Source organism: Aedes aegypti, chromosome 3 (genome assembly GCF_002204515.2).
Source record: "Aedes aegypti strain LVP_AGWG chromosome 3, AaegL5.0 Primary Assembly, whole genome shotgun sequence".
Taxonomy (NCBI): Eukaryota; Metazoa; Arthropoda; class Insecta; order Diptera; family Culicidae; genus Aedes; species Aedes aegypti.
Genome location: NC_035109.1, coordinates 344,674,311 through 344,746,399, shown reverse-complemented (window position 1 = coordinate 344,746,399; position 72,089 = coordinate 344,674,311). Strand labels below are relative to the sequence as shown.

At 38.7% G+C, this 72,089-nt stretch overlaps 2 long non-coding RNA genes and 1 other non-coding gene across 3 annotated transcripts; 1 reads left to right on the top strand and 2 right to left on the bottom strand.

Moving 5' to 3' along the window:
* Window positions 1–15,949: 15,949 nt before the first annotated feature.
* LOC110679203 lies at window positions 15,950–25,719 on the bottom strand. Its single transcript, XR_002502300.1, has 2 exons — window positions 25,621–25,719; window positions 15,950–16,161 (listed from the first exon to the last, which is right to left on the bottom strand). It is a non-coding gene; the product is annotated as an uncharacterized LOC110679203 (long non-coding RNA).
* On the bottom strand, window positions 19,658–19,730 carry Trnav-uac. Its single transcript has one exon. It is a non-coding gene; the product is annotated as a tRNA-Val (tRNA).
* LOC110679202 lies at window positions 25,338–26,034 on the top strand. The gene is made up of 2 exons (XR_002502299.1): window positions 25,338–25,416; window positions 25,815–26,034. It is a non-coding gene; the product is annotated as an uncharacterized LOC110679202 (long non-coding RNA).
* Window positions 26,035–72,089: the final 46,055 nt, after the last annotated feature.

The window sequence follows — 72,089 nt, the reverse complement described above, 5'->3', positions numbered from 1 at the left end:
AGCTCTCGCTTCGGCCAACTCAAGGTCGAAGCTTGTTATCGCATGTCGAACTCAAATTGAGGAACTGAATTCAGTCAACTCTGTAAACCTTGTATGGGTACCTGACCATTCTTCCATCGCTGGAAATGAATTAGCTGTTGAGCTAGTTCGCGATGGAACATCGCATGACTTCATTGGCCCTGAGCCGGCTATTCCAATTTCGAAGTGCTGGGTGAAGCTTCAGATAAACTCTTGGGCGACAACTCAGCACAAGCAATGTTGGAATAGCTTGGAGTCATGTCGTCAAACAAAATTGTATATTACTGAGCCATCTCCAAGGGTGGTGAAGTATTAAACAAATCTGTCAAAGCAGAATTGCAGTCTCTTGGTAAGAGCGTTCACAGGCCACTGCCGACTCAACCATCACATGGCAAATATTCAGCGTGCTGACTCATTTGTGTGTGATAGTTGTGACCCCGATTATGGAACTTCGTATCACCTGATATGTAACAGCCCAGTTTTTGCGCAAATGCTATTCCAATTACTTGGTAAACACTTATTAAGTGAAACTGAATTCAGAAGCCTGATTCTTCAGGGCATTCTGTTATCCTTAACCCGTTGTGGTAATAAGCTATAGGCTCTCTTTACGCTCATGCGTTTTGCAGTGCCCTTTTTAGGGCGCTGTTCGAACTCATTATGGTATGGAGCTACATGCTCTCATTTCGCTTATGCGATCTTCCCTCTTTAAGGGACCCCACTCCTATTTCCTCCCATCTTTCCCATCCCTTTCCTCTTCCATCGGGTAGATGATGAAATAGGCTCAAATATGGCGATGGCACAAATCTCCCAACTGGTGGGGAACGTGCCTTTGGAGCCGGCCTTCTGCTACCTGAGAAACTTTTGCCTGAAACTATGAGAGAACTATTTCAAGAATCCTTGGAAGAACTCTTGAAAATGTCATGGCGGATTGCCTCCATGAATTTCTGTAATAGTTTCTGAAATGGAGAAACCCTCATAGGAATCATTGTGGGAATAATTGCAGAATTTGTTGAAGAAAAGTCTGAAAGAATTGCTAGTAAAATCAATGTATTGTTTCTTGACAAAAAAATGATGAACTTCTAGAATAATTATTGGAATTTTGATACTCAAAACTCAATGAGGTTATAAGTAGGTTATATGTAGTTTCTTGATGGAGATATGTGGATGTCACTGACATTCCCTGGCCTGTCTCTGCCTTTATCGGCATCCCTGTATTTTGTTTGGTTATGATCACGCCTCTTATTACTAGTTTCCCTTTTTGAGTCTGAAAGGATTCGCCTGCCGATGAGATCAATACAGTTCACAAACTGGCCAAAATGCATTTGTTTCAATGCTTCTTATGTCACGAGATTGATCTGAACTCTATATGAAGTCTATTATGCACCTCATTCAGTCTAAGCATCTGTTTAACGTGCTCCCTCAGATGTTGCTTTTTATGATCGAAATCAAAGTCCCGCTGAACGGCCCTCCATCCCTACTTGCCCACGTACACTCTGACAATTAGTTTCGCGTAAATTTGCACCCCTTTTCTAACAACGGCTCTTTGTCGAAACTTTTCCGACCCATAAAGTGGGTAACTGCATTACGCTTTCATCGGTGCTCATTTTTCGCTTTTCTTAACGACCGTCAGTCATTCATCTGGAAGAGAAGAACATTGAATCGCTTTTGTTGACTGCATTCGTGCTCGGCTCCAACCCGTTGGGGGAAAACAGGATCGAGTGAACCGGTGGGGTGAAAAGGACATAAGTTGCAAACATTTATTTTTGGGCTATCATGTGAAAAAGTAGAAACAACTTTTGAAGACCGAATCGTCTTCAACTCAGTATTATTTATTCAAATTCTTGTCAACTTATTAGAAGAAGAGTGAATAAGTTTGAGTTTGAAATAGTTGATCCGCCTTTTTCATATGTTATTATGGATTTGCTCAGAAGAATATTTTTTTTTACAATATTTTGTTAAATTTGTCTTCACTGTAGGTACATTTATCGAAAAAAATTGTTCTATTTTCGAGAGAGCTCATATCATGAACATTTGTTTGAATCTCAAATATTGTGTAGGCTCAAGTGCAATAAAGCATGACGAAGCCGAAATCATATGAACAAAATTTAACAAATGCTCAAACGATACGTTCTACAACATTCTCCCCCCGAAAGTCCTTCTTGCACCAAGGCGTATAACGGAGCACATAACCAAACTTCGCGCCCGATAAAGTGAGAAAAAGACCAACATCTAGCTAAAGTTTTATGTTGTGCAATCCATTGTTCTCCAAACTCCTCAGAAGGGGGTTGTCTTTCTTATTGTGTACATTTTGGCCGTTACCTTCTACACACACACTCATCCGAGAATGGCGTTTCCTTTCGTTAGGTCCTCTGGCCCCGTTTGGATCTCTCCCGTTTTTGAAGAAAGGAAAACGAATCTATAAATTTTCATTATTCTCACAACGCTCTGTGGCGCCTGGTGTATTGTTGATGCTGCTGGTTTCGTCCGCGAGGATTCCCGTTGAGGTGAGGCCCCAAGGGTTCAGAGGGTTTGACCCCGCACTAACGCGAAACTTTCCCACAATTCTGCGTACTTATCGCGCTACATATCTTTGCTAGACTTTACTGTGTGTTCAACTGCTAGACTGCCTGGCTGCTTTGATGCCTACAGCAGGGGCTTCCACCAGATTGGCAATTATGGACCATTTCTGGGTTTTGATAGTATTCACTAATACAAAAGACGAAAATTAGATGTAATAGTCAGGTTAAAAAAAAGAAGTACAATAAAAACCTACCTCCCACCTTACCATACAAATACAGTCAACTTTCGTTCGTTGCACTAAACCTGTAGCCCACTTAGTGAAAGACTTTCACTAATCGGGCTGAGTTTTTAGCTGTCAAAATATTGAATACAATAGAAATTCAGGGCTACCAACATTGATAAATCGGTATGTCAAAAAGTGACGCTTATCTTCGTTTTAAGTGGGCTAACGGGAGCCTAATTAAAACGAAGCTCACCTAAAGATAGTGCAACGAACGAAATACGACTGTACTCTTCTTCCTTCAATCCGGAGTCTACGATATTTTGGCCACGAGAAGTACGAACCCGGAGTCAACCTCAGCCTCAACCTCAAAGTCAACCTTCTCGACGAAACATTTTTCAGAGTACCGTTATCCGGGGGCAAATTGATCACTGGGGTAAATTTGATCAAGTCGGTACCAAATAGCATTTCCTTTGAAGGATAGGTAATACTTCGTTGGCATAGCAGACATTCAATGTTTTCTAGTTTATAGACGTCTAATGATGATTTTAAACTATTTTATTTTTAATATGGTCAGTTTTGCATAGAAATATTTACAGTTTTTGTAGGTGTTATCAATACTGTTGGAAATGTCGGTACTAAACAATCTGCTGGTGTTGAGCCTGCATGCAAACTATTAGTGTTAAAAATGTTGTGTAAGATTCAGTGTGAACTGCTGAACTCATTTTTGAAATCCTATAGCATTACGAGAATATTTTTTTGCGTATAAACCGCATATGCTGACGGAAGTGAGAAAATCAATGAATCGCTTGCTCCCGGGATTGAAGAGTTCCAGTTCGATCCAAACGAAGGTCTCTTATTTTAAGCGTGAGATACAAAGATGTTTTTAAAGAGGACGGAAAACGCTTGGATAATGCTGCCAAGGAGAGATTGCTACTCCGAAGCCTCAGTACGACGGTTCATGAGCGGTACGCAGACAGCATCCTTCCGAAACTTTGCAGGAACTTTGTTGCACTGGGCAGAAGGTGTGGAAAAGCGGGCATCGAGCGGCTACCTTCTACCAAAGCTGTGACACCCAGGGTGGGTGTACGGCTGTCAACTACAAACAAAGCTCGCCTAACAATCATCTCTCGGGCGGGCCGTCCCAAACAGCATCATCTCTCACGCGGGCCGACCCCAAACAGCACAGGTGGAACGCGGGCCATGCCAGACAGCTAATGCTGATGCATTTCAACACTCAAACAGCGGGATGCCTAGCAGCGTTGTGAGCCAAACGAAACACCCACAAAACATGAACGGTAGGCGAACCTCGTTGCGTATACCCCCCCTGGTGACACCACCAATGAGATAGGAACTGGCTTCATAGTGTTGGGCAACGCAAGGATGTGCAAGATGAGGATATGCCGTTTCTTCAACTACAGCATCATCAACGTACACTGCCCACACGACGAGAAGGAGACGTTTTACGCGCAGCTGGAGCAGATTTATGACGGATGCTCGCCGCGTGACGTGAAAATCGTTGTTGGCGACATGAACGCACAGGTAGGACAAGAGGAGATGTACAGACCGGTGATCGGGCGGAACAGTCTGCACGCCGTATCTAACGACAACGGCCAACGATGCGTCAACTTTGCAGTCTCTCGTGGTATGGTTGTCCGAAGCACCTTCTTCCCCCGCAAAGATATCCATAAGACCACCTGGAGATCACCCGATAACCTAACCGAGAATCAAATCGACTACGTTCTGATCGACGGAAAATTCTTCTCTGACGTCACCAATGTTCGCACATACCGCATTGCGAATATAGATTCGGATCACTACCTAGTTGCTGTATGTATGCACTCAAAACTTTCGACGGTGACCAACTCGCGTCGAAGCCAAACGCCGCGGCTTAACATCGAGCGGCTACGGGACTCAGAAGTAGCCCGAGAATACGCGCAGCAGTTGGAAGTGGCCGTACCAACGGAAGAGCAGCTTGGCGCCGCCACTCTTAAAGATGGCTGGAGGCACATAAGATCCACTATAGGTAGCACCGCAACAGCAGCACTAGGTCCAGCGGCCCCGAATCAGAGAAACGACTGGTACGACGGCGAATACACCGCACGAGAGCAAACGAGGCACGGTATAAATAGGCACGGAACTGACAAAAGTTTTGTCACAAAACTCGATCTTCCGAAGAAAAAAGCGCTATCAAGAAGAACGAGATCGCGAAGCGATGGAAGGGTTGTTCGCACAAAGGCTTTGTGCCACAAGCCGACATGTGCAGAGACTGTGATGGAAATCTTCTCACGAACGAACGTGAGGTGGTCGAAAAGTGGCGACAGCACTACAACGAGCACCTTAATGGTGATGTGGCCAGAAGCGGAGGTGGCACGGAAATACCGTTTTGACTCATATTCCGAACACTTAAGGCCAAAAATGACTTCAAATGCATCTGATAGGCATAAATAAGTTGATGTTTGTGAAAATTTTGATTTCTCTGCAAAGTCTAACTGTTAGCTGTTGGGTGTGCCGATAAAATTGTTTGTTTAAACTTATTAGGTATTGTTTTTTGGTAAAAGTCTGAAACAACATTTTGATTCAAATGCCGAACACAGTGTTCAATCTGTCTCATATTCCGAACACCTTGACTCAAATTCCGAAAAGCACGAATAAATTGTATTGAAAAGAAAAATTTCGCAAATAAATTTATCTGAGCTGGTTCTGCTGGTATCCAACTATAGAATCATAGCAACTACCGATGTATAAAATCGATTGGAAGCCGTTAAAATTGAATTGCAATCGACTGCTGTTTCCTTGTAATTTGATGACTTATTTCAGTGAAACATTTCAACCATACCGCCATACAAAAACCGAGTGTTCGGAATATGAGTCTGTTCGGAATTTGAGACAAAACGGTAACTTTGGGAGCACGCGCGGACGACGAAAGACTTCCGCCTTCAGATCTCCAAGAGGTCGAAATGGAGATTTGACGGTTGAAAAACAACAAAGCCGCTGGAGTGGACCAACTTCCGAGAAAGTTGCTAAATGAGAGCTGCACTGGGTTATTTCCAAGATTTGGGAGGATGAAGTATTGCCAGAGGAGTGGATGGAAGGTGGCGTGTGTCCTACAAAAAGGGCGACAAGTTGGATTGCGCCAATTATCGTACTCTCCCAAATTCTATGCCGCCGTCTATCACCAATTGCTAGAGATTTCGTTGGGCAATATCAGGCAGGATTCATGGGCGAGCGAGCAACAACGGACCAGATATTCTCCATTCGCCAGGTGTTGCAGAAATGCCGCGAAAACAATGTACCCACACATCATTTATTCGTCGATTTTAAATCGGCCTATGATACAATCGATCGAGAACAGCTATGGCAGATTATGCATGAATACGGTTTCCCGGACAAACTGATAAGATTGATCAAGGCGCCGATGGAGCGAGTGATGGGCGTAGTCCGAGTATCAGGGACACTCTCGAGTCCCTTCGAATCTCGCAGAGGGTTACGGCAAGGTGATGGCCTTTCGTGTTTACTGTTCAACATTGCTTTAGAGGGTGTGATAAGAAGAGCGGGGATAGACACGATGGCACGATTTTCAGAAAGTCCGTTCAGTTACTTGGTTTCGCCGACAACATTGATATTATTGCACGTAACTTTGAGACGATGGCGGATACGTACATCCAACTAAAGGCTGAAGCTAGCCGAATCGGACTGAACATCAATGTTTCGAAGACGAAGTACATGATAGCGAGGGGCTCAAGAGAAGAAACGACACGCCTCCCACCTCGAGTTCATATTGACGGTGATGAAATCGAGGTTGTCGAAGAATTCGTGTACTTGGGCTCACCGGTGACCGCCGACAACGACACCAGCAGAGAAATCCAGAGACGCATCATTGCTGGAAATCGTGCCTACTTTGGACTCTGCAGAACGCTCCTATCGAGCAAAGTTCGCCATCGCACGAAGTTAACCATCTACAAGACGCTGATTAGACCGATACTCCTCTATGGGCACGAAACATGGACCCTACGTGCAGAGGATCAACGCCCCTTTGATGTTTTCGAACCGAAGGTGTTGCGGACCATCTACGGCGGAGTGCAGATGGAAGACGAAACGTGAAGAAGGCGGATGAACCATGAATTGCACCAAATGCTGGGAGAACCAACCATTGTCCACCTCGCAAAAATTGGAAGGCTGCGGTGGGCAGGGCATGTCACCAGAATGTCGGATACCAACCTGGTGAAAATGGTTCTCGAAAATAATCCGACCGGCACAAGACGACGTGGTTCGCAGCGAGTAAGATGGGCTGATCAAGTTGAGGACGATCTGCGGACCCTTCGCAGAATGCGTGGCTGGCGACGGGCAGCCATGGACCGAGTCGAATGGAGACGTCTCCTACGTACAGCAGAGGCCACCCAGGCGTTAGCCTGACTGATAAGGTAAGTATCCTTCCGAAACATCCACGGGAAGAAACTATTAGCGAGCTGTCCGGCTATTAAAAGTCAATTTCCCATGCGAGGTACCAGTGTTTGTGTGTTTCAAGAATGAAGCTTTACCTCGTTGGCAGCAAAGGTGAATAAGCACTGTTAAGCGTTCCAGCTTGCGAAGTTATCTAGCGACCAGTTTAAGGCTCTGTGAACGCCAAGCCGTTTAATCCATTTTAAACCGTTTTAAGTCATTTTTAGCCATTTTAAGCAATTTTAAGCAGTTTCCAGGCTTTTTCAGCCATTTAATGCCGATTTAAGCCGTTTAAAGCCATTTTAAGTCCGTTTCAGCCATTCCAAGCCATTTCTGCCATCTCAGCCGTTTTAAGCTGTTTTAAGCAATTTTAAGCAGTTTTAAGGCGTTTTAAGCCATTATTGCCGTTTTTAGCAATTTTAAGCCATTTCCAGCCGTTTAAAGCCATTTTAAGCCGATTTAAGCCGTTTTTAGCCATTTCAGCTGTTTTAAGCAATTTTAAGTCATTTTAAGCAATTTTAAGAAGTTTCCAGCCGTTTTCTGCCATTTAATGTCGATTTAAGCCGTTTTTAGCCGTTTTAAGTCATTTTAAATCGTTTCCAGCAATTCCAATCCATTTCAGCCGTTTTAAGCTGTTTTAAGCAATTTTTAGCAGTTTCAAGCCGTTTCAAGCCCAGATAGCCGTAGCGGTAAACGCGCAGCTATTCAACAAGACCAAGCTGAGGGTCATGGGTTCGAATCCCACCGGTCGAGGATCTTTTCGACTTCCCAGGGCATAAAGTATCATTGTACCTGCCACACGATATACGCATGCAAAAATGGTCAATGGAATAGTAAGCTCTCAGTTAATAACTGTGAAGTGCTCATAAGAACACAAGCTGAGAAGCAGGCTCTGTCCCAGTGGGAACGTAACGCCAGAAAGAAGAAGCTGTTTTAAGCCTTTTTAAGTCATTTTTAGCCGTTTTAGCCATTTTCATCCATTTTAAGCCGTTTTAAACCGTTTCACCCATTTTTAGCCATTTTAAGCCGTTTTTAGCCGTTTTAAGGCGTTTTAAGCCGCTCTAAGCCATTTTTTGCCGTTTTTAGCTATTTTAAGCCATTTTGGGCCATTTTTAGCCGTTTTAACCATTTTCATCCATTTTAAGCCGTTTTAAACCGTTTATTGCCGTTCTTAGCACTTTTAGGCAATTTTAAGTCGTTTAAAGCAGTTTTAAGCCATCTTAAGTCAGTTGCAGCTATTCCAAGCTATTTCAAGCCATTTCAGTCGTTTTAAGCCGTTTAAAGTTATTTTTAAGCCGTTTTAGTCATTTTTAGCCATATAAAGTCGTTTTCAGCCATTTTAAGCCGTTTTAAGCCCTTATAAACCATTTTGAGCCGTTTTAAGTCGTTTTCAGCCGTGCCAAGCCATTTCAGCCGTTTTAAGCTGTTTTAAGCCGTTTTAAGCCATTTTTAGCCGTTTTAGCCATTTTAAGCCATATATAGCCGTTTTCAGCCATTTTAAACCGTTCTCAGCCATTTTTTTGAACAATAAAAAAAAAACATGTTCAGCCACTTTTGATTTAAAGTCATACACTAATCCCTTTTCTAGTTCCTTGCCCGCTTTTTTTACCTCTGCAACATGTTCTTTGAATCTTATTTCTAGAGTTCGTTTAGTTTGTCCTATATAGATTTTATTACAATGGGGGCATGAAATTTTATATACTCCTGCTCTATTCAGTTTATTAATTTTATCCTTTGTTGATCCTAATCTAGATTTTAGCTGACTACTTCTACTGCTGAAAACCAAATCTACTCCATATTTTCGAAATTTCTTAGCCAAAGGCTTTGTAATCTTGCTATCAAAATTCACCGCTTCTCTTTTTAAATCTCCTTTTTCGGCAGTAAGTGTTGTCATACTTTTCCTATATATTTCCCTTGTCCTCTTATCTATTACTGCTTGTATTGTACTATTCCTATATCCGTTGAGCCTAGCCGTCTCAAAAATATAATCCAGTTCTTTTGATTTTCCAGTTTCACTTGAAGGAAGGGTTTGCATTCTATGTATCATATGATGAAAAGCCACCATTTTATGTTGATAAGTGTGGTTGGAAGTACTCGGAATAACTCGCATAGTATTAGTTGGATTCTGGTAAATTTCAAATTCAAAGTGAGACGATTCCCTAGTAATTAGCAAATCCAAAAAAGGTAGTTTATTATCCTTTTCCTCTTCATGAGTAAATTTTATATCTTTGTGGATACTGTTAATTGCTTCTAAATTTTTTGGCAAATAATCCTTTTTGATAATGCTAAACACATAATCGACATATCTCCACCAACGCTGTGGTAACAATTCTTTCTTTTTCAAAATGCTTTCAAAATCGGCCATAAATAACTCGCTCAAAAACGGAGACAATGGATTACCCATAGGTGCACCTTTTGTCTGTTTATAAAAATTACCACGGAAGCTAAAATAGTTCTCTTCCATAGAGAATCGGGTTAATTGGATATAATACCGAACTTTGTTTTTCCAATTTGACTCATTGTGTTGGTGTGTTGGCTTCTTTAACTGGCACACTAGGAAATAATGCTTTAACATCAAAAGAAACCATAATTTCATCATCTTGAATATACCCAGAAGACTGAAGTTGGCTTGCAAACTCCTGAGTATTGTTAACTGAACGGCTTTCAAAAGGTTTGGGCATGGATTGGAATTCCTTAGCCAGACACTTTGCAAGTTTGTGTGTAGGAGACCCTTCTGCTGATATAATTTCTCTCATTTCATTACCAGGTTTATGAATTTTTGGTAGAACTGGATTAGAAACTTTGAGGCGGCTAGTGTTATCTCCAAGAAGTGGCTTACATTCTTTTAAAGTTTTTTCTACATGTCTCACCATTGTGAGAAGTGGATCGACTCTAAAATGCCTATAGGGACCAGAGGTTATTTTTTCGTTCATTTGATTATCGTAATCATCTTTATCCAAAATAACCACTGCATTGCCCTTGTCCGCTTTTACATAGTATACCAACTAATCTAGAAGTTCTCTCAAAACTTTATCCTCAGCACTGTTTTGACCTCTTAATATGAAATTGTTTCCTTTTAGCGACTCTTCAGTTTCATTTTTCGCTGATTCACATCATATGACAAGCGATAACATAGATATCGTACGAAGCGTATCTTCATCTTGGAAACTGGACATCGCTGAAAGTTTAGAAATTTACAAACAAAAGCCATCACTACTTCTTAAAAGGGATCAAGGAAACGGACAGTCAAGGCTGTTTAAGTTTGTACCTAAGATAAGCATTTAGGAGCGGAATTAAAAGGTATACGGTACTACATGTTTTAAGCCGTTTAAGTAATTTTTAGCCCTTTTAGCCAATTTAAACCGTTTTCAGCCATTTTAGCAATTTTAAGCCATATTAAACCGTTCCTAGTCATTTCAGCCGTTTTAAGCAATTTTTAGCCGTTTTTAGCAATTTCAGCCGTTTCAAGCCGTTTTAAATCGATTTAAGCCGTTTTAAGTCTCCACGGGATGCAGATATACGCACCAGATGGTTCAAACACAATCACGTTGGAAAATGATCATCTGTCAAAAGAACCGACAGTTCGGTGGTTTTTCACAGATTGTTTTGTGATTTTGTTGTTTATTTTTGTAGTTTTTACAGGACGTTTCGGTGCTTTTCCACAAATTGTACTGTGATTTTTGAAAACATAATACTCATTCCACCGAAAATTTCGGTGTATTTAAACAATTGTCCCACAAAAATAAATATTTCTTTCGGATTTTACGTGTGCTTTGCCTTTATTTCAATCACCTCGATTCAACGTCTAACTTTATTGAAGCCTTTGAATATTTGAATTTTGGATTAGAAGATTTGACATCGTCAGGCCACTCCTCAAAATTGAGTTCTTCGTTTTGCTCAAGATCCATCACTTCTCGTGGAGATAGCACATCTTTTGTCGGATGTATTTCAAAGATGTGCCTTTTGAGGGTACAAAACTTTCCATAGCGAGCGGAGAATTTATAGAAAGTGCAGTCGAAACACATTTCACCGGGTCGAAAATGATTTTGCTTCACATGATCATTTATGTGGCGATGTTATCCTGTCAAATAACCAGGAAATTCGGCTATAAAAAAGCTTGAGTTTATAAAGGTGTATTCAATACTTACGGAAAACACAAACCAGTCTCTCGTCCTGTGTTCGAATATTTTCCAAAATATCTACCATTTTAAGCTCTGTTTTCAATTTTTCACTGACACTTTAAAAGTTAGCACAGATCGCGGTTGTCAATATGGCGGCCGATGACAGTTTTCACAGATTTACCGTGTAATTCGCGGTGTACGGTGAAATGGTCGATTTTCACCAAACAGCTTGTAAATATTTCACCGTACTCTGTCAGATTTTCGCGTTCACCGTATTTTATGTGAAATTTTGGAAAAATTCGCATTTCGCAGAAATATCTGTAGAATAATATTTCACAGTTCAGATTCGGTGGTTTATTTTACAGACTTCTGTGATTCATTCTGAGTGTGAAGCAAGACACTCGACACATTGTAAATCCGTCAACACAATTGCTCGAAACGTTTAAACGCAGAAAAAGTTCAAGACACAAAAGACGCCTGGTTGGAAATGTGACGACATGCACTACATTCGGTTTCGCCCATTTTCCAGTCACACTTGTACCAAGTGCAAGCAGAAAGGCCACAAAGAAGGGCGTATTTCGTATACTGTTCAAGGGAAAATCATCCAATCAGTTCAAGTCGAAGAAAAATTTGAAGGCAAAAGGAATTTTCTCAGTTCTTAACGTTGCCAGCAAGCAAGTTTTTCACCGTGGACTCAATGGTTTCCAGTCAAGTACCAACACAATTCGGCATCCGATATTACAGTCATTTTTAAGTACCGTAAAACGGGGTAACTTTGATAGTTTTTTCGAAGAAAACTTGAATATTGATGCATGCTGTTTTAAAGAATTATAATTTACATTTTTAAAACAAGTACTGGCATCCTAGCTATCGATTGCAGTTGATGGATTGCCAAAAGATTTATTTTAAAAGCATATATAATTTATCATACAATCGAAAGTCGGCTTTCTCTTTTGGGGTAACTTTGATAATGGAGTATAAATCGAACAAAATTGAATGAATTACGTAACATTTGTAGAGTACTGTATATCTCTAGGCGTTTAACGTTGTATGGAAATTTCTGAATGGTCCCAGTTTGTGAAAATGCTTTTCGCTAAGAGATTTGATACCGTTTTCAAGTTCTATGATAACTAGGCTGTCAAAGATAAGTGGCCAACTATTCAAAACTACATCAAATAGTGATCTTAGAACAGATTGTTTGTAAGCGTTTCGAAAATGCTAAAATCGTATCAATTTTTATTATAAAGCCTAAAATGTTCTCGATTCAAACGAAACCTGCTCTTACATAAAGTATCATACTAAAATTCTTTAGTTTTGCATTCGTTTTGCTTAACCGATTAACAGAAATTATGATATTTCGTTTAGTATGTGGTGGGTTACGCGCTATCAAAGTTACCCGCATTATCAAAGATACCCCGTTTTACGGTAGATGAAAAAAACCGAATTACAGAACACAAAACCAATGCAACTGAGATCCAAGGGTCCATCGAGTTGGCCATGAAAACCAACTTTTTCTATAGTTCTCTAACTCGATATCGAGATATGGAATATCGAGTAAGGGAGAGTAGACTGTATTTTGTATCAAGCTCATTACATAACTGGTTCGTCCACAAAAATGCTTGGCACCCACTGCCCTGCAAGGAACAAGGAATGGCACTTGCTCTAATGCTCGCCGAGTTCAGAGATGTCGTTTCGTTTTTTGTCACCCTGCTCCATTGTCCGGACCGGGTGGCAGTTCTGGGGGAGAGGGCATCACATCTAAGCTCCACCAACCAACAACAAGCAGCCAGCCGGTTTGAATATATTGTGGTTTCCTGTGTTGTCGCTTATCCAGAAGGTTGTTGCCATAAACAAGTGAGTGGATGCGATGAGATGCGAGCAGAGTGTGAGTCGCTTCCTTGTGTGGCCCTGCCAAGTGCTGCACAGTCCCATGGCTTTTTCCTTCACGGATTGTTCCGAGGCAGAGCATTCCGATTGTGTCCCGCCCCCTTCCCCTTTCTCGGCCTCTGCTGGAATTGTGGAAAACGAGTTCATTTTCGACTCTGGTTTATTCGTGCGGTGCGTTGTTTTGTGCCCAAGACTAACGACGACGAAGACTACAATGGTTTAATTTTCTTCTGCACGGTAAATTAATTTGAATGATAACGTTCTGACTGTCGTTTTGAAGATTCAATTATTTTTTCGGTCGAGAGATGGGATTTATCTAGCGCTGAGAAAGTTGTGGACGTACCGAAATGTTCCTGGTTTCGTCAATGGTGAAGGGCGTGCTCAAAGTATGCTAGTGTTTAACCAGAAGCAATCATACCAAGTACTGTGTACGTTCAGCTATGTTAATAGAAATGGATTCATTCAATTGAAGAAAGCTGTATAAAACCAGACCTGATGAGTTCTGCTGAAGACCTGTAACATTTTCCGTAAAAAAGTGAGATAACTCCATCGTCAAAAATTTAACATCATTTCATCTGAGATGGTTGATGCCATATCGTCCCCTTGATGCTACAACTAGATAACTCGAAATTTGAAATTTTTGACTTCAATATGTCAAAACATTTTTCTTAATTAGATCTGCAAAATATCCAGCGTGTGATTCAAAATAAACAAGTTAAAGATTCGTACTTTAAAGTTTAGTACTATACATTTGATTACACCAGATTTTGTCTAGTACACGACACTGAAGACGGTTTTACAGCTGAGGTCGAAATACGCGTATTTTTTAAAAGATACAAACTATAGTTGGAAGGTTGGAATCAAATGGTGTAGTACTAAATTCGGTTATCATTCACTTACTGATATTCTTCTTCGTGGCATTAACGTCTGATCGTGTAAATTTAAAGTGCATTCGATTAAAAAATAAAAATAATAATCGTTGACATTTCAATTTATGTTGATGCTCCAAATATGTGCATGAAAATAAACTGAAATTTACAACATATTTTTAGCCGTGTAGCTTTACTTATCATTGTATTTGATGATGCTCAATTTTTTTCTAGTTTTTCAACAATTGCATCATTTTCAGAAGCACTGACAAGCTGGCCGATAGGGCACTAGTCTGGGACACGGTTATACGAAAAAAAAATGATTCTCGCTCCAGTCCACTTTTTGGATTGCATTTAAGTCCCATAACAACTGTGCAAAATTTCAGCTCGATCGGTGAAACTATATTTTAGCGCCAGCCGTTCAAAGTTTTTATGGAATTTACTATGGGAAAACTTACTTTTGCAAAGAAAAATCGCCAGATGTCGCCCTTTGTCCTCTATAAAAGTTCTGAACATAAATCTCAAAAGGTATTTTTACGGTGAACAACATTGCCGAAGACCGCAAAGCAATCCGATGATTGTGAAAAAAGTTGTTCAATGAAAACCATTACTGTTTTTGATGGCGCTCACATTTTTTTCCAGTTTTTCAACAATTGCATCATTTTCAGAAGCACTGACATTGAAATGCTCTACTCATATATAAAATTCAATTGCCAGTATTAGGTACTAACTGTTGTCGAAGAAATCAAACAAGCACATATTTTGTTTGTGCTCAACAAAGAGCTCTTGATGTTTTCTAAGGTAACTAATGGAAAAATATTAAACCGAAACACATGGTGGTCGTGGTTATGAATAAAAAAGTAACAAAACCATGAATTTACTACCTTTGGTTTCAAAATAACAGATTGAATATCGCTTCTATTCATATTCCCTCAAATCATGTTTTCTGGCCACCCTTTCCTTAAGATGTCTACCCTAAGGTAAAAATAAAATGTCGGTCCGAAAAAAAATCTAAAGCCAACTAAAAATAACGAGATTCTGACCATCTGTAAACTTGGTTAATGTGGAAGGAAACTAATTTTAAGCATGCACGGTAAAAAATCAAATGACAATAAAATAAGAATTAGAACTTTCAAAGTTGCAAGATTTTTCTGCAGGACGTGTTTCTAGAAGTTTCAAGCTTGATTTCTGTTTAAGCAGAAGTGTGGGAAAATGCGAGGTAAAAAGTTCTTCCGGCATTATTTCCTGATATTTTATTTTTTTGTAAATTTTTAGTATTGTTTGTATTAGTGATGTGACATTATTTTAATAGTACTTATTAGAATGCTTATGTATGGGAGCGTATTTAGATAGTAAATGTACTTGTGTGATGAACTTGAAGGAACGCAAGAAATTGTAAATTTTGCATTCATTTTTGACTTTGATACTCTATATTTTAGAAACAAAAGCAAGTAGCATCTTTTTTTTTTTTTTTGATTTATGACCTGATCATAGTGTATCGTCCTCTACGATGCTATTCTTTCTCGACAAATAAGTGAAAAAGCAGTTCTTTCTCTATTGAACACCAAATGAGGAAAAATAAAAACACACACGTTTTAGTTTACATACAAAATAAATATGTGTTTTAGTTTTTCTCCTTTTTACTCGAGCTTTAGTGTGAAATGATGAACAGGGAAAGTAATGATGTGTTACATTTAAAATTTGAATGTATTAAACAACATAAACCATGCATTCGAATAAGCTTAACTACTTCCGATTCCCTTCTTTCACGCTACATTGTTCCTTGAAATACACGCCCTTAAGATGCACCACCTGTCGTTGGATTTCTTTCTGTACCGCACGATATTGCACAAACATGGCCGGGCTTTGAGTCTTCAGATACTGATCCTTACGTATATTCTTCATGCGGATGAAATATTTCAGCTCCTCGATTCGCTTTGGCAGGAGATTAGGATTGCTCTGATTATTTTCCATCTTGGCGCTGGATTTGTTTGCTTCTTGATGGGTCCTCTTAGGCATGGTGTTGAAGTTGCACTGTGATGATTTTCATCGTTGTTCAGGTTCTTAAATCCAGCAAGTGTACCTAGAGTGATGGGTAGCGACTATAAACGTATCTGACTTGTTATCTACCCATAAAAAAAATCTCATACGTCTCTATCATAAAGAACAGGTAACCAGAAGAAAAAAAAGCAAAAGCATGATGAAATTAAGAAACATACCTCAGTCAACCTCTATCAAATTCAAATTTTGGTCTAAACAAATATTACGGGTTGCAAGAAAAAAAAAAATTGTTCCTGGAAACTCCAGAACGATTTATCCGAAAATTTTCCGTCAAGATCATCGTAGTGACCCCTGATTTCGCATTTTTTGTTTGCTAATACTTTGAACTTTGTCCAGCTCCTATCACCTGAAGTGAAATAAATGCTACAAATAGGGTTTCAATGCTAGTAATGGACCCCTTAGTAGCTGAAATTCATTCTAGACGCTTTTCCACAATGATATTTCAGACGCATATACGTTTTGTGGAGTCTAACAACAAGTTCAATACTTATTCTTAATTATGAATCGTGGTTTTACGGCTAACCAGCCGAGTGGAAGTTTAGTGTTAAACTTCCACTCGGCTGGTTAGCCGTAAAACCACGATTCATAATTAAAAACAAGTATTTATCGAGCAACGGACTCATGTTTCGTGACCGGTCGTTTGAGAACGTCGCAACCCATTGGAAGCCCACACAATAGAAACCTCAGCCAGCGCAGTTGCTGGCTAGTGTAGTGTGCTATTCCTATACCTAAAAAAACAATGCGCTCTCGAGCTAGGCATTGGATATATATAGAAAGCGTTGTGTTTGGATGGGCATCTAATTCTTCCGAAAGAAGTGCACTTTGCGAAAAAAGGACCACGTGATTATTGAGCTGAAATCAAATTCAGGTTTACTTCTGCGTTCATGAGTCCTCTCATAGCGTAGTGGCAACGCGCCCCAACTAGAGATCGGGGAGTCGTGAGTTCGATTCCCACTGAGAAGACGTGTAACTTTTTCGCAAATCTTCACATCAATTTGTCCATCTAATCCAATTGCAAATCATATGTAATGTTTAGCTTTTCGGTAACAAGTTCAATGTTTTTACTTCATAGTACGCCTATGAAACATACAAAATCATTCGAATTTTTCAGCGAAAAATGCATTTGGAAAACTGTTGTCCGAATGCTTATTATGGACCCTCCCAGGGTCCATAATAGGAATGTTTACAAATTTGACGTTTCGTATTATGGACCCTCCATTTGATTCCCATGTAATCCGGCTCGCTGCCGGCGTGCCTATTATGGACCCACCTGGAAATGCGTATTATGGACCCTCTTGTGCGGTTTCATTTACAAAACTGTTCAAATATCTGTATTTATGCGTTCCAAACCAAATATTTTGCCTGAAACTGCTGACCACCAATGCAATTGAAGTTCCCCCGGTGGATTTTCATAGGAATACGGTTGCTTTGAGTGTTAATTTTATGTTTTTTCTGTAGGGGGTCCATAATACGCAAAGGGTCCATAACCGGCATAGACTCCCTAATTATGATTGGGAATTCCGAAAACGAAAAGTTCAATCTAATCGCAATTACTCATTTTTCGTAAAACGAATCAGAACAACAAGGGCTGGACACAATAGTGACTCAACAATTAATTAGAAAAAAACATGTCTTCCAAATTCTTTCCTTGAAACGAATTATTCCTAAGATTATATCGACGAATTCTCAAATTGAATAACAATGGAAGGTAGAAGTCAGTATACTCATAATGTAGAGGGAATTTCTTGAAAGGACTTGAAATTTAAATTGAAATGACAATCAGACATTCGCCAGAAAAATCTGCTGTGATTCTTCTATCATAGACCAACGCACTAGTTCATCATTTGACGTTTGAGCAGAGCCGTGTTATTTATGTGACCATGGTAACGAGTGAATACGGCACCGCTCAAACGTCAGATTAGTGAACTCGTGCATTGGTTCATTATGTTTACTTGCTGAGAAAAAAAATGTAGGTTCATTTGCTCTATGCGGGGATTGCTCGCTGCGCGTTATTTTCGCGAAGGAAACCAATATTTTTTAATTTCCCCGCAATATGCAATTCAAATTTTCTTCCCTGTACTCAGCCTAATCTTCACATGATAATGATTTATTTTAAAATCCGTAGACGTTTGCGTAACTTCTCTAGCCACCCGCTGAAGCACCCTCTCTAGCCACCCATCAACAAGACGCAGCACAGTGTTATGTGCGCCGGCCAAAAATAAATCATCATGTTCCATGTATACCTCCACCCACAGAATTATGTAGGCAGTATTACTCGCACACGTTTCAAACAAAGGTATTATTGTCGATATGAATTCATCAACAACTTCATAAAAGCTTAAAATCGCAATTTATTTCATTTTGTAGTGGAAACATGTTTTTGAACTAAATTTTAAGCATTTTTCACACCATGCGTGTGTTGTTTACTTTTTTTTGCAGTTTCCTTCTCTTTTCTCTCGTTTTTCACGGACGGAGAAAGTTGCCATCAGTATGCATTTGAATTGTACGGTCAATTGTCTTATTTTCATTTTTGCTGTCAAATTGCGTCGTGCATTGTTTTTCTCACGCATAAAAATGTTTTGCAACACTTGTGATATTGTACAACTTTTAAGTGTTTTGAAATTGTAGAATACGTAATTGAAGCGAGCATATGCATAGCCAAACAATTTCAATTCCAAATATAAAAACTGACATCACTTCCAATCAGTGAGAGCTGCGCATCCCATTCATAAACAATGTTGGATCAGTGAATTCGCGTTCCGGTGTTGTTTTTCGAGCACAAATCGACAAATTTAAGTGATTTGTTGCTCCCAGAAGCACGGTGCAAAAAAAAGAAAAATAGCTATTTTAAGTATCGCATCAGATTTTTTAATTGATACGGTGAGTAGAAATACCATTAAAAGTGAGTTTAAGAACGGGCACCGAAAAGCCAGCAAACAACAGCACAATGCGTGAAGAAGAAGTGATTCGGTAGTTAGTGGTATTTTAAAACACAAATCCCAGCAATAACTACGTGTTTGCATTCAAAAGCAGATGAATTGGGAATGACATATTATGGAATGCCTTCAGTTAAGATACCACCCCTCTAGATAAAAATAGCATCGAAAAAATCTAAATTGATGGATTCCTTTTTGTATTCTCGTTCTAAACGTCAAACTAAGTTCGTTCTGTCTGAACACCGATCAAAAAGTCTAAGCAGAAAAGTACACATTGAAAAAATATGACCTATTCCAATTGATCTGATTGGATCTGATTGCAAGTATTACTATTTTTCGTTATTGATTTTAACAAATAAGGAACGTAAAATATAATAAAACTAATAAGTGACTCTCGGATAGCTACACGTTTGTCATAAACACTTAATGTAGAATGTCAGTTCTTGTCTTATTTCCACCGAGATCAGTATCAGCCGAATATCAGTAAATCGTGCTTCGCTACTAAACAAGCAACCTGGTAATTTGTTAGCCGAATCTCAATATTCAACCCAGTTGGGATTTACTTTACAAAAAATATAGATCTGGTTCCATCCAGGATCGAACTGGAGACCTTCTGCGTGTAAAGCAGACGTGATAACCGCTACACTATGGAACCGTTGTATCGAGCCGTCTTACACAACCATACTGATAATTGCAGCTGCGAAACTGTGGAAGTCAATCTAAAGAAGCTGAAGTCCGATTTATTCGAAACCCGAATTAAAAGAATTTTCATCGCCAACCAAAACACCAAGTCCCATTTTGTTCGGAGCCGTTCGCATCAGCGAGAAACTCATTTCGCTCTAGTGAATTTGCTATCAAATTCACACCCCACTTTTTCAAGAAGAATGCTTAGCTACATACGAAAAATCGCTTCTTCCATTCTTCTACTGTTCACAAATATCCCCATCCGCGATTGTAACTGACCATAGATTACCCTGTGCATAATTTTTTGAATGACGAAACGAAAACACGTTTCAACTCCTTCTTGGTCGTTCCGTATTTGTCTACTATTCGCGACAACGAAGGAAACTACTCCAGTTGACCTACGCGTGGAGCTCTATATTTTTGCGTGGCAAAGCATAGGGAGTAAATATTCAAATGCTTCTAATAAAATCATCACACAATTTAATTGAATTTTGTTAAGTGTAAAGTATTAGACTTTTGATAAGCTATAGAATCAGCAGATCATAATGTAACCCATCATAAGTCAATCAACATACCTATACTGAATAGATTTCAAATTTCACTTACTATGTCGGGTAAATTTTTCGATGCTTCACGCATCGAGCAAACTTTTTCCAGATGGCAGCACCGTACCTTCGTAGAAGCGAATAGGTACAAAACACGAGGCGATCTTGGTTGGGCGCTTATCGGTTTCTCTTTTTCGTGCGTTAACGACATCATTGTGTGCTTGGAAACAGTGGGCCAAGGCAAGTGAATTTCAATACAAAAAAATGTCACTCCTGCAAAATTATTCATTAAATAAAACTGTTTTAATATTTTCATAATTTTACGCATATAGTGAAGCTTGAAAAAAGATATAACAGTTCTCTGTTTAAATCATTGATATTATTGTTTTACCAGAACTATAGCAGTGTTGCCAGATGGTTAGATCATGAATCATGAGAGAATGAATTATTCATGTTGAACTTTCTTTGATATTTGAAAGTACCCAACTACCAGGGCCCAACGAATCTCCTTTGCACTTGCGTCAATAATTGAGCGAAACAGTGTATCAAGTTTTTGTAGGAAAATGAAAGAAAACTCGAATATTTGAGTGCGTGCTGCTTGAATGCAAAATATGTACCGTAATTTCGGTTGAAATTGATATTTTGTTCACGCTTTTTCTTGTGTGTTTTCTATAATGTGGACAATACCAAACAACTGAATGCAGGAAAACAAGTATGAAGGTGAGCTTCATTGGATCATGTACCAAAATTTTCTAACACATGGCATTTCAGTGCTAAGAAATATCTCCAAAATACGAAATCGGGGGAGATCAATGATGGGCATTGCTAACATCTGTGCTGAAACTAATAATCGAAGTTTCGGAGATCTCTTTCATTCTGATAGCGATACACCATACGCCAAATTGTGTGCTTGTGTTTTATTACAATCCCAATGGTTTTTTTTCCAACATCAGATTCGTTACTGAACCTGAAGGTGTAGTGATACAATATGAAACGCATCCCAAACTCTCTATGCAGCTGAAGCCGGTTTCTGATAAACCGATTTGAACATTTGGATAGATTTTCGTAACTCGAAATATCTTTGACATTCCGCGGTGTTTATCATGCAGGAAAAAGCAGGACAAAACTAGAAATATGAAAAATAAATCAGGACACCTCAAAAGAAGCTCAAAATCAGGACATGTCCTGCTAAATCAGAACGGATGGTAACCCGCGAAAGCTGTTCTCGTGCATGATCTTCCATAGCTTTTCAGCACGAGTTGTACGTTTATCTACAGGGCTCGCCGAGTTGGATAAATACAACGAGTTCTGAAAAATCGAGTTCTGCATCATCATAGGGAATGCTGCCACCTCTACGAATGCTGGACGATCCGCTCCCAAACAAGTATTGTCAGATTGGTCTGAAAATGCAGTTCGCCTACAATGGATTTTCTCGGTATCCATGCAAGATACCCTCTTTCGGAAATAGGGCGTATTAGAGCGCATATGGGTAAGAATCAAATGCAACACTTCTGAATTTAGGTATCTCGAATAGATTCTAAGAAAAATCTAACTTCGGCGAGAAACTTATTCTCACTTTTTATCGCGCCGACAATATCACCAGTCTTGTCTAATAAATAAAAAATCAGATGCTATGGCTTCCCAAACAGTACTAAAAAGTGCTACTTTTCATCACCGAAAAATAGTTTTCTATCCCATTGCTAGGTGGATTGATCACAAAACTTTTTACATCAAAAGATGCGCTTTAAGAAATTTCTCGAATCAACGGTTTGGGCGCTATTCAAAAAGCGCCTGAAATCGAGAAAATCCAACACAGTGCATCTGTGTAATGTTAGTTAAACTTTTGTTTTTGCTTATTATTTTTCTTCATCTTTCCTTGCCTTCCTTCCATTCGTATTAACAATCGTCTACAGCCGTTACTTATGAGACTAAACATATGACGCAAATCTTGATATTGTCAAATTATTCCTCAAGTCTACGAATTATTCTGGAAAAAGTTGAACGAAATCACCTGGAGGCTTTGCACGTGCAAAATTTCAATAGGGTCCTAAAGCCCTGTCCCAATTTTATTACCAAACGCTTAAGTTTAGGGCAGAAACACATGTTTACTCAATTTTTAAATGATTTTCATTGGATTAAGTACAAACAACATTTTTTTATGATTTTTGAGATTTTGTCACACCCCTTGGTTTAAACTCGAATTTTGGGTATATTTTGTTTTCCGTGTCCCTTCCGAAATGTCAGATAGGAACAACCCCAGTGTTAAAACTATATGCCCTGTGGCATTTTTGTCGAAAAAGTGAATGTCAAACAAGATCACAATAACATGTTCTTTCATATTATTGAATAAAAACGAGAATTCATTAAACATTTTAGGACCCAATTGTATAAGATGTCGCGAAAAGGCCTTCGTACAAAGCGATATACGTACATATTAGAGTGGTTCAAAAAATCGTTTTTGCTCCACATTGCTCATTCGATTCTAGATCAAATGCTGAGTGTCCTCCCAAAATTTGAGCTCATTCGGATGAAAACTGAGACTGCACAAGCCCTTCAAAGTTTATATGGAAATTACTATGGGAAAAGCAAGCAATTCATTCAACCGGTCATAGTGTTTGTCCATGTGCTCTTAGGGATTAGAACTACGTTGATACTGTGAAATACATTCATCAGCTACAACTTTGCCGAAGACCGTTTTCAAATCGGACTCCTCAGTAATTAGTTATTGATTTATATCCAGCCACAAATTCTTCAGCAGTGCTCATTTAACTCCTCAACAGGCAACATTGCTGCACCTGGCGTAAAATATAGTACGTACAAATCATGGCTACTATGTTTTACTGCATATATCCAGTGATGCCTGCAGAATAGTCCAATAATTATAGCCAAAGTTTTACATCTCATTCAAAAATCAATAACTAATTACTGGGGCGTCCGATTTGAAAACGGTCTTCGGCAAAGTTGTAGCTGATGATTGTATCTCACAGTATCAACGTAGTTCTCATCCCCAAGAGCACATGGGCAAACACTATGACCGATTGAATGAATTGCTTGCTTTTCCCATAGTAATTTCCATATAAACTTTGAAGGGCTTGTGTAGTCTCAGTTTTCATCCGAATGAGCTCAAATTTTGGGAGGACACTCAGCATTTGATCTAGAATCGAATGAGCAATGTGGAGCAAAAACGATTTTTCGAACCACTCTAGTACATATATTATGTGATGAATAAGAACATACAATGCGAGTGTATAAATATTCTACCAAACTAACCTGTGATCTTATGGGACTTAACTTACGATAACAAATTTTGATTTAACAGCTGCTACGGATTGATTCAACTTAATTGGTACGAGTGTACGGGACGAAACAAAACGTGCAAATGAAATCTGAAAAAAAGCGCTTAATGTGAGGAAACTCATCAATCTGACGATTTTATCCACCGTGTTTTGCGGGTTTGGTGTAATATGTATGAATAAACGAGTTATTACGTGAACTTTTATGCGACTTCTGGTTGTCTGGGAATGTTTGCTAGCTTTTTCAATTAACCTCTAGGTTTTCTTAACGTGGCTTATTGTTATCAGCGATGCCACATACACAGATTTATCTGTAATTACACAGATTTTTTTTTAAACCTTGCCTACAGATGTCTGTGATCACAGATCACAGATTTTTTTTAGATAAACTATGATTTTTAAGATTTTGGGACTTAACACATGTTTTGAGCCCACTCAGATACAATGAAATTCATAAACTGACGATTTTTCACGCACCTTACTACTGAACTTGAACTACACGGATACATTTCCAAACATTATGCATTATTTAACTTATTTATATTACTACAATGCCTAATTTACATGAACAAATAGATATGAAGATTTATGAACTTGTGTTGTGCGTGTTTAGGAAATACCTGCACAAAGTGTTTTAGTAAGTTTTATGTTGAATTTATTCTGAGGGAAATGACAGGACTGCAACTAACTCATTATTTTTATGTTCTGGAACTATGAAGCTCCCTTCTTCCGAGCATGAATAAGACGGCCATATGAGTGATTCAGGACTTTGTATGTATCCGAAATTGTCAGCCGCAGTTATATGTTTAATGTTTATATTTTAATTTCCTTTGGATTTACAAATTATTACGATGATACTAATCTATTCCTTTTGATCTATTTTTAAAAGAGGGAAGTTTGTCGACAAAAGTTAAAAAATAGACATTCAAAACCAAATTGATTCAAGTTCAGCTAGATCTATCAACTTTTTAGTAATTTTAAGCATGAATCCAAGCAATCCAGAATTTTCAAAAAAAAGGCCTTTTTTATTTATCTGTGCATGACTTTGCGAACTTAATATAAATGCCATACTTCCACCTAGTTTTATTTATTTTTTAAACTTGCTAAAGTTTTTCAAAATTAAAAAAAAATCGCTGAACATCTATTTTGAAATGCGTTTGTTACCTTGTGAGAAATGCAGTATATTTTTGAGTAAAAAATCTTACAATAATAATTGTTAACATTCCAAGAACAAGCAGGATATGTTTGCAAAAGCTCTCGGTCTTCTGAAATTTGGATTTTTTTAAGCATCACAGATTTTTACTAAGATTTTTGAAGGTTGACAAAAGATGAAAAAAAAAAAAATTTCAACCAAAAACACAGATGAAAATCGAAAAATATGTGGCAACACTGATTGTTATAAGGTAATCCAACAATGTTGGAAAAAGACGGCTGAGAAAGCCTTATAGATAACATAATTGAGTATTCACGATGTCACATATTTCCATGTCTTATGATGAGTCCAATAGCATTTATTCAATTCTACAACATTTATTAGATTCGACAACATTAAATTTTATTCGATTCGACTTACTTTGTGACAATAGAACTTTAATTTCATCCCAGTTTTGTGATCACACGAATGAAAACCATATTTTACCAGTGCTATCACATACCCACGGTGCCGTGTTGTGATGCGATTGTATTGGTATGAGCGTACCTGTCATTTACGCCAACCCAGTTTTACTGACATGCGCAAAATGTGTACGAAGAATAGGTGAATAAAAACAAAACCAGAATCTCATGTAGACGCTAGAAGTGCAGTATTTTAGCTCGAAAGGTACTTTTGAAGAACAAAATCTAATCATTGCAAGTGTCATTGTTGATTATTTGCAACTAATTTACAAAGAATCAAATAGTTTTTATTGTCTGTATAAAGGAAAAACTTTAAATATATTGGCATTTCGCCATTCCGCAACTGGTTTCGACATAGTGACATTATTTACACCATTCGTAAACAAACAGGACATTATGTTATACATACCACGATTGGCGGTACCGAACTGTAGAACAGTTGTTTGAATGACTGTTTTTGTCTCAATGAGATTATTCCTAAGTTTAATTTGCTATTTACAATTGATAGGTGCATTCTATTTTTGAAAAACCATCTCAGATTTTGTTGGTATTTTTATTGAACATCTTCCAGAATTTTCAAGTTTTTTTTCGAACGTTTTTCAGCACACCAGAATGAATCACAATAACGAGCCAACACTATCTGAAGAAAGCGAAAGGCCACATGTCGCACCGAAGCCACCGATACCGCTGCCTAGGGAGCTTATCTTGCTGATTCGTACAAAACATGAACTCGGGAGGAAACTTAGGAGGGATGTCAATAATAAGGAATTGTACCTGCAATTTAAGGCACTGGACAGAAATATCCGGAATCTGGTGAAATTTTTGAAGAGTGTTCCATCGCAGAGCGAAGATGTGGATTAGACCTATTCATATTTTCAAGAATGTCGGGAAATCAACCAGTCAACCAATATTTAGATTTTTCATGTTAAAATGAACTTCTGGTCAAAATTTCAATCAATTTGGAGAAAAATTAGGGGTGCTTCAAATCAATTATGTATTTTTAGGATAATTTCAAGCTATAAAAAATCATAACTACCGAACGGAACACCAAAAATTATTGGAAATACCTCTACACAGTAGTTGATTCAATTCTACGAACTTTTGTCGAACATGATTTTAAGATTGGAGCAAGTTTTAACACAGTTTGGTTGAGGTTTGTGCTTCGAGGTTCTTGAAAATCACTATTTTTAGGAAGTGTTCTCTCTAAAAAACATACCTGTATGAAAATTTAGGATTTTTATCTTCCAGAACATGATGACTACACATATCTTTAACTCAATCCCGTTGAAAGTTACAAGTTATCTTACGAAAATAAATTGTAAAAAATAGTAACTTAGGAAGCACATATGTGAATCCGCTGTGGGGGAGCAAAGAGCACCACCGTGAGCTTTGTGGAATGTAAAAAATGAACACGTTAGCACTGCTTTTTCTTAGTCGATGATGATGATTGTTTTCAAATCGTTCTAAATCGTCAGTGAAATGCGATTAAAACAATCATCAATCGGAAAGAAAAAGCAATGCTAACTTGTTCAATTCATTCATTCGTCGGTACATGTGTCATGCGTGATTTAACCATCATCAGGTTGCGATGCAGTGCTCGATCTTTGGGCATTTTTTGTAATTTATTGCCTTAGGTAACATGCGAGCTGTTAATGGTTAATGAATTCATAGCTTTACAATGTTCTATTCCCGTTGACTATGGTCTGAAAAAATAATGTCAATGTGTGTTTTTTGTACCATATATATTCAAAAAACTGTGATTTCAGGGTACTGCGGAAAACAAATCTCGATCAAACAATGTTAAAACTCAATTTGATCTTATTAGCGTGTTCGACAAACTTTAACAGAATAGAATTAGCTTTCAAGTAGTGGTAATAGCAAGTGGTTTTGATTTTCCAAATGCTAGTTATGATTTTTCAAACCTTGATATAAGCTCAAAAACACATTTTCAACTTGAAGCATATTGAAATCTTTATCAAATGAGCTGAAAATTTGACCACACATTGTTCTCAGCATGATAATTCGGAATACTGCTTGACCGGTAGATTTCCAGACATTTTTTCAAATATGAACAGGTCTAATGTGGATGATCTACCAAATCAAGAGATGAGGAGATGCGTGGAAAAGGAAATCGATTTTATAAATTATTGATTACTCTTTCATTGTTTGTTATTTTTAAATAATAGTTGTTTTAATAAAAAAACATATTTTTTCTTGATTATTACATCCTCATTTAACTTCTGATTGCTTGAAGACAAATGAAAATATTAATTGCAATATGTATAGTCTATGTTTCTTATGCAACTCGTAACGTGTCAAGTCCATACAAAGTTGTCCAAAATTCTAATTAGCTTGGCCAACCGTTGGTCGATATACAATCACATTTTAAAAGAGGCAACTGAAAATCAATCTACGCATAGTAACGAATAAAGAACTACCCATATAATAAAAAGAAAATTTGAAGGAGTTTTGAACAGCAGTCTTCTGAGTGAGAGCCGCGTTCAATAGCTTTCGGTCATCCTGACATTTCGATTATCACTGCCATGAATTTAAAATGTGATTCGTTAAATTCACTGACAGCATTTGTTTTGGTTGCCATTTTATTCTAGATATTATGCTGTTGAGTGTTTGTAATGCTGTTGGAAAACTGATTAAATGATTGCAATTTCGTGCAGTATGTTCAGCAAGTTTGATACAGTTTTGCTGTGTAGACAACGTTTCGCACAACTTCAGCAAATAATTATGTATCTTCGCCTGTCTGCACAAACTTCGTGTATCAAAACAACAGTTTGTATCATATTGGCGGCTATCGTGTGACAATGATGTGTCACAACAAGCTTGGCAGTGACTACCAGAAGGCGCATGCTCTAGAATGCTGGCAGCCGAATTTCGGACCGACGACCACACGACGATTTCCAACGAACATTTTCGCTCATTTGCCTTGGAAGCTGTGTGACAGCTGATAACTCTGTTACCTTTGACTCCGGATGGAGATGGCTTTTTTGACAGGATGTTGATAGTATTTTTTCTACTTCTCTACTTTGTCGATTGGAATTTGGGTGTTAGCTGCAGTTAGTCACATTTCGCTAAGCGTATGTAAAGTAGTATGGAAAGCATACAGTTCTATGAAAAGTCCAATGCAGTCAGTTTATCTCTAAATGCAGTGATTTGAATTTATTATCTGTACGGAGCAGCACTACATAAAGTTCCAAACAAAGATGAGAAATCATGAATTTTGTTCTTGTAATAACTGGAATCTACACATTTTACAATTGTCCTACCATAGGCATCTTCATAATCATGTGACATATCAAATTAAATGATACTGATGGCATGTACTTATACTAACCTAATGGTTTCCAAGGTCAGTTCTTCTCCAAATTGCTGTGACCTTCTCCGATTTCATCGCATGCAGCATCCGTATCTATCCGCAGAGTATACTTTCATCCGAGAAAGCGAACTGAGCGCTACTTTATACAGCTTTGAGGAAGGGTTGTAATGCAGCATGACGTCATCGATTGTGCGTTGTTCTCCAGCAAGGGAATGTTTTTCACAACGCCGCCGAGAGAACGAGCGATGAAAATGTGACTGCAGAGAGCGATTGGGTTGGAGTGCTTTTAGTGATAGTGGCTTTGCCAATGCCATTGATCTGTTTGAATTTTCGAATACGGTAATAACTTGAAAAATAAATATTGTTTAAGAGTATTTATATTTACATAACACTTACATATGTTAGTAGACTTTTTCGTTAGATGAACAAACAATCTTTGAGCCAATAGACTCTTCATTAAATGTTGCAGTGGATAGATAGAAAAGAGAAGACGATTAGGGAACTATCGTATTTTTGGCTATTTCGTTCACTTCGTCATGTTTTTTTGTCGACTAAATCTTCAGAATGTTGGCCATTCTTTTTCTTTCTGGCGTTACGTCCCCACTGGGACAGAGCCTGCTTCTCAGCTTAGTGTTCTAATGAGCACTTCCACAGTTATTAACTGAGAGCTTACTATGCCAATGACCATTTTTGCATGTGTTTATCGTGTGGTAGGTACGAAGATACTCTATGCCCTGGGAAATCGAGCAAATTTCCAACCCGAAAAGATCCTCGACTGGTGGGATGCGAACCCACGACCCTCAGCTTGGTCTTGCTGAATAGCTGCGCGTTTACCGCTACGGCTATCTGGGCCGTTGGCCATCTTATTGCCAAAATTCTGAAGATTTAATCGACAAAAAAACATGACGAAGTGAATAAAATAGCCAAAAATACGATAGTCCCTAATCGCCTTCTCTTTCCTTATTTGCTAAAGGCACAGACAAACGGACGTAACACTTAGGACAAATTCCATTAAAATCCGTCAACTATTTCACAAAATCATCATCTAATTGACATGTTGCATGAAATCCTGTTTTGTGCAGCATAAGACGATAATGTGAAACGGCATAGACGAAGAGAAACAACAGTCGCCTCTGATTATGAGGTGTGTTACTAAGCGAATTTGAATTGATCGTTGAATGAGTGGTCGATGTAAATATCTTCAGTGTTACGCCTGTTTGTCTGCGTCACAAATGTTGCAAATTCTGAGGCCAATAGCTTTAAGACAACCACCTATGATAAAGAGAGTGGAATATTCCGAAAAAAAACATAATAAACCCGATTCTGTTTTTGCACGGATTTTTTTTACCTTATTTTCGCATGAAACGTCGAGAAATGGTGTTACTTTTTTTTGCATGGTTTTTGAAATTTTGAACTTTTTTTGCACGGTACGCATCCCTCGTGCATAAACAGAATCGGGTATGTAGTTGAAAAGAAATAAATATTACGCAGTGAACCTTCCATGAATGAACCACGATATTGCTAAACAAACTTGTGCCAAAATATCTACAGTTTTAAATTGGTTGCCTTAAACGAACTTTTGTCGCACCGGTGCACTATATTTTATTTTGTCGATATCGTGCAGTTGTTTGAATATCGCCCAAATCGGCAATTTGAACGGTATTACTTGAACAGACAGAAAATCTTGGTATATACAAGTGCATCTTTTGATGCAATAAGTTTGTGATCAATCCAACTAGCAGTGAGAAAGAAAACTTTGTGGAAAACACAAAAAAATATTGAAAATTTTGGAAAAACTGTGAATAAAACATGATTTTTAAGGGTTATTCACATACAACACAATTATGGGAGATAGAAAAATAATGGCTTCGGCAAATTTGTTTAAAATTGCCACTTCTACAACCTTACCGAAGACACCATATGCCTATCTGAATGCTTAGAAAAAAAAGTTTTTTCTTTCCCACTGCTAGGTGAATTGATCAGTAAACTTTTTGCATCAAAAGAACCATTTCCCTGAAAAAAAAGAATAATTGAATGCTTGAAAAAATCTCAGTAAAGTTCCTGATCGAATTATTGAAAAATCTCTTGAGATAAGTCTTGTAAAAATTCTTCAACAATCTCAGCAATTTTTCAAAAATTTCAGAGGTGAAATTAAAGGAATTTCTCAAGGAATCTTTAAAACAGTTTTGAGAGGGAGCTATTCAGCATGACCATGCTGAGGGTCGTGGGTTCGAATCCAGCTGGTCGAGGATCTTTTCGTAAAGGAAATTTTCTCGATTCCCAGGGCATAGAGCCTGCCACACGATATACGCATGCAAAAATGGTCATTGGCACAGTAAGCTCTCAGTTAATAACTAAGGAAGTGCTCATAAGAACACTAAGCTGAGAAGCAGGCTCTGTCCCAGTTGGGACGTAACGCCAGAAAGAAGAAGAAGAAGGGATTTGAAACTAGTGAAAGATTTTTTATGAGTCCTAGGCCAAATTCCATTAAGAATACTCTAAGAAAGTTTAAATAAAATGTATTCAAAGGGATCATTTCAAGAGCTTATCGAGTTATTCATGGCAGAATCCCAATAAAACATTAGGAGCAAACTTTGAAAGAAAATTTCGAGATATTACTGAAGAAAATCCCGAAAGAATGTAACAAGAAGTTATAGTAGTTGAAGTCATTTCTTAAAAATTTCAAATTTCTTTGTGTGAATTTCAGGTGTAGTTCTGGACCAGTTCAAAAGGAAATGCATGAAGAAATTTAATTTTTAACAAATACTTTCAAAAATCTGTTTAATGTGCATTTAATGTATCCAGTATGTTTCTGAGACAATTTATAAATTTATTACATGAATATTTTTGAAAAAAGTTTCATCAGGATTCCATAGAATAATGTTTGGAGTAGCGTTAAAGTGGTATCTTCACATTAAAAAAATCTGGAAGGAATTAATGAATGAAACACCTAGTTTCTTTTTCGTGAGCTCGGCTGTGTTTTTCGGTTTTTCAATTTTAACCAATAACGGGTTTCACGTATGGCTAGATTCGCTACTCATTACATAGTAACACACATGTCTTTGCACGAAAAATCGCTAGAAGGTAACGTGGAAAACATATGTGTGACGAAATGCATCTTATCGATAATTTCTCAAATTTGTTAACTATTTTCTAAAAAATATTTGGGACCGGTTGTACTTAATGATAATGGCTATCACGCCTACCAAATATGTATTTGATTAATGCTTTCATTTACGAAAAATTTTCAGTTAAAATATATTTGAGCATGCATTAGCTCAGAGAGAAGGCCCCTGTTAATGCATCTCATCGGATGTGAAATCAATGACGATAGCAATTTAATTTCCTTAGCCGAGTGATAAGAGTCTACGGCTACAAAGCAAAGTCATGCTGAAGGTGTCTGGGTTCGAATCCCGGTCAGTCCAGGATCTTTTCGTAATGGAAATTTCCTTGACTTCTATGGGCATAGAGTATCATCGTACCTGCCACACGACATATGAATGCAAAAATGGCAACTTTGGCAAAGAAAGCTCTCAGTTAATGACTGTAGAAGTGCTCTTAAGAACACTTAGCTGAGAAGCAGCCTCTGTCCCAGTGAGGACGTAAATGCCAAGAAGAAGAAGCAATTTAACTAATTGAACAATAATTCCTGAGCAGCAAATGATCCGAAGTGAGACTATGTTAAAAGTAGAGCTTTGTGTATTGGTCCTAACATTCAATACAATTTATTTAAAATCTATCGATAAAATCTTGAACAAAAAACAGTTCGAATCTAAATAATCTTCTGCAAGAAAACACGTAAAATTAGATAAGGAAACGACAAGATAATAAAAAGTGCTTTTTTTTACCTTGACTTTTCGAAATGATTAATTACAAGTGCAATCAAACGAGATACTACTATTCAAACCAGTAACAAAACTCCATTTGCAATTTCCAAGAGTGATCTGTTGTGTACATTCTTCACTGAAATATTGTATAACTAATTCTGAATACGCGAAAACTCCCCATTCACAGGGCCTGTGAATAGACCATAATCTCCAAGAGCTTGACCATTAGCATTTTCGCTTAATTGCACCCGCCATATTTCCAAACAATTCCGATAGAATTCTCCATCTGTAAACGCAGCTACTTTCCCTTCCCTGGCCGGAGCGCCGAGCTGTTACAACCAGAGAAGCAATTCCTACTCGGCATCAGGGCCCGGTTCAGTTTCAATATGCAAATCCACAGCAGAAGCACCCACCACGGGGAGAAATGCAATATTTGCAATTATTAGCCCACACGCATGTGCTGCCAATGGGCTATTAGTGAAATTGCTAGCTAATAGATATTCACAATCGTTGATGATGGAGGCCTGCCTGATTCCAGTTAGCAATGCTGCATACACCGAGTTCCACGCAAATGTACAGAAGTCCAGGTTAGGTCGGCCATAATCTTACAGGGTGCGTTAGGTTGATATTGACGAAGTAGGCTTTAATTTCTGCAAAGGGTTTTCTGCACTAGAAGTCCACATTTGGTAACGTTCTGCTCTTAAGTAGTCATAATTACTGATAAAATAGAATCACATAAATTGGAACTCCAATTTACGAACCAGATCAGGTAAATTAGAATGGTTCGTAAATAGAATCAATTCGTTAAACGAATGATTTTATTTTATAATACGTGGTTTTGCCTTCACATAGGTGTAATCAATGTTTCCGGAAGTACTTGGATGACCTAGAATTTCTTTTGAACATACTCAAATATGCAGTTGATACCCCTAGTGTTTAGGTGACATTGTTCTAATGAACCAGAAGGATTAAGTTGCTTGAATCTGTTTGAGCATGTACTGAATAATCAATTCTTCCAAAGATAAATTTTGGGAATGGCGTACCATTGGTACCTCGCATACATGAAGGAATAAAATATACTGCTTTGTGTGGTCCGTAGCCTCCAGGCCAGCAAATCCTATCCCTACCTCCTCGCGATACTGGCCGGGGTACGAGCAACTTTAGGGAAGATCGGGTTAACAACTCTGGTGGGAAGTGGGAACTATGGTCGTATGCTGACAGGGAAGTAGAGGTGAACTTTAGCAAGCCTGGAGCGTCCGTACTCCCTGTTAGGAGCGTTAGTGGAAGTTAAAGGCGCATTTTGCATTCTTGGTTGATAAGATCTCGAAAAAGTTTGATAAATCATACTTTAAATTTCATGTAAACATCAATGAAACCAATGTTTCATACAACTTTGGCGACCTGTAGCTAAGAATTGTGATGTTCTGGAATATTTCTGGAAACGGCATCAGTTTTACTTTTTTACTTTTGCTTTTTACGCCAACTAACTCGGTCTATGGCTGCTAACCTCCAATTCCTCGATCGCCCCACACTTCCAAGAGCCTGCTCCACTTGGTCAAACCACCTAGCTCGTTGCGCTTCCCTCCGTCTTGTACCGGCCGGATTTGAGTTGAACACCATTTTTGCGGGATTGTTGTCTGGCATTCTCACACCGTGTCCCGCCCATCGTACCCTTCCAGCTTTGGCGACTTTCGTGATACTGGGTTCACCGTAGAGCTGCGCAAGCTCGTGGTTCATTCTTCTCCTCCATACGCCGTTCTCACATACTCCGCCGAAGATCGTCCTAAGCACACGTCGTTCAAAAACTCCTAGCGCTTGCAGGTCCTCTTCAAGCATTGTCCACGACTTATGCCCGTAGAGGACTACCGGTCTTATTAGCGTCTTGTACATGGTACACTTAGTACGGAAGTGAAGTTTACCAGACCGCAAGGTCTTGTGGAGTCCATAGTAAGCACGACTTCTGGCGATGATACGTCTTCGAATTTCTCTGCTGCAGTTGTTATCCGACGTTATCAATGATCCGAGGTAGACGAATTCGTCCACCACCTCGAACTCATCCCCGTCGATCGTCACGCGTCTGTCTATGCGAGCTCTATCGCGCTCGGTTCCTCCAGCCAGCAGGTATTTCGTCTTCGACGTATTTACCTTCAATCCAACCCGATCTGCTTCACGTTTCAGCCTGGTATACTGTTCAGCAACCACCTGGAACATTCTTCCGACAATGTCCACGTCGTCCGCGAAACAAATGAACTGGCTGGATTTATTGAAGATCGTGCCCCGCATGTTGAAGCCCGCCCGTTTCATAACACCTTCTAGCGCAATATTGAACAGGAGGCAGGAAAGACCATCGCCTTGTCGAAGTCCTTTGCGTGTTTCAAACGGGTCCGATAAAGCACCCGATATCTTCACACAGCACTGTACACTATCCATCGTAGCTTTGATCAGTCTAGTCAGTTTCCCGGGAAAACCGTTCTCGTCCATAATCTTCCATAGCTCTTCGCGGTCGATGCATAGGCCGCTTTGAAATCGATGAATAGGTGGTTCGTAGGGACTTGATATTCGCGACACTTTTGGAGGATCTGCCGCAATATAAAGATTTGGTCTGTCATCGATCGACCGTCCACAAATCCGGCTCGATAACTTCCAACAAATCTGCTTGTCAGTGGCGATAGACGGCGGAAGATGATCTGGGAAAGCACTTTATAGGCTGCATTAAGAATGGTGATCGCTCGATAGTTCTCACATTCTAACTTGTCACCCTTTTTGTATATTGGGTATATTATTCTCTCCTTCCACTCCTCCGGTAGCTGTTCTGTATCCCAGATCCTGACTATCAATCGGTGCAGACAAGTGGCCAACCTGTCCGGGCCCATTTTAATAAGTTCCGCTCCAATACCATCCTTTCCAGCTGCTTTGTTGTTCTTGAGCTGTTTGATAGCATCCTTAACTTCACCTATTGTGGGAGTTGGCACGTCTCCCTCATCCGCCGTACTGATGAAGCCATACCTCCTACTGTCTTGATCTTCCTCCTCTGCGCCGTTTAGGTGTTCATCGTAGTGCTGCTTCCACCTTTCAATCACCTCACGTTCGTCCGTCAAGATACCTCCATCCTTATCCCGGCACATTTCGGCTCGCGGCACAAAGCCTTTGCGAGATGCATTTAGTTTCTTGTAGAATTTACGTGTTTCTTGAGAACGATACAACTGCTCCATCTCTTCGCACTTTATCCCGGAATAGATGGGTTCTCTGTCGTCACTTCTGTTTGTATCGTTCCACGTTTTGACGGGTGCCTTGCTGCAGCATCATCGCCTGCGCTGCAATCTTCTCGTCCAAAACCGTCTGACACTCCTCGTCGAACCAACCGTTCCGTCGATTTGCTTCCACGAACCCAATGGCACCTTCCGCTGCGTTGGTTATGGCTGCTTTGAGACTACTCCAGCAGTCCTCAAGAGGGGCTTCGGTGAGCTCTCCCTCTTCCGGCAACGCTGCCTCAAGGCTTTGCGCGTATTCAGTTGCGACTTTGGGTTGCTTAAGTCGCTCCAGATTGTACCGGGGCGGGCGTCGGTACCGAATGTTGTTCACAACGGAGAGTCGTTGGCGCACTTTAACCGTCACAAGGTAGTGGTCCGAATCGATGTTTGCGCCGCGATAGGTTCTGACGTCGATAATGTCCGAGAAGTGCCTTCCATCAATCAAAACGTGGTCGATTTGTGATTCAGTCTGTTGGGGTGATCTCCAGGTGTACCGATACGATAGGCTGTGCTGGAAGTAGGTACTACGTATGGCCATGTTTTTGGAGGCGGCGAAATCAATCAGTCTAAGGCCGTTTTCGTTCGTAAGCTGGTGAGCGCTGAACTTCCCTATAATCGGTCTAAATTCCTCCTCCTGGCCAACCTGAGCGTTGAGATCTCCGATAACGATTTTGATATCATGGCTTGGGCAGCCGTCGTATTCACGTTCGAGCTGCGCGTAGAAAGCGTCCTTATCGTCATCGTCACTTGCTAGGTGAGGGCTGTGCACGTTGATTATGCTGATATTGAAGAAACGGCCTTTGATCCTCAACTTGCACATTCTGTTGTCGATTGGCCACCACCCAATCACGCGCCTCTGCATTTCGCCCATCACGATAAAAGCTGTGTCCAGCTCATGTCTATTGCCGCAGCTCTGGTAGATGGTATAACCATCCCTATACGTATGTACCGTCGACCCTTTCCAGCAAACCTCCTGCAGCGCTACGATGTCGAACTTGCGGACCCTCAATAATTCGGAAAGAATGCGGGTACTTCCCAAGAAATTGAGAGACTTACAGTTCCATGATCCGAGTTTCCAATCGTTAGTCCGTTTTCGATGCCTGGGTCTATGCCGATTGTTCCGGTCCGAATTTACATTGTATGCTTCCTGTACTGATGATTTTTACGGCTGGCTTGTAAGGCCTGCACCAACCCCCTGTCTCGCCGGAGGATCATCGTGCACAGCACTGTTTAGAGTCCCACGCTGGCAGGACGATGATCAGCCGCTCCTAACATGGAGAACAGACGCTGTTTTGAGCCGCCCCTAACATGGAGAACAGACGCTTTGATAAGCTACACCCTCAGAAGAGAGGAGCCCCCCTTCCCTGTCAGCATACGACCAAGGTTCCACCAGGGTTGGTTACCCGATCTTCCCTACGGTTACTCGTATCCCAGGCGGCACCACGGGGAGGTAGGGATAGGAGTTACTGGACAAGAGGCTAAGGACCACAAATGGGGTCTATTTTATACCTGCAGGTACGCGAAGTACCAATGGTACGCATTGTCCAGTCATTTACCACCCGGCATCAGTTTTAGCGACCCTAAATCTACTAGAGACGCGACATGCACCAAACTAAAGGGACACGGGTATACCACAAAAGATCAAAGAGAACTGGTCGCAGTGATTCATCCCGATCAAAGACAGAAACAGTGACCAATCAATTTTCATATGCATCGGGTGTTTCTCTACCAAATCGAATAGTAGCATCGGGTTGTTGAGATGTACTAATTGTCTCCCAGCTTCCAATTAGTCGTAAGACTTTGATCTGACATTCCAAATGCTATGAGAGTCTCAAGCCTATATTGTTTCGGCGATAGAACGATTCGAATCTTCAGCAACAATGCGTGAATAATCGATTCCGGTCGGCCATACAATACGTACAGTACAGCAGCTGGCAGCAACTGTTGGCTTCTCACTGACTCTAGCGCGCGCCCTTTTAATCGCCGTTGTAACCTCGCCAAATATTCCATATCTTAGAAGCCACACGCAACATTTTAAGGGTCCCAATATCGACTCAGATCACTCTCTCGTTGTTATCAAAATTCCAGCGCGGTTATCAACTGTATCAACTGTTTAGAGTTCTAAAAATAGGAAATTGTTGCTTTTCAATATTTAACGCCTGTCAGCATATGGTGTAGACGCGGACTACCATCAAAAGCGCGTCTAGCGGATTAGTGAAATCAACGAGAGCATCAACCTTAGCGATTCAGTCAATCAACGGAGCGGTGAGCACAGTAACGCGTGAAGTGGTAGGTACTGCTCAACGAAGACCAAAGAACGGCTGGATCGACGAGGAGTGCCAATGAATGACGGACGAGAAAAACGTGGCTTGAGGCCGGATGCTTGTGTCTGGTACTCGTCAGAGCAGAAAGCGGTACAAGGAAGCATGGGTATCCGAAAAACGGATCCACCGCAAAAAGAAATATGGAACAGAACGACATGCAACGGTTTCTACAAATCTGACAATGGTGTGCGGAGAAAAGCATGTGCAACGACCGCGAAGGAAATTAGCTGACGGATAAAACAATAGTGGTCGCTAGGTTGAAAGAGTACTTCCAATCATTATTAAACGGAGATAACGGAAGTGGATCTGGTAGCAGAATCCGAATCGATGACGATGGACAGGCTGTGGAATCTCCATCGCTAGATAAGGTAAAGAAAGCTATTAATGGGCTGAAGAACAACAAGACTGCTGAGAAGGACGAGCTCCCGGCCGAACTTCTCAAACACGGAAGTAAGCAGCTGCACGAACTCCTTCACCGTATTTTTTAGAGAATATGGGAGGAAGAACAAATTTCAAAGCACCGTACGATTCAGTAAAGAGAAACGAGTTGTGGCAAATTATGTCCGAACATGGCTTTCCGGCGAAGCAGATTAGATTGATTCATGCAACGCTTGATGGATCGAAATCATGTGTGTGGGTGGTGGACGAGATGTCTCATCGTTCATAACCTTAGATGGATTGAAACAGAGTAACGTTCTTTCTAGCTTGCTGTCTAACATAGCGTTCGAAGGTGCTATCAGAGAGCCGGTGTGCAGAGAAGCGGTACCATTATCACACGTTCTCATATGCGTGGTAGAGGCGTTCGTGCCTTTCATGAGAGAGACAGCAAGGATCGGACACATGATCAACACCACAAAAACGAAGTACATGATAGCTGATGGTCAACGTGGGTTCGGACGTGTTAGTGGTAGCGAAATGGTGCTAGGTGATGGAACTTTTGAAGTAGTGGAAGAATTTGTGTATCTTGGATTCAGATTCATCGTAGCGAATTGTAGCCCATCAAGTTTCAGGCGACTTATAGTCACTCGAGAGACTTTTCAATGTGAACATTTGTTCAGCTTTGTCGTCATTCCCACCTAGGAAGCAGGGTAACAATGGACGGGGATGTTTCCGATTCGACAGAAATAGCTTTGCTCTGTAGTGCCAGTGCACCCTGTACGCTTGAAACTGTCTGAGCTCAGGCATTTGTAATGAAACCAGCCCAGCCCGATTTCCCGGCATGCACGTCATCGATTCCACCCGCCCCAGCTAGCAGCCAGCAGCAGTTCGGGAAACTCCGATACATATTTGTGCAAATCGAACCGGGAAAGCGTTGTAACGCGATTTGGCTCCGATTTAATTACAGATTCGACGACCGGCGTTCGATCCGGCGAGCTTATGTTTGGCCAAACAATAGTCATCTCGGGATGGGGGCACCAAAAAACAACGGGTGGACCCCGTTGCGAAAAACTGCGGCTCCAACGGGCAATTTAATTAAGTCTATTTTTGGGTCGAATCGCGATGGACGCAGGAGGTAAGCAGACAGATTGCACGTACCGTAATTCGGGGTCGAATTGATCAATGAGACGAATTTGGTCGGAACCAAATAGTAATTCCATTAGAGGATGTCAAATATTTCGATAGTACCAAGCACTCTACGTTTGCAAATTTGTTTGCTTAATGATTGCATTTGTTTGTTTAATGATGATTTTAAGCTTTTTTTGTTTTTTTTTTAAAAGAAAAGAAATACGTTTGTTTTAGAAATATCACAATTTTTTTAAACTTTAAGAAAATCTGTTTGAATGGTTAGTACTAAACAATGCGTTGGGGCTAAGCCTACATGTGAACTTTGAGTACCGTAAAATGAGGTAACATTGATCGAAATAACCCTCCTCGTATAAAATCGAATTACCATTTTTCGAAAGAATATCAATCTAAACCGTTCAAATGGCCAAGTTATTTGTGAACGACGAATTCAATGAAGAGAAATCGATCAATGCAGATACGCCCTTAGGATACTCAGCGCGAAATGTCAAATGTTATTTAAGAAACAATCGATTAGGTAAACTGAGATCAATGAAGTTCTGATTTAGTCGAGATTGGTGTTGTAAAACAGTGATCAATTTACCCCCAGATTACGGCACAATGATGCACCACCCCGAGAGGAGGGAGAATGTTTATCAATTTTTCAAGGAGGGTGGAAAGCGTACGCGATTTGTCCATGGGTATGCTGGAGGATTCTGAAACAAATTCTGCGCGAATAATCTGGCTCGAGGATTGATGCTGAAGTGGTCGGAGTAGTTGTGCATTCATCACGTGCACCCCAAGCACTAGATCAGTTTGATAAGATTTTGCTTTCGGATGGATTTGATGGATAAACGGAGCGACCGGGGTGAAGGACGCTGGCTGGTATGCACTTTACCATTCTGCGGGCTTGATAAACATGGATGTCTAGACGGAGAGACATACTGCTTGAGAGCAGGGGATTGTTTGTATCACTACTCTGCTTCGGAGCTATTTTGATTTGATGCTGCCTTAGAAGTACGTGACGAATTTTCGCGACCAACAGAATACGTTGGACTCGTTTCGGTGAGGTAGCTAGAATGCTTATTTTTCAATAAATCGTTTGATTCTAGCAAACAGAATTTATTAGTATTTCAATATACAGTGGGATTCCGTTTTTGGCAACAAAGTCGATTTTGATTTTTTAATTATTGGTTTTCAAAGCGCCATAAGAATGATGTATCATATGATTCCATATGAAATTGAGACTACGGAACGGTTCACTTCGAAGCCGTAGGGAATGCCTTATAGCCTCACATTGTTACATATGTTCTACATATTTTTATAGCTTAAATGTCTTCAATGACTTTTATGAGCTTTATTTTTTTTTATTAATATTTGCATATGTGGGACATGTAAAATCGATAATCGCATAAGTGACCTTGATTCAAGAACTGGACATTGAAACTAAGTAAGGATACAAAAAAAAATAATGGAATCTATTACTGTATTCTTACAAAAAAAAAAGCTCTAGGGGTTTCAACACTGCATCAGATTTATTTACTTTACTGAACATTCAATATCAGGCACTCGCTTAAAATTAAACTTTTATTTGAAATGAATTCAGTTTTTTTAGGTTTAGCTTGATATATGTTATAAACCAACCTTATGGAATCAACAGAAATTCGTAGGATCTTGCTATTGAACCTCAAGAACCCGACTGAAATCTTCAGGTGCTCGTAAGGAAACTACGGGAACACGCCGGAAGCATCTAGCTAGGGATTCGCATTATCTCGCCTAAAATACTCAGTATTTCGCTTAGGACTTCGATAGAAATTGACATAACCTGAAAGGTTAGTTAGAAATTTTGAAATTGTTGCTTAAAATCTTCAGATTTTGCTGAGATATTGGTGAAAATTCTCAGGTCTTCGATGACATTTTTATAAGTTTATTTTTTCTAAAATACCACTATTACCTACTCTCCAAACCAATTCAAAACCCCAAAGAATATGCAGAAATACTCAAATTATAACCAAAAATCTACAGCATCCCGCTAGGAATTCACAGGATGCCCTAAAAAAATTTAAAGTTTGTTAGGAATTATCATATTTCGCTCAGCATCCCCAATTCCCATTTATACATTATTAGGAACCCACAAGAACCTTCCGAAAGAAGTGTTCGATAGGAATCTGTAGAACTCCTCAAGAATCCTTTGAAAGCTCTGAGAAACCCAAGAATCCAAGAATCTTCTAATGATTATCCAGGGTTCACTCTACGCAGTGATGAACAAGCCAAACGAGTTAAAAATCTCTATTATAAAAGAAAGAACAAGTTACTTTTGCCTTTATCGCATCTCCCGAAACCTCTTGTAGACTAGAACGTGACTAGTTGAAGTGTATATTTATGCCACACAAATAAAGCAAAATAGCATTAATGGTAGCTATTTTGAGGCCGAATGTTCTAGATGAATGTCACTTCATCTTGAAAATGATTTTATCATAACATCGATCTTGCCGGATTTATTCCAACGTAAACAAAACAAAATAAGATTGAAAACACATATGTGATAATTTATTTCCTAGTGCTTTTTGTTTGAAGTGATTTATTTGGATACCGGTGTACCAATTATGGATGCATTTGGTCGAATTGCTTTGGAACATTTTGTTTGGTCTAATGCCATTTGGTTGAACGGAAATTATTGTTTTTTTTTTAATTTGGAAGGTTGGTAAGATAACGTATTCTTTTGAATAACCTGAATCATAAACCCTTGTTGAATAAAAAAAGGACATTAAATGTAGTCTTATTTTCAAATTTAATACCTCTTGCGAAGTTATTACAAAATCTTGGATTTCAATGATTATTCAAATGAACTTTTTATAAATAGTTTTTTTTTGTACATTGTCTGAAATATTTAGCACTAGTGAATTCATTATTCTTTGAAAATATCATCATTCTTTGAAAAACTTCTCAATAAGTTACTCCACGATGTGAACATAATATTTCATCATTTATTATTCTTTTGAAATGTAATAGATTTTCGTGATGAACTGCTGATCTTCATCTGATGGCAGAATTCGGAGGGAATACTCGGGATCTTTCTGTGAATTCCGGGTCTTACAGCTTACGGACGTGGGTAAGATTTTTGAATGCGGAAATCAGAATTAAAACGGCAGGCTGGGTTATTGCGATCTCCAGCTTAATAAAATTTCTCAAGCAAACAAATTGTGCTGATTATATGTATCGGGTAAGGGAAGATGAGCTGACTGAGGAGACAAAAGTTAGCTTGCTTCCATTTAAGATCAGATTCAAGATAAAATCGTAGAACATGCCTGAAGGAAAAAGAGCTTCATCAACAAAATTTTGCTAATCGCATAAAGATTGTTAGTTGAATGGCTGATATATTCACAATTTTTCAATCACTCTTGTATATGCGATAAAATGCTACTCTTGACGATAGTCAGACTGAACGTAAAACTTTGTTTCCATGCTATTTAGATTCGACCACTATCCTTTCCATGAAATGTCGGTTTAGTTAAATATCAGATTCTTTCTGATGCAACTGAACCGATTCGACGAAATGTCCGTTCGACCAAATGTACTTTCGACCAAATGTCACTCGACTAAATGTCATTCGACCAAATGTCTTTCGACCAAATGTCATAGATTCATAGGAAGCATCTTTCTCTTGTTATTATGATGCATTCAAAGGAACTACAGTGAAACCTCCATAAGTCGATATTTCAAGGGACCTTCGACTCATGGAAATATCGAGTCATGGAGAAATGCTATAGAAAGCTGTTTTAGGAGACCAACTTAGTAATCATGAAAATGGGTTTTTAGTATGGTTCCATGAGTCGATATCGAGTCGTGGAGCATTGACTCATGGAGGTTTCACTGTACACTCAAATTTGAGTTATTTTCCCTTTCCATCAACCTTATTGATTTTCAAAATGATTCGTTTTTTTTACAACTGTCAACTGCCAGGTGGTCAGTTCGTTTACCAACTTCGAGTTGGAGGTGCAGCATCGTCCCTAAAAATCATCAATATGTCCGTAGAGCGGAAGAGAACTTTCACTTACAAGCCGTTGCATTTTTGCCTCGCAGATGTCAGCATTACTCCAAAATTCGTCATGTTCTGCACCATAACAAAATGCTATATACTCCATGCGCATTATTGGAGGGTCCAAATTCGACGTTTTCTGCTCCTTCATATCCTATAATAAAAAGAAAATATAACCACTACAGATCTTGCTCAGATGTTAGCCAAAAAAGAAATCACAAACCTGTAACGTATCAAATCACTTGTTTAAAGCAAAAGCTCAAAAACTTTTTACAAAATCTAACGAAATGAAACGGGTCTACATATTAGTTCGCGGTTTATTTACAAGAGCGGATTGAAAATACCATTATGGTGGATTTGACGTTTCTTGTTTCAAGTTACCGACTACAGTATTCATTACCGACTGTTCAGCTGAATATTTCACCGAAGTCAGTACTTGAGCTTGTTTATCGATTCATCGGTAAATATCATCACTGATATCGTTAATCTTCAATCAACTTACCGAAGTTCAGTGATTTTCTTCGCAGATTTCAGTAATCAAGGCCAAATATACCGAAACGTCTGTCACTTTTTTGATCAACTATCGTCTTCGGTAATTTCAACTACCGAACTCATAGAGTCTGTTTAAGTGTGTGATGGGTTAAGTTTAGCATTATATTAAGCAAATAAAATGGAAATTAATCAGTACGATATTTTTGACAGTGCTGTAGACGGACTGAAACTTTGTGTTGCTCACTGAAAAATATTAATAGTTTGGATCATTGCCACGTGATCACTCAATCTGCGGTGATTATGATCTAGAGTGCGATGTTGCATCACTACTGTTGGCTGTCAAATCAAAGTGGTATTGATAGCTAGCAAGTGATATTGATAGTTTTAGTACATCAGTCATCAACTGATATGACTGATATTGAACAACTCTGCCAAGTGATTATGGATTGATTGACTTTATATTCAAGTGATTTATGTTTGATTCATACCCATGTTGAACAACTCTCATATTCAAGTGATTCAGGCTTTTGATTCTCTCCATATAAAAAATAGATCAGATTACTCTATGTTGAAAAGATTCTACACTTCCTACTACTATGCTTCCAGTGGGCTATTAGCCCTTTGAATGAGCACAGCACTAGACAACGGACTAGCATGCAACGCTCAGTGGCACAGCAGGGCGATTCAAATTTTAAAAATGTTTGGAAATTCAATCTCTCATATCTTAGTAAGGATTGTATTACTATAGAAATAGTTTTCTGTGAAATTTTTATCTTTCTAGGTAGTGATTTAAAGGTGGCCCAAAGACGATGTAGGTTTATATGGAAATTACAACGGAGAAATTTTGAAAAATGTTCCAAACACGTTAGTACTGTAATGTATGTACAAACTTACCAACCCATAGTGAAAACTCATTCTTCAAGCCTTAATGAAGGAAGTTTCTGAAGAAACAAATCCATTTTGAGCTAATTTTGTTTGGGATTTTTGTAGATGTTTGCAGGGCTACAATCCCATATAAAGGTTAGGTAAATAATAGCTATCAAACTCATGAATATATCTTCTCCTATCCGTCGGATTGGATTGCTCTCTTCAGCAAATTTCATTATTATGGTTTGAAGAATGAGTTTCTACTATGGGATGATAAATTCTTACTTACATTCCAGTACTAACGTATTTGGAACTTTTTTTCAAAATTTCTACATAGATATTTATATATAAAACTACATCGTCTTTGGTCCACCTTCAAATCACTACCTAGAAAGTTGAAATTTCACAGAACACTTTTTTTATGGAAAGGATAGTAAGGAAGATATGGGAGATAGGATTTTCAACCATTTTTAAATTTTGAACAGCCCTAATGTTGAGCTATTTTGACCCACATAAACTCCTCCAGAATGTGCCCAAAAACTGCCGAAATTCCATTTACTCTCCTGGCTTCGTCTATCGCTTCTGTTCTTCCAGATCTTAACAAACCTCAACATCCATGCAAAACTGGTTACAGCTAAGAATTGATAAAATTATGGTACGTGTTTCGACGAAAAAAATCATATCTACGGATGGTGGCCTAAATCCCCTTGCTCTATGGCTGCGGAATGGGTAGCAGAAGACACCAATCATCTTACAGTAGAGCATCATCTCCTTGGAGATGAATCCGTTCTGCTGGGCCTTTAGTCGGAGAAATCTCTAGCAGTTTCAATGGGAGGCATGCGAATGTAAGCTGTGTTTACAGTGCAAAATGCTGCTTTCTGCTACACAATATGAAAAGCACATTCGTATTCGTTCACGTTTACCCGTCTTACCCAGCGAAGCTCTAGCAGCAGTAGTTCCCCAACCGTGCACCTCGGCGCCGTAGCATCTAATCGATCACATTAGCGCCAGATGAAAATGGTACGGTCATCTTAAAAAATTGGGAATCCCTGCTCTAGTTGACTGTTGTGGTCTGGTGCGCGCTCGGCCTGACAGTGTCAATTTGCGTACATGCCAAGGCAGTCATTTTTCTGTGCAATATGTGAAAGCTCGTGCTACGTGATGTGCAGCGCAGCCAAAAATCTATCGTATTGTTGTTTGTGTCGAAGAATGTTCCACCAAGAGCGACAAAACAGGGGCGGGACGGAGTTGTTTCTCGTTCGGTTGCCACCCCAATTTCGATTAGATTAGATTTGACTGACTTGCCAATTTTCACTCATTTTTGCCACCATATCGTCATCTCCTGCGGTGTGGATCATGTTTTCGCAGTCTTTTTCCGATGATGTAAGTCAAAGCTCTAACATCTTACACAGTATGTGAACATACTGTTGATGGATTCAATTTGAAGTTATTGGCTGCGCAAAGCTGTTTTCTTTATGATGTGGTTAGGATCGGGCAGGTCTGATTGAGTACATGGTAAAAATATTTTTCTCCTGAAAAATTCCATGGAATTGGAATCTGCGGAGATGTGGTAAATTTAAAGGGTTATGAATTGCAAATGAATTGTTGTATGCTGTTAAAAAATGTTAATAGTAGCCTAATTTAGTTTTACCGAACTGGGATGATAGTGTTGCCTAACACAGAACGCCTAGATATAAGAAATTAAACAGAAATGAACCTAATATGTAGAAGCAATAACTTGATGCATGGTCAAAATCAGTATCATTCAACCAGTTTAGTGGAGTTTAGTGGCCGAAATTGAATAAGAAAGAAGCGCGCTTTTGAGAGTTTACTGGTGACAAACTATTTCCTTCAAAAGATATACATCGCGATATCTTTTTCTAAAGAGGCTATCTGCAAAATGGTAATTATATATAAAAAACACTACTTCATTATTTCTCTACAGTAATGAAGTAGAACGACATGCACTAAACAAAGGACACGGGTTCATTCTGAACAGAAACAGTGGAAGGGAACGAAAATTTCTTGAAAGAATGGTTCTCTTCCGAAAGAATAAATAATTTGACGTGTTTTCCTTTCGACGTTGTGTCATTTTCGACGTTTTGAAATTCATCATTTTGTCTTTCGACATTTTGTCTCCAAATCTATTATAATGTATGATACCAATGAACAGTGTCTACTTTTCGAATTCCTAATTCACAAGCCAAGAACACAAGCTTTCTGAATACAAGGACATAGTATGTATGACCGCATGTTAGTTCCTAACCCGTACATCGCACCGGTTGGATCACAAATCAACTGGAACGTGCCTTTTAACGGCGCCGTTTGACCTGAATGCAAATTCGCAGGACCAAAAACCTGGTTACGCGTAATGGGATCGTTAAAAATTTTAATCATTAAAAAGTTTCACATTTGTTTCAACAATCTCTGCTCGTGAGTTCTCGGCCGACACGGGATATGTGCGTGTGCTTTGCGTGACAATTTTATTCAGTAGAGCCTATGTAGCGCACATGTAAGTCGTCCTTTTTCCCGCTGCCGCCATTATTGCTCCGGGATCGTGATCCGGGAACAACGAGGAAGACGGCGACGACGTGATGCAGGAAAAAAATGTTGCTTGCAGCTGGATTATTTCAGCTGAATGGGCTCCGGGAAAACTTTTTAACGAACCCGACACTGGATGAGAAATATCTAGCTTGGTTCGATAAACAATGAACAGAAAACAGAAGTGCTGTTAGAGCTGATGACATCCAGCAAAAAAACTTATTGTCATCCAGCAGCGAGTGACTTATCGCATCACCCCATCTTCCTTTCCTTCAATACACTAAGTGACTTCTGGTCATTTTGCCAGATAGTAGTGGATAACTGGACAAATCCGAAGTCCAGTTGTCATTGGCCAACAATGATAGTTGATAGTTATGACAATGGATGATTTGCAGCAGCATTCAGTCACGCTTGATGCGAACACAAAAACAAAGCTTGATAAATTATTCAGGCTTTCTTCCTCGTTCCGGGCACGATGCGTTTGTTAAATATTTGCGAGTCATTAATAAGTTTAATTCGAGATTAAGCGGAGAGGATCGTTAATTATCAACAATCTGGAGGCAGCTTCTTCGTTTCAATTCAAATCGGAGATATTAAGAGACCTTCTTTAGCCTAGTGGTCCGTTACTACGAAGCAAAGCTATGTTGAAGATGCCTGGGTTCGATCTCCGGTCGGTCCAGGATCTTTTGATGGAAATTTACTTGACTCCCAGGGCATAGAGTATAATCATACTTGCCCTCAACAGGATGTACGAATGCGAAAATGTTAATTTTGGCAGAGAAAGCTCTCAGTCAATAACTGTGGAAGAGTTCTTAAGTAAGAAGTAGGCTCTGAAGAAGAAGAATCTCAAGGAATGGGATAAACTTAATTTGTATAATTCAGACTACGATGGTTTTCAAACCAGAGCATCTATACACTTCAGATTTTACTAAACAATGTCTTCAAAAATATGCTAAATATGTGGAACTATTTGGCTTTGTTTATTTGTGGAAATTTTGTTTTGTTTTGAAAAGAATAATAAAGAAACGCAAATCAGCAACAGCAATGGGTTTGTTGAGCTTATAAATTCCTGGAAAGTTATGAACCACATTTTGGGCTCATCATGAAGCACCCGTTACATATAGATTAATTGGTTCCAACACGGATCCTTATGGAAACATTCACAATGGAGTAATAGATGAGTTTTTTTTTAACTCAATTTGGCTCTTTTGCGGGATAACCCATATTTGGGTTAACCGGCCTATCTATAGCTATCATTAGGTAGTTTACGTGTGATAATAGCGAAAAAACAACTAAAATCTACCCAGCGTTAACTTTCGAAGTCTCGGTACTAGGTTAAAATAACCTAAAGTTAGGTAAACTCGAAAGAACTCAAATATGGCATATTCCATTGAAATTCGTCGATGGGTCGGTGCGTCTCTCTCTGTTTTTGACAACATTGCTTTTACGAGAGAGACAAAACAACCTGACCATGGGTAAAAACTAAATGCAGTTTACCCAAATTTGAGTTTAAAGACTTTTTTTTTGGGAAGTTTGATTTTTCCGTGTATGTTTGCAGGAGCTTAGCTTAGCTTAGCTTAGACTGACTACACATATCAATGGTTGCTATTCCGTGATTGACCGAAGTCAGTGAAAATGCACAAAGAATCAACTACAGTGATACCTCCATGAGTCGATGTTCCATAACTCGATATCGACTCATGGAACCATACTAAAACAAAATTTCATGGTTACTATGATGGTCCCTAGAAGCAGCTTCCCAAAGGATTGCTGTTCCATGACTCGATATTTCCATGAGTCGATGGTCCCTTCAATATCGACTCATGGAGGTTTCACTGTAGAAGTTCGGCTGGTATTGGCCATAATCTTCTTCAGTGTGCATAATTCAGTGCCTCTATTTATACATGGTCAATAACGGCGCCGGCCACGTCCTTGCAGTCAGGTGGGATTGAAGGAAGGAATGTTAGTGTGTAACTTTTGCTATTTGAAGACCGTGTTTGCCTCTGCATCTCCACAAAGGTTACTGGGAGGGATGTTTGTTAATGGGGAGGATCGTTGGGTCGCAGGTTTCACTTTGATAAGCGATTAGACCATGCTAAATAATTTGACGCGAGCAAAGGATCAGACACTACTAACCTGCTTCGCGAGCCGCGCCACTAATTAATCATGCCACGCGAGCGACGCGCGACACGATTGATCCTGCTCACATCACCCGCCCCCGCAGGAGCAAGTGACGCGAGCAAAGGATCAAACACTACTCTTTTTCCGTGTATGTTTGCAGGAGAATACAAACTAAATTTTCATCAAGACATTTACCAGAATACGATTAATTGTAATCCACCTAAAATTAGCAGTTTTTCGTAAACTGTTATTGCTAAATTTAAAGAATGTGAAATTCATATAATTTGCAAATTTTCCTAGAAGTTTATGTATGGCCCAAAATTTTGCCCCGCTGATTCGAACTATTGCTCCCCTATGGGTTAAAAATGGTTCCAGATGTTTTTGCAAAACTAATACACCTTGAAGCATAAGGATGCTAAGGATAGACCTAGATACCCTCTTACATAAAGAATTGAATATGATTTCATTTTCATTTGATTCAATGCAATGAAAGTTCGAGCTATAATTACAATTTTCATGTCTAAAAACAACAAGTAGTCATAACTTTTCCATATCATATTTAATTTGAATAATATTTGAAGTGAATAGCATTCGAATCACCATATTAACTACATTTGTTTTGAATTGAGCTAGAAATTTTAAAAATAAACTTTAGCCCCACTTTGCTTTATCATCCCAGTTGTAACCTCGAGGAAGTTAATGTATACAAATATTGACACATGTAGAGTTTTGCAGTAATCCAATTCGTATGAGTTTAAAATTAGCTCACTCATTTTGGGTGTAACCTATCTTCTATGTAAATAAAAATATAATGGTCTATCTTTCTTTTTTTATTAACGAGATTTTTGACCCTGGGCTAGTTCATCTCGGGACCAACGGCTGTACTTCCCTTCCGAAGGAAGTCGTCACTATAACTCTCACGTTATAAATGACTATGTCGGGGATGGGATTCGATCCCAGGTCCTCGGCTTGAGAGGCGTCTGTTCTAACCCCTACACCAGGTCCGTCCCCAAAATATAATGGTGTTTGTATGTCAAGAAATAGCTTACAAACGGGTCAACGTATTTGAATTACAATTATAATCCCAGGATATTCACCGGATAAGTAGGGAAAACGAGAGTGAACGGAACTGTCATTTTGTATGGGACCTGGGAGGGAGAAACCGATACAAAATTTATGTACGTCATAGTGAGTCGAGATTCTGCTGTCACGAACTGTCACTGTGAGCTCAGATCTTAAAGAATGGACAAACTTGATAAAAGCGCGTAATGGATCAAAACATTTTTTTGCATTTCAACAAAGTTGACAACAATCGATTGAAAATCAATTCCTGCACACCTAAAAGCAATGCTACGATAGCACCTTATAATTTGATCGAATATAAAGTATTGAAACACGCATCTTTTTACTGTTTCTCAATCAAAATTAAAATTAAATATACATAAAACTATGACCATTTTTCCAAGTTTGTCCAGAAAGATCGAAGGTACACAATAAAAGAAAAGTAGCGATTCTTCCCAAGCCTGCCTTGATTGTCGTTGGTGAGCGGGAGTTATCTTGCAGTTGGAAAAGTGTTGAGTCATATTTCGTGTGTAGTATCTGTGCCTCCCTCCCAGTATAGACCTCTGCACAAAAATCATTCTATCTTCTTCTCTCCCCCATGAAATTTGTAAACAACAAGGCCAGTAAACGTCAAAACGCCATACAAAATCAAAACAGTGCAGAGCCCCATGGGACGATACATAGAGTTTTTCTACAGCCTACTTGATGGCAAGACAAAGTTTGCCGAGAACTGGGAGGGAGAAACCAATACAAAATTTCTCTACGTCACAGTGAGCCGAGATTTTGCTGTCACGAACTGTCACTGTGAGCCCGGGTCTTAAACAATGGACAAACATTAAAAAAGCGCGTAATTAGCCAAAGCATATTTTTGCATTTCATCAAAAGTAGCAAAAATTAAATTAGAATCAATTCATGCACATTCAAAAGTAACGTCACGAGAGCACCGTTTATTGTAATTGAATATAACGTATTGGAATGAGGCTATTTTTACTGTTTTCATTAAAACTGAAAATTAAACGCATACAAAACGCCGTTTTTCAATGTTTGTCCAGAAAGATCGAAGGTACATAACAAATGAAAACTAGCGATTTTCACTAAGCCTGCCTTGGCAAGCTGGAGTTATCTTGCAATTTGGAAATTTTCTGTATCTAATTTCGTGTGTAGTATCTGTGCCTCCCTCCCAGGACGAGACCACTCATTTTGTGTGTAATGATGAATAAATTATGAATGAAATTAGGAAACAAAACCACGTGCTCAGCTGGGATTCAAAACCACGATTCTTGTATGCTAGACGATTGTACCTCGTTTGGCATAAAGTCGTTTGGCGTTTGGTATAATGAGTAATTCAAAATGAGCAGATTCATACACAATATATCGATATATTATATATATACTAGTAACAACCTGAAAGCTTCCCTATGTATCAGAAACGATGAATTTATTATCTTTAATGACTTGGGTTTTATTTGGGTTTTTCTTACAAAAAAACGAGTTTCAGGTCGAATTTGTGTTTGAAGAGCGACATTTTTCGGATTCGGGTCGGGTCCGGGCTTGCTTTTTAATTTCCGTCTCAGGTTTGGGTCGAGTCCGAGTTTGAATGTATAAAATAAGTCGGGTACGGGTCGGGTACGGGTCGGGTTCGGGTTTTGTTAGGTTGTGTTAACATCGCAATATTTTAACCTTACCAAACTAAAGTTTAAAAAGGTTAAAAAGGAACCTGAGCAAAGTTTTAATTTTTTTTACTCCTCTAAAAAAATGGCTATTCCTCTTTTTATCAGTGTTGTACTGTATGTAATGTTTTTTCTTGAAGTTTTATTGTATTATGTTCTACATTTATCCAAATATTTAATTCAAGTCGTTCAATTTGATAGGTGTTTTCAACTCTCATTTTTGTCTTCTAAAGTTCCATTATCATTTTGAACTGCTAATAGATGTCCCCATAACTCAAATATTCAGTGGTAATCTTGCAGAGGGAGAAAAGCCACTTTTGGACTCGTGAAATTTATTTATTTGTTTAGTAGGTATCGATTTGATGGACCTAAATGGAATTAAGTGGAATGAGTCCAATTGGGAAAAGAATTTACGCAAAGTAGATAGGAATAATATTTTACATCAAAAGTATCTTTCGTATGCGAAGATTGCAATATTTCATATCGTAAGTTTCTATGAAACACAATTTTACAATCTTTGAATAACAGAATGCTTAGTAATCTAAGGTACTTGACCTCGGACCCAAGTTTCTGTAATCATTGTTTCCACTGTTCGGCAATCAACGCTTTCCGTAGCTTCTGAAGCTCTCATCTAATTCTGCTTCAATAGTAAACCTACTTCCCATAGGATTTTCATCATATTCACGACATTGTCAGCATGGACGGAATCTATGATATGAAGCAATAGAATTTCAAAAAATATAATGTGATAAAATGATTTATGAGTGATTCTCGCTGTTCCGGCCCACTATATACACTTGGCCTTTCAAAATGTTTAAATTTATGCTCATTTGAAAGCTCCTGTCGAGAAAATAAAGAAACTGTATAGAGTTGGGCAAATTCATGTTATAGCTAAAACAATTTTTGAGGATCCCTCGATTTTGGTTAATCTTGGATTACTCAAACTGCCAAAACTGAGAAGGTTTTTTCAACAACCAGATAACAATAGCATGGTTTTGGAAAGAGAAAACTTAGGAGCTTCATTTGCAAAAATAGAAAAAATATTTGGCGGGTACCGTCAAGCTACCATTCACCGTGCATTTAAGAAAAAATTGCACTTCAAAAAGTTATATAACTTTTCTAAATAATTTGAAGTTTACTAGAATACCACTACGTAGCGTGCAATTTTTTAATAATTCAGGGAAAACCTAAAACTAGTGATGCATAACTAAAAATTACTCAAAAATTATGTTTGAAAATGTCATGTTAAGGTCACCTCGTACCGTTCTATGTCACCATTTACCGTGCACACTAGTGCACCATTCACCGTGCGTATATTTTTCGTCATGATTTGATTTTGTTTCTTGAAGAATCGTTGTTGATGGAGCAACTATGTTGCTAGTAGTGTGCGCACTCATTTTTAAGAGTATCCAAATCTTCATCTTTGCAATTCCGTTGTAAAAGTAGGCTGTTTTTACCAAGAGAATGGACAACATAAAGGCCTACTTTTCCTACCGAAAGAAACAATGCCTAAAAGTGCTACTAGTCTGCACAGTGAAAAATTGATGAAATTTCGAAAAATTTCATACTCTATCGTTAAAATAAAAAAAATGCCGCGCGGTGACTGGTGATGTTTGTTTGTTTTGTCAAGTTTTTCGTTTTTGTTTATCATTTCTGCCCATTTCCGTCAGAAGCTTCGGTTTTCTGTCTTTGTCCATCAGATACCTTTTTTCCGTAGGTTTCTCTCTATTTCCATCAGCAACCGTCAATTTTCATCCTCGCCCATGTCCGTCGGAGACTACTGTATGAGTCATTTTATAGGAATTTTGTTACTCCATAGAGTAAAGTGGGGCAAAAGTTCGAGTGGGGTAAGAGTTTCTTTTTAAGATTTTTAGCTCAATTCAAAACAAATCTCATAAATATCATGGTGGTTCGAATGCTATTCAAACAAGAGCCTTTCACTCCAAATATCATAAAAATCGATTGAGATTTGGAAAAGTTATGGCTATTTGTTGTTTTTCGACGTGAATATTGTAATTTTTGGTCAAACTTTCGTTGCTTGGAACCAATTGAAGATAAAATCTTTTTCAATATTTTATGTAAGGGCGTTTCTAGGCCTATCATAAGGTTGCTTTGACGCGTATTAGATTTTGCATAAATGCTTGAAAACAATTTTTGGCCCATAGTGGGGCAAAAGTTCGAATCAGCGGGGCAAAAGTTCGACCCATGTATAAAATCACGGAAAAACTTTTAAATTGCCTAAAATCCACATATTATCTTCAAATTTAGTTAAATTTGTCTGATCGTGTGAAAACTGTCACCAAAATTTTACATTTCCACTTAGTTTTGCGAAAAACTGCTATTTTTGAGTATATTACAATTAACCCGGTTTTGGGCAATTTTTTGATGAAAATTTAGTGTGTATTTTTCGGCAAACTTAAGTTTACGGCTGGTGTAAAGTATGCCTGTCATAAAAGGATCGATATTTTGTGTTTTAGCCAGCGAACTTTTGCCCCACACTAGATTCGAACTCTTGCCCCACCGGTGGGGCAAAAGTTCGAATAAGACAATAAATTTTGAATCTTTTATAACTAAAAATGGGTAAATATTTGGACACAAGTTTGTTCAGCAAAGATATAGCCAATATGTTGAAGGTTCACTATATGGTATTTGTTTTGTTTCAACTGCTATTGTTTTCCTGGAAACTTTGATTACACCACAAAGGTCGAACTTTTGCCCCACCTTACTCTACTGTACAATTAGATTACCTTCGTTCTACCAACTACGCCAATGTAGTGATTCGAGCAACGTCTTTACGAGCCAAGATATTTTTGTTTTCTGGTTTCCAATCTAACACATTACCCGGGGATACGTCTGTGCTGATGATTATGTTTTCATCCGACGTTTCGGACACATTTATGGTGCCTTTCTCAAGGAACACAGCTAATTTTCACATATGGGTGAAAATTTCGAAAACAAATTTTAAGAAATCACCTGTTTTAGGTAATTTTTACCCATATATCCAAGCTTTCATTTCGTAGGTGTCTCGAAGATACTTATTTTCTTAGAGTATGTTCTTCTACCATCGACACCGTGCCAACAACATTTTCAGAAGACGTGACGAAACTGTGAGATACATTTTGTATTATTGAAAACCACCCGACTAACTTTGTATCTGCTGGAAGACGGATGTGCGTGTGTCGTCACGCGAACCAGCCTACACCCGAAACTTTTACGCACTTGAAGACATAGTCATTTATCATTAATGAGCTATTTCTCTTTCCGTCGTTTTTTTTCTCCTCACGGTCTGTTGGAAACTCGCTGCTAAATCCGGCAATAATGCCATACGGATGTCAGCCGAAGCCTAGCGAACAGTTGGTAATTAGCTCGCGGTCATCCCACCCATTAGAATGCGGAATATGCGAAGAGCGAGAGGCCTTTCCTGAACAGCTTAACATGGGACCGCATGGTAGAGTCCTTCGAAAAATGGATGACATTTCCCACCATGATGGATCTATTTTCAATCCTTTCGGTTCAATGTTGGTCAAATGTAAAAGAATGATTGATTCCACTTCATCAAAGTCGGATCTTTCTCATTAACATAAATTTCGAACGCGTGCTGTTCAATATTTTATAGCTTTTAAAACCATCTCACCATTTCAATAATAAATCTAGTTCAATCAGTGCGTCTTGCAATACTTCCGCTGCAAGAATCGCACCAGTAAATGGTGGAGCTCGCCTGGGTGCTGATGAGAATCCCATCGATATTGGTGCAGTTCATTTCGGTCTTGTCTCATTTATCAGCAGCAGAAGGAATCCCCCGAAGCGCAAGAGATGATATTTTGTGCGTCGTCGTCGTTGTCGCCATGGTTAGCGGTCCTGCTGTGCATTTGAAGGCGGATTGTGCCCGACCAGAATCATATAACGAGATCATAACACATTTCTGTTAACAGCAGTTAAAATAACAGAAGTTGATATAATTGTGTTACCAAGATGACATTGTTCAACACTTGACATTATATTTGAAACTTTGTTGTAAATAACATCAAAAATTACAAACACTTACATACTTTGAAATATCTTTAATATTTTGCAACAATTTCGAAACTTATTCTGCGATAATTTTGTTATAATTATAATATGATTTGTTATATTCTTGTTAAATTTATTGCATTTTTTTAGATTTGTTGTTATTTTATCTGCTGATGGTATATGCTTTATAACAACTGCTGATATAAAAATAATCATATAAATGATACATACTCCCTTAGGGCAACTTCATCGGTGGTCCAAATCACTGAATTGTTCAAAATTTCTAGCTCATGTTAGAAAATGGAGCTTGCATCGGTGTTGCAAATGATGTTCCAATTTTAATTTATACCAGTTCTGGTCCATTTTTGGTCGGATATGAACCAAGATTTTAGCTATTCCAAATCTGGTTTGACCAGTCTGAATTTTTCTCCCTGAAACAGCCAAGTCTGGGAGAAGCTTGATATTTAGTATACGAAATAAAACAGAGTGATTCAAAATGGAAGGCGGGAAAACAATCTTCCAGGAATTCATATAGAGGCACCTCCAGGAATCATCAGATTATTTCTCCGGGGAATCCCCCGGGGAAGTCCGCTCAAAGAAATCTCCAGGAGCGCTTCCAGGAATTCTACCTTAGTTACTCCGATGTGCCAACCAGGATTTTCACCAGGAATACCTCCTTCAATTTTCTTCAGGAATTTCTCTGGGGATTTGCTTCAAGAAATTCCTCCAAAGATTTCGTATAAGAATTCCTTCGGAGATTTCAGGCATTTTTTGCCAAAATTCCTTTGAGGATTTTTTTTTCAGAGAATTTATCCAGGGATTTTCCTGGGCGAATAGGGATTTGCAGTTGGAATATCTCCGGGGATTTCATTATGAAATTCATCCAGACATTTTATCCCGACTCCCCAAGAACTTCTCCGAGTATTTTCTCTATGAATTCCTCAGGGGATTCCCAATAGCAATTCCTCCGGGGATTTCATTAAGAAATTTTTACGATGATTTTTTTTTCTAAAAATTCATACGGCGGCTTCTAGGAACCCAGGAATTTCTCCAGGAATTTATATGGGGATTTGCATCAGAAATTTTGGCAGGGATTTTGTTCCGAAATTCCCCCGAAAATTTCCTCCAAGAATCCCTCCGGGGATTTCATTATGGAATTCTTTAGGCATTTTCTCCAAAAAATCCTTCGGGGATTTTTTCACCAAATTTATCCGGGGATTTCTGCCAGAAATTTTTCTGAGGATTTCCTTTACAAATTCCTCTAGAGATTTCGTCCAGAAATTATTTTGGGGTTTTATTACAGGGAATTTCATTTAAGATTTCCACGAGGAATTCGTCCGTGGATTTGTTCCAGGAATTCCTCCGGGGAATTCTCCCAGGAGTACCTCTCAAATTTTGCACAAGGATTTATTTCAAAAAATCCTCCGGGAAATCCCACCAGAAATTACTCCTAGGATTTCTTCCAGAAATTTATGCGGGGATTTCTTACAGCAATTCCTACGGGATTTCCTTCAGAAATTCCACCGGGGATTTCACCCAGGAATTCCCCTTAAGATTTCCACCAGGAATTTCTCAGGGGATTTCCTTCTGGAATTTTTCATGGAATTTCCACCAGGAATTCCTGCGAGGATTTCTTTCAAAAATTCTCCGGGATTCCCTCCAGGAATTCCAGCGGGTTTGTTTTTCCATGAATTCATCCGAGGATATCCTTCAGGAATTCCTCTAAAGAATTTCACCAATAATTTCTTCAGATATTTCTCCGCAGTCTTCCTCAGGGATTTTCTAATGGGACCAGGAAGTCCTCTACGGATTGCCACCAGAAATTTTTACAGGGATTTCTAATAGCTATTCCTTCCAGGAATTCCTCCGGGGATTTTCTCGTAGAATTCCTCCTGGCATTTGCTCCAGGAATTTATCCGTTAATTTCTTTCAGAAATTCTTCCGGTGATTTTTCCAAAAATTCCCTCCAGAGTTTCTCCGAAATTTCCTTAATGAACTTCTCCAGATTCTCTACAAATTCCTTCACGAGTTCTTTTAAAGTTTTTGCCGAGAGTTCCTTATGAGCCCACCGTGAATTTCTTCAAAGTTCCGCCGAGAATTCTACCGTTGTTACTACGGGAATCCCTTCGGAGCTCCACCGGGTGTTCCTTTGGATTTTTCTTCATGGATTCTCCAGTAAATCTCTCAGAGTTTCTCCAGCAATTCCTCGGATTTCCTCTAGAAATTTCTCCAAGCACCTTCAGGAATTTCTTTGACGAATTTCCTTTAGGGTTCCTCCGGTTCCATAGTTCCATCAGGATTTTATCCGGAGTTTTTCTCCTCCGGAAATTCCTTCGAAGTACCTGCAGAGATTCATTTGAATATTCTACAATAATTTACTCAGAGTTCCTCATGGAATTTGTTTACAGTTCCTCCGGGAACTCGTTCAGATTTCCTCCGGAATTCTTTTAGAGCTCCACTGGGATTGTTGAATTGTTCAGATTGTTGAAAGCAACTACCAGTGGACACAATAATAAGCGGATCAAGAGAGGAACACCGAGGCTTACGGATCGTAAATAACAACAACCGAGTGAATCCTCCGGAAATTATTCCAAATTTCCTCCGAAATTCATCTGGGATTTTTCTTAAGTTCTTCCAGAAATTCTTCTTGATTTCTTTTGGCAATTCTCGGAACTGCTTCTGATTTTTCGCCATGAATTCTTACAGTGTTCTTCCAGAAATTTCCCCAGAGTCTCCAAGCGTTTGGTCTGGATTTCATCAAGTAATTTCTGGAAATCTCTTGCAGAGATCCATCGGGAATTCTTTCAAATATCCTCCATAGTTTCTCCAGGATTTCCTCAAACAATAACCCTGGATTTCCACCAGAAAGTTTTTCCAGGAACGCCTCCAGAGTTTCTCCAAGAATTGCTCCATAGTACCTTCAGGAATTCATTTGAAGTTTCTCTAGGTTCACAATTTCTTTTGGAATTTCTTAAAAACTTTACCGGAAATTTTTTCAGAGTTCCTCTAGAAATTCCTTCAGAGCTCCTCCGGGAATTCGGAGCTTCACCGGCAATACCTCTTGAGTAGCTCAAGAAATCCAGCATTTTTTTCTGGTTTTTATCTAGCTTTACTTCGAAGCTCCTCCAGAACTCCACCGGGAATCTTTTTGGATTTCTTTCGTAGTTGCTTTTGGAATTATTCCGCAATTCTTTCAGGAATTCCTCCAGAGTTCCACCAGGATTTTTTTTCCAAATTTCCCTCATTTCCCAAGAGTTCCTTCAGAAATTAATCCGGAGATGAGTTCCTCGAGGGATTCCCGACCAGAACCACATAACAAAATTATAACACATTCCTATCAGCAGCTGTTAAAAAAAACAGATGTTGATAAAATTTTGTTATCGAGATGGCTTCGTTCTCAACTTGATATATTTAGTAACACATGTATAACAACATTTGTTATATTTTTAACATCGCATTTATAAGTTTGTTGCAAATAACATCCGATGTCATAAACAGTAACATAGTTTGCAATATTTTTGTTATTTTGTAACATCCTTGCAACACATTCTGTTATTATTTTGATATAATTGTAATAGGGTTTGTTATATTTTAGTTTAATTTGGTGCAAATTTTGTTAGACTTTTTGTTATTTTGACTACTAACAGTACATGTTTTATAACAACTGGTGATATAAAAAAATCATATAACCTTGTTTCTTTCGTCTGGTCGGGTTCCTTCAGAGTTCCTCTGGGAATTCCTTCAGACTTGCCAGTTGCCTCAGAGATCCTCCAGCAATTTCTACGTAGTTCCTCCAGAAATTATTCCAGACTTTCTCTAGAAACCTTCCAGAGCTCTGCCGGGAATACCTCCAGAGTTCCTGCGAGAAATCCTTCAGAGCTACTCCGGGGATTTCTCCAACAACTTTTACGGAATTCATCCAAGATTTGCCTCGAAGTTACTTCAGGAGTTCCTTTAGAGTTTCTCCAGGAATACTTTTGGAGTTTTTCCAGGAATTTCTTTGGTTTTCCTCCAGATATTATTTCGAAAATTTTGCCTAGAGTTCCTCTATGAATTCTTTTGAATATGCTCCAGAAACTTCTGCAGAGTTCCTTCGGGATGTCCTCCATAGTTCTTTTAGGAGTTTCTCAAAAACATATTCAGCAGTTTCTTCAGCAAATCCTTCGGAGTTTCTCCAGGATTTTTTTCGGAGGTCCTTCAAGAATTTCTTCAGAGTTCCATATGTATTTTCTTAGGAGTTCCTCCATGAATTTTATCGGATTTTTTTTCGGTAATTCTGCAGAGTTCCTCCAGTTATTCTTCAAAAATACTCCTTGGAATTTTTCTGGATTTACTCAGATAATTTTCCTAGATTCTGCGATAAATCCTCCAGAGTTGCCCCGAGAATTTATTAAAAGTCCTAAAATTTCTTCGGCATTCCATCAGAGCTCGTCATGGAATCCCTCCGGAATTCATACAGGAATTCCTTTCTTCTAAAAATTCTCCTGGATTTCAACAAGCAATTCTTCGGAAGTTCCTCCTAGGTTCAACCAGGAATTGCTCCGAAGTTCTTCCATAATTTTTTTCATAAATTCATCCACAACAGTAGGTCTTTCACTTGCCAGTAAATCTCAGATGAAAAATTCTAGCCTCCGACAATGAACTTTAGAGTTTTGCCAGTTCAATACTGTTAGTTTGCTCTTTTTAATTTATTCGAAGCCTCTGAGCAGAATCTCAATAGAGGAACAAAAAAGTAGATTAGAGTACCTTCCCGAGGATACGAGTAACTGACACTGAAGAAGACTGCGAGGAATTCAAAGGTATAAGGTACTCCAATCTAATTTTTTGTTACTGTTTGTTTGTTTTTGTTGATCACATTCGAAATGGATCAAAAAAATACAGCAACCGGTGCGTGCTGTTGGTCTATTTAAATTTGACAGGTCCATTTTTTGATAAAAAAAATTGTACCAGAGAACGGACCACCGGTGAATTTGCCCTTACCATCTTGTTTCTTCCGTTTGGTCGGGTAGTCGTTCCACGTCACCATCTCGTTTCCGTTTCTCGGACGCCCTTCCAGCTATTGGCACCGAGCGGGAAATGGACTTTGTAGGGTGTTTGCCGATGACAGGACAAATGCGAGTTCATATTACGAGGGAATCCCTTTCATTTGTCATTTCTGTCCCATGGCGATTCCAAGTATTGGATTCGAAGCTGAGAGTCACGATGCATCCATTTGATGGAGAACAAACATTTGCAGATGAAAGTTACGCTGCGGTGTTTGATTGAGAAATCGGCATCCAATACATGGCCCTAAGAACCGCGTTTCTTGTACAAATTGGCTCTGTTTGATAAATAAATTTTGCCTGAATGCAAAGGGCTATACATTTCAAGGTTACGTCAATTGCCATGCTTGTTTGACCGCATTATAAACACAAATACAAAACTGAAAAAGGTACAGATTGCAACGAGATAAACATAGTTCATTGGTAATGTTCATGATCATGAAACTGATATTCAAGGAGCAGTGGCGTACCCACGGGGGTACGCTCTCACAGAGTCAATATTTTTGGAATAAATTTTAAATATGAAACCCTTTCAAAATTAAAAAAAATTGCGCCGCCTTCAACAGCCTTTTTGACTTATTCAGTCTTGTAGATATAAACTTGTTTGAAACCTTGGCGTTAAGATTCAATACACCGCAATCAGCGTTATACTCATCCCCGTTTATTCTATATAATTTAACGAGCTCTCGGTACTTTTCATATGACATCCCAAACGACTGCAGAATCGTTTTTCCATAAACCTTCCAAGATAATTACCCTTCTCCGAGATGGCTCCATTAAAAAAAGACCTACCGAAGCAAAGTCTTCTCCACGCTTACAGCATTCATTGTACACATTGTTATGCCGTTACCAAAACTCGCAAGCAGCCAATCAGATCACAGGTAAAATGGCATACCAAAGTACCTACTGCCAAACTTTTCGTGTATCGTAAACAGAGAGCTTACCGAAGAAAATGTGATTCAGCCGTTTCGAGTCTGGAAAATTTATACACACACGCCCTCCCCGGCTGCCACCCATTCAGATTCAACCGTCTTTTTGTGTCTTTGGAACTGAGCCGTGTCGTTGCCGTGACAGAAGTTTGCTGCTCAACTGGCCCACCTTTTTGGAAAGTTTTAACGCAAGTTAGTGTTGTAGACGTTTGCTTGGCTGGGTTGGGAAACTTTTCATCTCCGTTGATTGTTGTCTCCGAGTCATTTGCGTGATCTGCGGCCCTTGTGTTGGAAAAGTTTCCGGCCCAAGTGGATTACATGGTTGGGGGTGATTGGGCTCTGTCGTAACGCAAGATGACAGTATTACGAGTGATTCGAGTAAGTGGATTCGGAGGATGCGATTGATTTTTTTACGGATATTTGGCAATGATTAAACAGACGTAAAAAATGTAAACATGATTTCTTGTAATAATTGTGAAGCATCATTACCATATTATTAATACAATGGGTTCTTAATCAGGCTAGAATGTGTGTAAGTTAAGGTCTTCCAAGAACTCTTTGAAGTTTGGGCATATGTTTGTATTGTCAGATCCAAGTTTTGGTAACCAAGTGAGTACAACAGATGTCATAGTTCATCCAAAAACTTCCTGGAATATAAACCTGCAATGTACTGGCATATTTAGCGATCCTTTGATGTTTTATTGATATGGCACAGGCCCCTAACCATCCATGTGAGTAAACGGTGTATTGTAATAATTTGTGCGGATGTCCTAGGTCCTCCAAGGACTCCATTGAATATAGACGTTGGGATCTACGACCGAAATAAGAGAATAGAGGTTAATTTTCAAATACTCCACAGGCCCCTAACCATCCATGTGAGTAAACGGTGTATTGTAATAATTTGTGCGGATGTCCTAGGTCCTCCAAGGACTCCATTGAATGTAGGCCTTGGGATCTATAACCATAATAAGAGATAAGAGGTTAGTTTTCAAATTCTTCACAGGCCCCTAACCATTCCTATGAGTAAACAGTGTATTGTATTAATTTGTGAGGATGTCCTAGGTCCTGCAAGATCTATGTCGAATATAGGATCTACAAGCGTAACCAATTATCAATACATGCTTTCTGATATGGTACAGCCCTTATCTATATGTAGCAGAAAATGAGTATTGTTAATTTGTACCGCTATCCTAGATCCTCCAAGGACTTCATTGAATATAGGCCTTTGAATCTACAAACGTGATCAATGGTCTATAGGTAGTTTTTGACGTAGGACTACGTCTTTGTTTTCTATATTGGGGTGCACTTTAAAAGTACGGAAAATGAGACATGTAACGAAATTAGGGGAGATTTTGAACGTTAATAACTCAGTTGTTTATGAACCAATTATTACGATTTTAGTATCATTCGATCAGAAATGTATCTACGCATCGTTAGTAATATATCCGATAAGTGAATTTTGTTGTTAAACTATTGAAAATTTGATAAATGTTGACCCCTTTCTTATCCAACCAATCACGTTCGAGCACTTTTCGACGGTGTCGCTTCCCACTATAAAAGCAAACGGGTCCCTGCTTCTTCCCTCAGACTTCTTTTTGCGGTCGGACTGTAAACACGATCGGGAGAGTCATTCTCGCTTTGCGTTTGCACCCGCGTCTCAGTCCAATTTGTGTCGTCGGAAGAGGAAGACGCAAGATTGATTTGCGGTGGCGATGACGATGACTTGGGCGCTTCTCCGAGCGGCGAACTACTGCCGCTCGGAGAAGCGTCTAAGCCATCGTCATCGCCGCCGCAAATTTATCCGCGCTCCCTGATTTCGACTCGTGATAAATTCAGCATCGGCGGTCAAGAAGCAAGCCCGTTAGGAGCCAATTACCAGAAGCCCCCAGAGTTGCTGATCTGAGGAGTTGCTGATCTGAGGAGTTGCTGCTAATCGAGCGTCGGAATCGCTCGAGATTCCAAGAGTGAGCATCGTTTCCGGATTTTGACTTGTGCCCGGGGATCCACTACCCGTTGCTGTTGCTGTTTGCGTTGAGGATTTTCCGTTTGACCATGGCAATCAAGTGATAACTTCCCGCAGTGCTATTTATCTGCCATCGGACCTTGTCAGGACCATCAAATTGGTGGAGAAGAGTTGAAGGAATAATATTTCCGACCTTATTAGATCTTATATTTCTCAATCAATCTCGCAGCTCCATACAAAATTTAATTTGTTATGAATAATTGACTATTCGTGGACGCTGCTGCAGTGCCGTCGGGGTGAGTGCTCAACATTTCACAACGATTTTAAACTAGAGTGGAATTTCCGACAGTGTCTTTGATTTGCCATATTTTATGAGAACACTTCGATTACATGTTTAGAATGCTTTTTAAAAGAAATTAAAGAGTTGTTTGTGTAATATTCCCTAATGTGTTTACCACATACTTGCTATAATCTCTTAATTCATCTCATAGCATCATACAATAATTGATTTATTACGAATAATTGACAATACGGCAATTTGAGGATATTTCCGAGGACGCTGCTGCAGTGCCGTCGGGATGCAATAACAGCACAATGTTCATCTTGTACATCCCTTACCCAGACTTCAGTTTCATATAGTATTTTTCCCAGATAAGAAAACGAAGAATTTGAAAGGAGGAGCATCACCTGCTATTCTAAGGGTATAAAGCATCCCTCCTTCGTTGAATTCGGTTTCATTCTGTTTTCGCTTTCGAGCTGGTAAGAGCTCCTCCAAACCTGCTCAGCTCCTCGCTACCAGAGGCAAGCTGTTTGTACGAGATGGCTGAAGAAAATCGACCAAAGCCGCTTGTTGAAGCGCACATCGTCATCAGCACCGCAAATCTCATCAGGCGAGGAGGACGCAACCAGTGCGCCGTCAAAATGTGTCTGTGTTACGTAAATTCAACAATTCAATCGGCTTTTTCCAGAGCCAACAAATGTGTCAGAGAGTTAATTGTGTAATATTCCCTATATGTTTACCACATACTTGCTATAATTTCTTAATTCATCTCATAGCAGCATACAAAAATTGATTTATTACGAATTATTGACAATACTGCAATTTGAGGATGTTTCCGAGGACGCTGCTGCTGTGCCGTTGGGATGCAATATATTTTCTATTGTTACGTAGTCCTACGTCACCAGTTCGTACAACCCCATAGGGATGTACCCTTATAGTTTTTTAATATGGCACAGTCCCTTAACCATTCATTTAATTCATCGGAATATTTTATTAATTCATACGGATGTTTTTGGTCCTCCAAGGACTCCATTGAATATAGGACTTGGGATCTACGGTCATAATAAGTGATTAGAAGATAGTTTTCAAATACTCCAAAGGCTCCTAACCATTCCTATGGGTAAACGGTGTTTTGTATTATAATTTGCGGATGTTCTTGGTCCTCTAACATCCCTATCTAATATGGGCATTAGGATATACAAGCGTAACCAATCATCAATAGAAGTTTTTCAATATTGCAAAGGCCTCTTACTATCCATATTAGCAATCGAAGTGTTGTATTGAATTGTGTGGATGTTTTTGTATTTCCAAGGACTCCATGATATATAGGCCTGAGTATCTACAAACGTTAGAAGTTGTACATTGATGCTACTTATTTATAGCATAAAATCTAAAATTTTAAGGCTAAGCAGTCCGTCATCCGTTTTGGGAGTCATGTTGATTTTGCAGATTACAATTTCAAAGTGATAAAACTCAGTCATCTTAAGTAATATTGATTTAAAAAAGTATCACTACTTGCGCTTACATACAGAAAGTATGCTGATACATTTTCAGCAATGTCAGTCCAAAACCAAGTGATTTTCTTTCCAGAGGTCGTCATCTTGAATTCCAAAATGGCGTCGGACATCAATTTTCGTCATCCCCTCGTCGTGCCCGTTCCGAAAATACCCATGTTGCATGAGTTTTCAACGATTTTTCCAAACCAGGGGTCGCCATCTTGGATTCCAAAATGGCGTCCGACCTTGATTTTCGTCATCCCCTCGTAGTGCCTGTTCCGAAAATACCCATATTACATGGGTTTCCAATGGTTTTCCCCAACCGGAAGTCAATAATTTCCCACATTATTGTCTAAACTCAATTTACGCACTGCGTAAATAAGTGACTTAAATTGAGTTACTTCGTAAAAAAGTGACTTAAATTGAGGTAGCGTAAAATAAGACTTCGTAAATTGAGGTTTTAGTGTACAACATTTTTGCAATTTCGTAGAAGACTACTTGAGGATATCATAAATTATGTCGTAATGCATTCATCATCATTTTAAAATTTTCGAAAAATGCGTAATGAGAAAGCGTTGCGTAATGAATCATTACAGCACTGGTTTCAGTTGATTAATGACTATTCCCGTACTGCAAACTTCAGTGCAGGAAAGTAGGCCGTTTCATGACAGATAGGCGTGATTAAGATGAGACATTGCAAAAATAGAAACTAAATTTTTTGTCAAAATTATGAGATATGCCTAGGGTTATGTGGTCATTATTTCGCCACGCTAAAAATCCAATACATTTCTCCGTTAAATTGCTGAAGATCTGTCTCTTGTCTTTTAAAAATAAACAATGCAGATTGGTCCACGGAACGAAATTAAGTGGAAGTAATTAATAACTTGAAAAATACAAGAGACAGCGCTTGAGTGTCTTCTGAACATTTGTTTGTCTGGTCAAGGCGCGTTATATGAAAAAGTGTCCAAAGTGCCAAAATTCATAGCTTTCGAAATACGCTCTTTTTATTTCAGAAGAAAGCACAGTGAAATATTCTACAATGTTGTAGATCATTAAAAATATTAAAAATTTCTAGTACATCATTTTTTTCTGTAACTAATAGTTTGGGAGATATAGGTCACTTTTGAATTTTACGATCAAAAATAGGTTGTTTTTTCAATACTAACGAAAAAAACAATTTTCCAGGCCTATTATGTTCTAAAGAATTTTTTATATGAGCAAAATACACATTTTCTCTGAAGACGTGATACTTCTTAAATTTTCGTATGAAAATATATGTGTGTTTTTGAAGTTTTTTCATCCACTTTTCCAAGCGTGACATTTCAAAATGGCGCAAGTGAAATCAAAAACTTTTCCCGTCACTTGAATAAGCATATCTTAGAGTATATTTTAAGAAACTTTGGTGAAGATATTTTTTGGTTTTCTTAAATAAATGTGATTTGAATTAATAGAGACACACCAGTACATAACCGGTAAAGTCACAGGAACGAAATTGTACCACATGTTTTAAACCTTTTCGCAGGCTGTTTAATAATGAACATTGTAATTCTTACTTTGCCGGGCAACTGTTTTTGACTGCTACAGTTAACTCTCCCTTACTCGATTTTCCGTATCTCGATATCGAGTTAAAGAACTATAGAAAAAGTTGGTTTTCATGGCTAACTCGATGGCCCCTTGGATCGCAGTTGCATTGGTTTTGTGTTCTGTAACTCGATATCTCCCTAACTCGATGGTCCCTTCAATATCGAGTAAGGGAGAGATGACTGTATTTCAATTATAGTAGGAAGAAATCATCGCCCTTCATCATGCAGCATCGTAAAATGTTTCGAAAATCGATTCGTGTAATAAGCCAAAAAGAAAATCGACGAAGAGAAATCGATCACTGCAGATATGCCTGTATGATATTCAATGCGATATTTGAATACAAATTATTATTTGTCGAATTCAACTTGCACTTCTCGCTACACCATAAATAATATGTAGATTCATGTAAATTTATTGATACCTGACGAATTTCTATATATATTTTTCAGTGAATTATTCAAAAAATCAAGGAATCTTTGTACTTATTTTCAACATATTCCATAAATTAAAAAAAAAACTTATAAGAATCACTAGAGTAATAATGGCGCATCTTTTGATAAATTCCACTAAGTCTTGAGAATTTCTTGTGAACAATCTTAGATGAATAATATCAAGACAAATCCATAGAATCGAATCCTACAGTCCATTCTCGACCATTTAGGATAATTTTTGATATCCAAGATGAAAGCTAGCTTAAGATTCGATATTATCTTTTTAGAGAAGCTTTCCATGAAATTCTTGAAGGAAGCTCTTCCGGTAGTTCTAAACAAGGAATTCTGGTGATATCTTAGAATTAGTTAGATTCTTCCTAACTTAAGAATATCTTTAATAAATACTGCCTAAATACCTTGAGGCCTTTCTGGAAATTTCCCTAGCGTAATCGTTGCAGGACTAAATTTTAAAGGTGTGATTAATGGATATTTGGATGATTCTGGAGAATTTACTGAAGTAGTTTTTGAATGGATATATACAGGAAGATCTCTTACAATTTATAATGCAGTTTTTCAATAAAATAGTGCTTTTCTATATACTTTGTAACTTTTTTTTCATCAAACATCATAAATGCATGGTAAAATTATTCTATGTTATGCAAGTTACACCGAGCAATGAATTTCCTTTTTATTTGGCAATTAACTATATCGAAGGGGATTGTATCGGAAAAAGCCTGGATTGCACATCCTCTGAAGATATCAACGCCCGTAGGTACGCATCTTTCAATCCATTCCGATGAAATTTGATTAGCTGACCGAGTTTAAGAAAACAAGGAAGATCGCTCATCGGCCTTCTTCGGGCTACTTATTTTATCCCTTCTAGAAAATGAGCATGTGCTTTCGAAAACAACCGTGTAACTTTGTTAAGGTCAGTGTCCTTTTTTTTTTCTTTTACGATTTACCAGGTTGATAGCAAAATAATTCACTAGTTCTTGTTGCTATGAGGTTTGCTGATAAAGTTAAGGTTACGTTGTTGGTTCGTGGCAAAAAGGCACGATCCGTAGTATAGTCATCGTGAAATTTCTGCCTCCCTTGCCGAAAGAGTGAGAACGGAGTACAAATTTTTCACAAAGTTAAGAGAAAATCAGTCATCCGAAGGAATAAATGGATGACGGAGGTCGCTGTTTGGCAGTGGAAGGAAAATGTGCGTTTTCCTATGGAGAAATATGCACACATTTGAGTTGCGACGTCCGGCCAGAGAAGACAGCGCGAGATAGATGTGCTTTGGTGGCCGACGAGAAAGCTTTTAACTGCGAGATAAGCAGGAAAAAGTGAAAACCCGGCTACTTGACAGGGGGTGGTGGTGGTGGCGGAAAACGAATTAGGTTGTGCCTTATCTGGGCTTTGGTGGAATTTTAATTTAGATTGCCAGCAGTGGATACGGATGGGCTTTCATCACTCAAAGCGGTTGGACTCTTCGTTCGGGAGGTAGTAAATTCGCATCATTTAATTTATATGCAAAGAATTTCCTTTTTATTTGGTCATTACGTTTTGTTTCAACAGTTTGCCCAAGCGCTGTTGACTGGTCAGAGGAGATAATAAACATGAGCAATTGAGTTGATAAAATAATAAAAGTGATTAGATTTGTTAGAATACATTTTAAAATGCTTTAAATTCATAATTTTAGAATCTGAACTTTATAATCTCTGAGAGATTACGCTTGTTTAGCTACGTACTTCCCTCAACTCAACCAATTCTAGGCTCTGCATAGTAACTGTAAAACGTGAAATATAATCAAGTTTATTATTTCTGCTGATCAATAGAAGCAAAATGAGTAATCTGTGCGGTGGTGATAAAACACTATGGCATGTAGAAATGCACTAGACAAACTTCAAGCTTTGTGCGTTATTTTCACAATGCATACTTTTTACATATGGGACAGTTATGCTTTCATGAACAATACAGTTTTAGACCACATTTTCTGTTTCTCATCGTGAACAACTCCAATAAGATGAAATTTATAGGTGACGTCCTGACGTCTTTATTTCAGTAACATCAGCCCCTGAATTTTTATCGCTGCTATATGCCAAACCTAAACAGCACTCCATCACACACTTATGGAAATAAAAATCCACTCATGTACAACTGCTGTTTACTTTATCGACGTATCTACACATTGGATATGGTACCATCGTCGTCACCGCATTTCTGAGCCAAAGCTTACCTTCCTCGATTCTCTGAACCTTTCCGGAGAAAATCCGCGCCTCAATTTGACCCCATAAATCCTTATTTTTATTTTTATTGAACTTTTTCCCATTCGCACAAGCACACACATTCGCACAGGAAGCGTTTTTCCATCACCGATGCTGGGTGTTTGTATTCTCAATGTAAGAAACATTTTGGGGTTCTAGGGGTGTAACGCTCTACTGGATAGATTTGTCATCGTAATACACTGTTTATCACCACATAAGTCTGTCAGCAAACTACCTATTTTTCTGCACCGAATTATGTGTACCGCGAGAGGTCAAAACGTAACTTATTTCAAGTGCGTAACGATTCACAACGCATCGCAAGTGCATTACTCGGATGAGGTGCGTAACTTATTTTCAATACGAATCCTGATGCGCTAGAAGTTGATCGGCGTTAAGTCAGAGTGGACCAAGCGACATTTTTCATATTTTGAGAAAAATGGGTTTAAAATTTAATGCTTTGTAATTTTTAAACTTGTTTAAATTTTTGTTCAAAATTTCTACACATCTTTGTGATACCTTCAAACAATATAATGTGAAGTGATAATCATAAAAAATCATAATCCAAACCTCCAAACCAAGGTATTGCAGGGTCATTGCATTAAAGACCAGAAATATTCAAATATGTGTTCAGTCAGAGTGGACCAAGTGAAAATCTTGAATACCTCTAAAAATGCAATAATCAATCAGTTTATTGCTTTTCAACACTTGATCCGCTCTGTCTGCACAGAAATTGTTGCGATTTCTGACCACCCATCATAATATGGTAAATGGTCAAAAATCAAAATCAAATGCATCGAATTAAGTAATATATATAAATTTCTGTTGATGGATAAGTAGAAGAATCCTCTTGATCCTCTCTGACTGCACACTTTTATAGGTTTTTATTGATCATCCAAGTAAATTTGTTACATATCTCTCGCAGTTTACAGCATTCATCAAATCTGGTCAAAGTGAAACGGAGGTAAGGTAATTTCGCATCTAATAAGAGAATAATCCAATTTTCCCATGTTTTGTACTTGGTCCCCTCTGACTTAACACCGACCAGTTGTTGAACGAATTGCATACAATATTGTACACAACTTGACCAAATTGAATAATCACAATTAATGCTGTAAAAGACAAATTCTGTACAAAGACTAACCAGCCACGGGCTGAAAGTCTCACAAATCATGCTGATAATAATAAGCTCTGCAAAGAGTTGCGTACAACATTTTTTTTTTTGAAATATCCCAAAACGCCATTGAGGATACCAGATATAATAACGAGTAGCGTACAACGTTGTCTGAATTTCATAATATCGCTCATAGCGCTACTCAAATGAGTTAAGTAATGAACTAGCATAACATAACTGAAATGAGTTGCGTAATGAACTCTTAAGACACACATATTTCGGTGCAGGAAAGTAGGTGGATTGATGTTATGAAAACAATTTATTACGACGAGATATTGCAAAAATGTTTATAATGATCTAGTATTTCTTATTATCTGTTATTCAGCTCGAGTAAAAAGTGGAAATTATCCAACTTGATTTTCCACAAATCTGCATTCTACCCCTCTTCCCCCTACATATTATGCTTTCTTGTCGAAGAAGGAGGTGGACGATTTGCCAGTATATTTTCAAGTTTAACCCCCCTGAAACAGGGAAAGTAGACTGTTAGCCGTCGTTCAAAGTTTTGATTCGACTTTTGCTTTTTTTTCTCACTCTCACAGCCTCACAGACTTGCAATGGCACCGTATAGGCTCCAACATCGTTGTGGTAGGGTAAGGTAGGTAGGCAGAAAGGTACGGGAACTGTTCTGGTTCGATATCTTATTCTTTATTCACGATTCGTTGCGCCACATTAGCTGGGCAGAAGAATGGGT